The sequence below is a fragment of the Anomalospiza imberbis genome, unplaced genomic scaffold (assembly GCF_031753505.1).
Source record: "Anomalospiza imberbis isolate Cuckoo-Finch-1a 21T00152 unplaced genomic scaffold, ASM3175350v1 scaffold_543, whole genome shotgun sequence".
In the NCBI taxonomy this organism is placed as follows: Eukaryota; Metazoa; Chordata; class Aves; order Passeriformes; family Viduidae; genus Anomalospiza; species Anomalospiza imberbis.
Genome location: NW_027100155.1, coordinates 1 through 71,268, shown reverse-complemented (window position 1 = coordinate 71,268; position 71,268 = coordinate 1). Strand labels below are relative to the sequence as shown.

At 46.5% G+C, this 71,268-nt stretch overlaps 1 protein-coding gene and 1 long non-coding RNA gene across 2 annotated transcripts; both read right to left on the bottom strand.

Moving 5' to 3' along the window:
* Positions 1 to 1,727: 1,727 nt before the first annotated feature.
* On the bottom strand, positions 1,728 to 2,444 carry LOC137467229 (uncharacterized). Its single transcript, XR_010995456.1, has 2 exons — positions 2,188 to 2,444; positions 1,728 to 1,979 (listed from the first exon to the last, which is right to left on the bottom strand). It is a non-coding gene; the product is annotated as an uncharacterized lncRNA (long non-coding RNA).
* Positions 2,445 to 43,775: 41,331 nt separating this feature from the next.
* On the bottom strand, positions 43,776 to 65,582 carry LOC137467230 (leucyl-cystinyl aminopeptidase-like; the record flags this gene model as incomplete). Its single annotated transcript, XM_068178749.1, has 11 exons — positions 43,776 to 44,453; positions 45,305 to 45,386; positions 46,370 to 46,510; positions 47,339 to 47,500; positions 48,192 to 48,376; positions 49,750 to 49,910; positions 50,967 to 51,145; positions 51,848 to 51,934; positions 54,461 to 54,621; positions 55,749 to 55,880; positions 65,451 to 65,582. Coding segments are annotated over 11 exons (1,554 nt in total), but the record flags the coding sequence as incomplete, so codon positions are not given.
* Positions 65,583 to 71,268: the final 5,686 nt, after the last annotated feature.

Here is a 71,268-nt window from a genome sequence, read left to right as displayed (position 1 = left end):
CCCCCGCTCCAAGGGGTCCAAACTCTTCACGCAACAGATTGTTCCCCGGGCAAAAGACCAGGGCTTTTCACCATGCGCTTCTTTCCCAAAAGGATTTATTTCATTCCCCCCCGCCCCCCGCCCCCATTAGCAAAATTCTCAAAACATTCTCCATTTCTCTTTCTTTGGGATCATTGCTAATTTTCCCGTGTAATTCAACCACTTCTGTTGCAGAGGGAGGTACCACTACCCTACACTGCCTCCTGATAAGCAAATTGCTTCTTTATCAGCGGGCAGGGCTTGGGATGAGAAGGAGGGAAGAAGATTGGCTTTGCTGAGTCGAACCTCGCCTCCAGAGAGCGGAGGAAGGTGACATCATCTTCGGGGCACCCCCCTCTGTATGTTTTAGGGGCGGGCGGAGTTTAGGCTGAAGGGCAGCGTTTGACTCGGAGGCATTAAACCCCTCGCAAGGGCTGCGGGGGTAACCTTGCAGTCAGGGAGGCCTGGCTGTTCCTCGAGTCTAGAAAACGCTGGTTCCAGGCCTTCCCCAGCCGAGTTCAGTTGCAAGTCTAAAGCTCTTTGGCTTTGGACCAGCGCGTTTAACTGGCTTCTCAGGTTTTGGGGGCTGGCTTCATCCCTGCATTCACTTCCTGCTCCGGCGGCCTGAGGCTGGCTATTGTTTCAGGCTCTAAGGCAATTTGCAACTGATTCAGCTCCTTTTCTAGCTGTTGACAACTTACAGCTCTCTGAGTCAAATCTCCATGCATATGGATACCAGGCATGGTCATTTCCTGGGATTTTAAATTTTTCTTCTACCAAAATTCATGTTTTCTCCACAAGTAACTGCGGATGGTGCTGGCTTTTCTCAGTCTCCATCTCTCTTTAGGGCTGGACAAGCTTTATATATAAGCTTTTAGCAGGTCTGCCAGTGGAGAGCAGTTGAGATCAGCTTCTGCGTGGGATTCTATTACTTTTCTGCCAGAAAATAGCAGCTTTGACTGCAAATTTATTTCTCCTTTATTATGTCATGAGCAGTTACTGCTGTATAAAATGGCCATGTCACCTCAAGAACAGCCTGCTCATTGTGCCAGTTAAAATGTAAGGCCCCAAAAACGTTGCTCTATGGGACACTTTAAAAGGACTTAAACTTGTTCACGTACTCGGACGTAGAAAAGCAGGAGAAATACTGACAAGACGTTCTCAAGAGGTCGGAACGACAAAAATAATCTTCACTGGCAACTTCTGAAAATCAGAGAACTTTGGCAAAAAATTTAGAGCGGGATTCAATCCACATGAAACATTCCATCAAGCATTAACTTAGCCCATTCAACTTCACAAACTCCAAGCCTGTTAGATTTTAAGTTACTCAAAAATCTGAGAGGATGGAATTGGAAGAATAAAGGGGAAGAGAGAAGGAGAGAAAATACCTAGAAAAGAACCAACATAGCTACCAATCCTGGTTCCAGTGGTGTTCAGCTGATAGAATTCCAAGAGGAGGTAGGGCCAAGACATGTGGTTGCCATGTCTCGGGAGTTAAATACCCTTTGGCTTTCCTGGGGCCTTCCCCCACATGGGGCTCCCACTCACCCGGCCTTTTAGGAGCTGAGTTAGGGGTTCCAGACACAGGTGTGGAGCGTTGCCTCTGCTGTGCCAGGGATCAGCGGCCACTGCTGGGCTGGGATACAGGCCTGGCAGTGTGGGGTGGGCAGAGTAGGGCATCACCTCACCAGAGCAAGGCTTGGTCTGCCCCTTTCCCCGCATACAAGCACCTGAAATGTTTTGAGCCAGCAATCTCTAGCCTCTCACCACAAGGTTTCCGGGTTCCTGTGCTTCTTGGCTGTCAAGACTCCAAAGATTTGTGGCTGGATATTAAGAAACCTGCACTTTTATTCTCTTTATCCAAAAGAGGCAGCATGAGGGTTGTTTGTTCTTTCTAAGACCTTCCCTCCTTTCTGTGTCCTCATCCTGAGATAGTCCTTGTAACGCCTCTCCTCTCTCCCCTTCTCCACGACAATGGAGGGGAACAACGGAAAAACCAATCTATGAGAGGCAAAAAATGTTAGAGTTACAATGTAGTAAGGAAAAAAAAAAAAAAAAGCAGTATACAACAAGAAGAAGAAAATTGTGCAAAAGAGGTAATGGCTTAAGCGACAAAGGTGAAGTGTCACATGGGGCGCCTGGAACAAAGACAAGATGGCGAGGGCTTACAGAATGATTCTGATGGTAGATGGGGGCTGCTGGTGCTGCCTGGAGCAGCTGTGGACCTGCAGTGGCAGTTTCCTGCTCCCTCTCTGCAGCAGTGATGGTGGCAGCGGCGATGGTGACGGGTGTCTCTCCCTGCAGAGCTCTGTTTGGTACTGCCGCTACCATCAGTCCGCCATGCTGGGCGTGTGCATGGGAATCAGCTCTGCCGCTTCACTGCCTCTTCCTCCCACCCTGCTGGGCTCCGTTTGGCTTGGCTGGGCTCCCTTTTGGCTTGGCTGAACTCACTTGGTATCAGTGTCACCACTCTGGGTTGCCTTGTTCTGCTGGAGCGGAAATACAGTCCCAGATGCCACCCTGGCCCTGATGGTTTCAGCCATGTGTCAGAGCTGTCACTTCTGTGCCACCCATCTCAGCCCCGTGTCCTAAGAAATACTGTGGAAGGACAAAACTGGGGGGGCTGGGGCTGGGGGGGGGAAACGGTGGTGGTGCTTTGGTGCCAAGGCCTCTGTGCTAGAGGGAGCCACGAAGGATCCCCCTTGCATTTCCGGTCATGGCATTTCCCTGCTGAAATCCTACTATGGCTATGATGTACAATGTTTTGAAGAAATAGTGCTGAAAGATCCATGACCTCGTCTCTGTAGCTAGGAGAAAGCTCTAAATGCAATTAAAGCAGTGCTTCTCCTTGTTTGCTGCTTTCAAGAGCTGAGGAAGGTCCAGGTGGAACATTATTGGCCAGAAGCATTGGTGGCCAAAGACCACTAGCGTGGTTCCTCACCTCCTGGTCCCTTCTCAGTGCTCAGCTTCTCGGTGTGGGCTACAGGGGCTTAGTGTGTTCTTGGAGTTACTCTTAGATGCCTTGAGCAGCAGGTTCTGGACTAGGAGGGCTTTTTGTGTTGCTTTGTAGCAGAGGAGAGCTTTGCAGGCTTTTTTTGGCCTGAGCTGTAGAGAAGGCCTGGTTCTATGCATGAATTCACAAACCAGCCTAGGGTGGCTGCTATTGTGATGTCAGCGGCCGCATCCCAGCGTTGTCAAGGCAAAGTTGCTGTGCCGAGGCCCGGAAGGGCTCAGTGCGCAGAGCAGCTCTGTGGCACGCTCGCTGCAGGTGGAACCTGCTGATCGCCGAGGTCTCTGCCAGCAGGACTCTTGAGTATTTTTGTTTTTTCCCCACAGGCGTTGTCTGGTGCAGACTTGAGCAGCACTGCTCGAGCCATGGAGAGGGTGTGTGCTGCAGTTTGCACGGCTTTCTCCTTGGCTTATTCTGGGTACTTTTTCACCCACCTGGCACGTAAGTGGACTGTTTTGTTCAGTGCGGCATATGGAAACCAAAATGCCACCAAGAGGCCTTTAGTTGGGTAAAGCTGCTGTCAACAGCTGCAGCTAAGCAGGGGGTGTCTCTAGCCAGTGGGGCGTGGGGCAGCATTTGTAATGTAGCCTGCAGGGGTTCCGCTCCTCCCGTGGCATAGCCTGTGGCAATGGAGTCTGCAATCTCCCCAGTTTGCTGGCTCAAGCAAGACAACTTCCAAGATAGGAAGACTGGGAGAGCTTGACAGGAGTCCTTGTGAAAGCTGTGCGCTGCTCTCCAGGACTGAGGGAAAGTCCCTCAGTTCAAGTCTTCTTGTCTGCATTCCCTCATCCCAGGATGTGCCTGTGGAACTTGACACTTCCTGCGTGCTAGAAGAGCCATTTGTTCTGTGATGAAACCACAGACTCAGCTTGGAAAAGGCCTCTGAGATAGACATTTCAGAGGAGTTCTTGTGTGCTGCTGAAGCCAGGAGCTGTTCCTGTGCTGTGTCACCACAGAACTGCCACCATGGTTAAGGGGGACTTGGGCGAAGCTATTTTGGGGAAAGGCTTTCAGTAAGCCCATGGCAATTGCTGCATGCAATCTCTTCAGAAAACTGAAGTACAGGAAAGAGAGGAGCTGTAGCTCCTGCTGGATGGGGTGGGGCAGAAGCTGTAATGCCTAGTACAGAACCACTCGGACTTTCTCAGTCTCAAGTTTCTATGGGTTGAGTGGCCAAAGAGGACAGAAGGTAGACACGAGGCAGTGGTTTGTGCTGTTGTCTTGCTTGCTGTGTGACACAAGGCTTGCTGCTGGAGTGACGTAGTGAAAACAGAATGATCTGTCTTTGGGTTGGTGACTTTCTGGTAGGCTTGCCCAGCACAGGCAGTTTTCTTACAGCATCTGGTTCTTTTTCCCTTGTGTGTTGCAGGTCACGTCACCCGTGCCTGGAGAGAATCCGGTCCTTGGGTGAGTGGGAAAGGAGCCTTTGGCGTTGGTAGCATTTGACAATTGTGGAGCAAGCTGTGAGCTGGGCCTGTTGCAGTCCAGCGCCAGCCTGCTTGGATGAATGGAAGTACAGTGCAGGCTCTTCGCAGAAGCAGCCGCAGCAGCAGCAGCAGTAGCAGCTGCAGGAGGAGTTGGATCCCGGGCTGTTTCCTCCAGTTCCTTTTCAGAGCTTTTAAGCAGCTGAAAGTGGGGTTGCTTGGTGCTTTAAGCCATGATGGAATTTCTCCTGTAGAAGAGAGTGCAGTCCCATCGAATTGGCCCATTCTACTTGAGTTTGAACAACTTAGAATGCCATTTCTGTGCAGATGATTTCTCCTCAGTGCATCTGGCTCTAGAGCTGAATATAAAGAAGGTTACCAGTCCCTCACACTGCTGTCTGTCTGCAGAGCCCAAAACCAACCTGTGAGCCTCCTCTGGCTGCACGTCTTCCTGAAGAAGAGGCCGAAGGGGAGGAAGATTCCCACCAAAGTGCACCTGCTGCCACTGCAGGGCCTGAGCATCCAGCATCAGTAAGTGGCACCTCTGGGTAGTCCTGTGGCTGGAACAAAGCATAGCTGCAAGTTTCTGGTCAGACAGCACCTCCCGTGCCTGGCTGAAGATGCTGAGGGCTGGAATCCTTCCAGCTCTTCCAGAGCACTTCCCCCAGCCTGTGAGGCCTGGAAAAGGGGTGTGGAACTTGGACGCTTAGGCATCGCTTTCCTACTGTTCTGACAGGGGCTGTGAATTTGTCTTAGCCAGAGACAAGAGGTAGCATTAGGATGTCTTGGGATGCTCCTGGGGTACAAGTGAAGCCCTTTGTGCCCAGTGGCTGTGCAGGCTCCTTGTCCCCAGTGAAGAGAGCAGTGCAAAGATGCAGTTCACAGCCTTGCAGGATATGAGGAGACACTGTCCCCAGGAGGGACCAGGCCCTCCCCACAGAACAGCTAAAGTCAGTCAGTAGCTAAAGGAACAGCTGAGTTGCAGCGGGGCCTGTAGCTGAATATACCGAAGGTTCTGAATGACAGGTTCTTTCCTGACCCTCATGCTGCTGTCTGCCCACAGAGCACAGGGGCAGCGTCAGCACCTGCTCTGGCTGCCTCTGCACCCGAGGAAGAGGCTGAAGAGGAGGAATCCGCTGCCAATGAACCTGCCCCTGCTGTCAGCCTGCGGCCTGAGCAGCCCACGTCAGTAAGTGCCTGTTTTGGCTAGCAGTGTCTTTGGTGTCATTTTGTCCATCATGTAAAAGCAGCCTTTGGATTTTGCGCCTTGAGCTGGAGAAGTGGGCTGCGAAAGCTGAGAGGTGAAGAGCCCTGGGTGTGGCCAGCAGCGTCTTCCTAGGAGCTTGCATTTGAAATGGGATCGGAGGGGCACCTCCGACGTGCAGGCATGTTTGTGACCCAAATGAATTTCTTGTCCCAGAGCTCCACCTCCTGTGTCCTGGTACCTGCACGAGCTGCAGCTGAAGGCCCTGAAGAAGCCTCCAGTCCCCAAGCTGGAAACTCAAGCCTGAGCAGCTCGTGCACCTGGAGCACGACTAGTTCCTCTGGCAGCAGCTGGAGCACGACTGGTTCCTCTGGCAGCAGAGAGCAGCTGGGAGAGAGGACAGAGGACAAGTGGCTGGCCATGCTGAGTATGTGCTTTGTGATCCTTGTCCGCCGGAGCAGTGCCTTGTGTGTGCGCGTGTCAGCAAGAGCTGTCCCACCTCCTGTTCCTCCTCAGCTGAGTGCCAGGTCCTGTGGCCTCCACACAGGACCTGCTGTTGTGCTTTGAGGTGGTGAGGGGTCCCTGGGGTGTTGCTCCTGCCTCTGAGGGCAGCTGGGCCTGGTTTGGCTTTGCCTGAGCTTCCCTCTATGCCAAAAAGAAAACAGAGGTTGTTTCTGGCTGAGCAGGAGGCTGTGACCTAGCGAATGAGTAGGCCTCAAGGAGCTCCTGTGGGGCCCAGCTCCTGTGGGGCACAGCCAAGGTCATCTTCAGAACTTAGCCTGGCCTAAAGGCTGAGGGACCTCATTCCTGAGGCCCATCACAGTAGGGTATAACATAAGCTGCTGCTCTTGAAAGGCAGAGGGGCATTGTTTAGGCAAAGTCCTGCTTAAAGCTGGAGATCTCGGCTCTGCTGGAAGCACTTTGCAATATTCTTCCTGTTCTGGAAAGGGCAGCTGTTGATAAGAATTGATTCCAGAACCCAAGATGCCTTGGATGAAAGCTTTTGTTGAATGTCACAGAGTGTTCATGGCCAAGAACAGAAAGGTTTTGTTTTTCCTGCTGCCCTTAATGTTTGTAGACAGCAATCACTTCTCCTGGTTGCAGTTTTCTGATCCCTGTCTCCTCTGACTGTTTCTCGATGTGCTTAGATTTTAGTGTAGACTTCTAGTTTTGGGCAGGCCATCTGTGCTGCAGGGCTGCTTGTCTTGCTGCTGTTGTTTTTGAGGTGGTGGTGGTGGTGGTGGTGGTGGTGGTGGTGGTGGTGGTGTTTCCCAGCTGACTGAGTTGAAAGGGCAGAGTGTCCCAGACAGTGGGGCTGCCTTTCTGATCTGCTGCAGGGTGGGACCTCTTCTGAAGTGAACATCTTTCCTTGGGATTTTTACAGAGATGCTGGTGAGCGAGGGAGATCCTGAGGCTAAGTACACAGAACTGGAAACGATTGGCAAAGGGTGAGTGCAGCCACAGCTCCTTCTTCACAGCGGGGGGCGGTGCATTTTGCTGGTGTCACACCTCCCCAGAGTGACAGCAGGCAAGCTCCAAAGCTGTTCAGACACTGCGTTAAGATGATGCCTGATGATCTCTAAGTACTGGTCAGCATTTAGAGCTGAAGTGGCCAGAAAAGTAGAGCCCTTCCTGTGTCTGGTGCACCAAAGAGAAGCAGCTGCCAATGGCTCTGGACCCAGAACACAGCCGTCTAAGGATCCTCTATTTTGAGTACTTCTCCATTTGTGTGCGCAACAGTGGAAGCCTTTGCCTGCTCCAGCTGTGGCTGCAGGCTGTGGCTGGACACTATTTTCCTTGGAAGCTGGAGAAAGGATCTGTGTCTGGAGGCTTTCCTCCAATGGCTCTTACATGGCTTCAGACTTCTCAGAAGGCCTCAGTGGTGGTGCTTGAATTTGGCAGATAGACTCTAAGGAGAGGTGTGAGAAGGCCGAACCGGCATGTGCCTGGAAAAATCCCACACATGCACAGATACAGAAAGAGAAAAGGGAGAAAAGACCCAGACGAGAATCTGTCGTGTTCCATTTACTGTTTGCCCCGGGACTTTTTTTCCGCGGTTGGACCGCGGTGTCCTGCACTTGCAGGGACTAAAGGACTTCTTCTTTCTCTGCTGCTCTTTTGTTTCTAGGGGTTTTGGCACGGTGTGCATGGCAGTGGAGACTGCCACAGGAGAAGAGGTAAGCGTCAAGCAGCGCCACAGCTTCTGCAGTGCTGTTTTAGGACGGCATTTTATCTGTCATGTCTGCAAGGGTTTGCTTTGTTCTTGTGCAATGGAGAATGCCAGTGGTTGCTGGAGTAATGATCAAGCCCCCTAGAAGTGCCAAAGGTTTCCCAGCAGTTTTGCTCCATTCTTACCGGCACAAAATGGCTTCCTGCTTGCAAGGGGTGTGTGAATGAAAATGGGGATGATAAAGTAAGGCCCTGGGGGAAGACTGTGGGCACAGCCTGTGTTGTTAGAGCTTTGCGGTGGAGAGCTTAGACCATGTTTCTCCCAGGTTTACAAGGCAAAGGGTATCTGGCTCTTTGTCCTGGGAGGTGCCCAAGCAAGCGGTCTGATGTCCAGCCACAAGGCGGTTTGGCCCAGCCCAGCTCCATCATCCCATAATCACTGTCTCCGTCTTCCCCTTGTGGTCCTGCGCCACAGACTTTGGTTCACGGTTTTCCATGTCGTTGTAGGTGGCCATAAAGAAAATTAGTCTCCTGGAAGAGAGCAGCAGTGAACTGTGCCTGAATGAAATCCAGGTCATGCGTGGCAATAAGAACGCCAATCTTGTGACCTTTCTAGACAGGTGAGTGGTTCTGCTGTTCTGCCATGAAAGGTCATCCACATCCTGCAAGGCAGCGGTTCAACCGCTGGCAGAGGATGGAGCTGACAGAGGATGGAGCTGTTAATTCCTGTTTCTGGACTGATCGACAGTGTCTTGGGAGGAGATTGCATTGGGGCTGCATTAATCTTTGCTGGCATACCTAGTTTGACGTGTGCTTTCAAAGAGCGGACTTGGCCCTGTCTTTCTTGAGCCAACAGCCTCAAAGTTCCTGTCCTCTCTCCACATTGTTTTGTTTGGTTTGGCATTTGATTTTTTTTCCCACGGGTCTTATGTGCTGACAAAACACTGTAGATTGAGTTCAAGCCCTGGAGAGCATAGCGAATGATTATTGACTTCCTCCTGTCTTCTTCTGAGAGAGACACGGGAAGGAGAATCCATCAGGAAGTGCACGCATTCATCTCCAGGCTGTTGTTTCCTCCCTTCAGCTACCTGGTGGACGAGGAAGTCTGGCTGGTGATGGAGTACATGGACGGAGGTTCTTTACACGATGTCATTAGGGAGATTCGTATGGCAGAAGGAGAGATAGCAGCTGTCTCTCGGGAGGTAAGGGATGGCGCTTGTGCTTCCCACGGCTTGGTCGGGATGGTCCTTCCAAATGGGTGATAAGGAGAGGAGAGATTTCACCTTCCGAGCTTCCTTTCTGCCTTTCTCTTATAACTGGCAGTAGCAAGAGCATCGGAAGTGCCTGCCAGTGTCCCTGCCCTTCTTCTAGTGTGTTTGTCTTTGCCTCTCTAAACACTTGCCTGGAGCCTGTGTGCGCTGCGTTCCTTCCCATTCCTTCCGCATTCCTTCCTAAGAGCAAAGGTGCTGCTGGCACCATGTCAAGCAAGTGGCAAAGACAAAGAGATACTCGCAGGACTCTCACAGAGCTCAGCCTGAAAGGAGAGCCTGGCAGCCAACGTGGTGTTGGCAAAAGCAGCCACTGTTGTCTGGCTGGAGAGAGTACAGCCACGGCAGCAGTGCTTCTTGAGTCTGTGTTTGCAGGGCACTGGCCAGAGGAACAATTGCCCTTTCTCTTTCAAAAGCAAACACACCCGCACTTAGAAAAGCACTGCTGTCCTCGTGTTGGAGCAGCAGGCTCTGCTGCCTTTGCCAGCAGCCTGTCTTGCCATGGCTCACCATCCCCCAGGAAGTCAGCCTTGCAGATGCGCCACTTCCCTGCTTGTGGGACGAAATCCACTTAGGCTCGTGTTGCTTTTTCCTCTCTCAGTGCCTGCAAGGCCTGGATTTCCTTCACTCCAAGCAAGTGATCCACCGAGACGTCAAAAGCCACAACATTCTCCTGGGCTTGGACGGATCTGTCAAGTTGGGTGGGTGTTGTTGGCCAGGCTCAGCCGTGGCGGGCTGCGGTGTGGGGCTGCCTTTGGGTGACTGCCGGTTCCCTGATGCCCGTGGCAGTGCAGGCTGCCCTGCTGTGAGCGCAGAGCACAGCCACAAGGCGCAGGGAGGTGTTGCTGGGAAGAAGGGGTAGGGGGTGCCTTTGGCTTGTGTGTGATCCTTCCCAAGCAAGGCAGTTGCAGTCTAATAGCTTCAGGGGACTAAAAGCCACTGCCTGAAACTGGGGGCTTTTGCTAAGTGGCCAATTCCGTATTTCCTCGGCTGCAGGCCTGAGGAATGGCAGCAGGGCCCCTTTGCAGCTGGGATTCCACACTGCCTTCTTGGACATTGGTACCGTGGGGAATTCTTTTGTTGGCTTCCCTAATTCACGCTGGCTTGATCAGAATGGTTTTTTTCTCCTCAGCTGACTTTGGCCTTTCTGCTCAGCTCACCGCTGAGCAGAGCAAACGGAGATCGGCTGTTGGGACAACTTACTGGATGGCGCCAGAAATTTTCAGCAGGAAGCCCTATGGCCCCAAAGTGGACATCTGGTCCTTTGGCATTGTGGGGATGGAGATGGTGGAAGGAGCGCCTCCTTACCTGATGATGACCTCCCGCACGGTACGCTGCAACTACTCTCAGATACTGCTGTCACTCTGACAAAATCTGCTCCCATTCTTCTGCTTGGGAAGCTTGCTAGCAGCTGAAAATGACGGGTTCCAGGCTGCATAGTCTCTCGTGCTTCTTGTCCAGATTATCCCCTTGGCATTTGATCACGAACTGCACCAAAACCTCACGATGCCTTTTGCTTGATGGAAGCTTTGCCTAAGGGAGCAGTGAGCAGTGCTGAGCTGCATTTGATGGAATAATCCTTGGAAATAGTAGAGTTAGATAAAAGTCTGTCTTCCGCATCGCCTGTAGAGCTGGTGTCAGTGCTCAGAGAAGCAAAGGGTGCTTTTGCTGATGGAGTTGCTCCTAATTCCATCAGCCAATGAAATCAGGGGCCAAGGCAAGAGCCTTTGCATATTGGACTGGCTATGGCTGCCTCGGGCTTTGGGTTCTTTTAGTAGGGGCAGGAAAGGTATCTGCCACCCTCGGGCAGGGAGTAAAGAGCCACTGGAGAGCGGAGCTTGTCCGGTGGGGTCTGTGTGAGCAGTTTGGGGTGTGAAAGAGGCAGGTAGAGCGTGGCATTTCCTTCTGCTCTAGGTTCAACAGCTGATAAGCACCAGGGGCAGCCCGAAGCTGCAGAACCCCAGGCAACAGTCCGCTTGGTTGCGAGACTTTCTGCACTGCTGCCTGGAGACGGACGAGGACAGGCGCTGGTCTGCCCAGGAACTTCTGCAGGTAAAAGACAGAGCGGCTGCCGGATGTGCCAGCCACCCACTGCCAGGGGCTCCTCATCTGCTCAAGTCCAAGGCCTCGGATGGGCCCCGCTCCTAAGAATCTCCAGTCTGGGGGGCTTTTCAAAGGAAAAGAGAGGAGAATCCTGGCCTAGGATGGGTTGGAAGGAGCCTTTCAAGGTCACCTAGACCAAATCTCCTTAAGCTGAAGACATCTGAATTAATGGATTTGTGGGATTGGGAGCCATGTTGGCCCCATGTAGCAAGGTCCTGGATGTGGAGACAGAGGTGCACAGAATGCCCTCCTTTCTGTATCTTTCTTGTTGCCAGAGAAAGCCTGTTTCAGCCTGTGAGGTAAGTAGAAATTAATTTCTTCTTTTTCTCTTTGGGCAGCATCCGTTTGTAACCTCCGCCGAGCCGACCTCCAGCCTGACGCCTCTGATCGTGGCAACGCAGCAGTTTATGGCCGAGAGGAGATACTAGCCCTGGAAGAGGCCGTAGTTGTTTATTCTAGTTCCTAGTTCCTAGTTTCTAGCTCGTAGTTTGTAGTTTGTTTAGACTGATAGTGGAAATAAATAGGATAATAAATAAAACCTTCACTGTGTTGGAAGCTTCCCTTTGTTCTCACCCTGACATTAAGGTCTAAATTTGCTTCGGAATGGTCAGGTGTTTCTTAAATGTGGGAAGAGCCATAGATGGGGTTTGTGGCATGGATTGGAAGCGGGCAGAAGTCTTGTGGCTTTGTTGCCGCCAGGCACAACCTGTTGTGGAGAGACAGGCTTGCAGCTGTGACTAGAGGAGCAGAGTGGGGCAAAACGGAGCAGAGCAGTGGTGTCACTGCTGGGGTTGCTGCTGTGGCTGTGGTTGCGCTGCAGCTCTTGGGAAAGGTTGGGAGTGTCTGTGTTGCTGTGGGCAGAGAGGGAGGGAGCCTGGCTTCTCCACAGGCTCAGGCACAGGTGAGTGTCCAGTGGGAAGGCGAGTTCTGCCACGGGAACTAAGGCCTACATGAGGGAGTGAAAACTGGTGCAGTTTGGATCTGCGTGAGCCACTGCGGAGGCCTGTGGGCCTGCTGGGGGACTTCTTGGGTCTATGCTCTGGAAGAACATCCCCTAGACTTTAACCTTTCCCATGGACTCCTGTTTTTTGTCTCAATGTACGTTTGATACCTTATTAGTGATATCCAGTGATCGTATAGGGATTATTGAAAATCATTTACTTTGCGATGTTTGGTGATAATTGAGGGTATATTTGACGATCACTTAAATTTAAATTTTAGTTGCACAATATTTAACCGATTTCCTTTCCCAGTTCTCGTATTCCATCCCCCGCTTCCCTGAACCCACTATCCCTGAGAAGGACAGGACTGGAGATGGAACCTGCTCAAGAGCACAGGCCAGCCACCAGCCATCTGCCATCTCCCCTCCTTTTCTGTGCCCTTGCCAGGACGGTAGCGGCCATGCCTCCCCGGATTCTACCCTAACCCACTTTGCGACAGCCCCCAACCCTGCTCCCGCTTTCCTATTGTATTAGCAGTCCCCGATTTTTGTTGTAATTCATGTTTCAGAGATTACGGACGTAGGCGACCCCCAGAAGCCAGTCGACCCAGTTATTTTATTTATTTAGGCAGGAGAGCCGGCACCCTCCGTACAGCCGGAGGAAGGGCTCTGTTGCCCCCACAGGAGACCCGTGCCCAGCCCCGCTGTAAGGTCCCCCACAGGCTAGTCCCCCACAAAACCTCTCCTTTTGATTTGTGTGGTTGGTGAAGGGCACCAGGGGAGGGTGCCACCACAAGTCCTTTTGATTTTCTGTTCTCTTTTGTTTTGTGGGTAAGTGAGGGGGAATGAAGTGACGGAGAGCTGCCTGGGACTCGGGCCCTCAGAAGTGAGGGGAAATGAAAATTGGATTTACTTATTGTTTAGTTATGCTCCGCAATATCAACCCGCCTGTTTCTTTAATTCTCAAGTTTAGTTAATGTCTATCAAGTATTATGTTGTTTTTAGTTAGAACAAGGTTATTATTTTTACTACGATTGTTAGACCTTTCATTTTAAATAAAACCAAAAGGGGGCAGTTGTGGGAGCTTGTGCTGGAGGGGATGGGCCATGCAGTGGCCACACATCAGACAATCAACGACCAACACGAAGACTCGGGAGAAGAGAAGCCACAAGGGATGACACCCAGAGAACTTATGGTGAGCATATCATGAAGAGTAAAGGACTCTGGGACTGACTGGGAGTGGCCATGCAGATCAACAGCCGGTGATTGGCCAGAAGGCTTCTGGAACTTGCCATGAAAGACTATATAGATGTATGTATATCTCTATCTCTATCTCTATCTCTATCTCTATCTCTATCTCTATCTCTACTTATAGCTGAATCTATAGCTATAGCTATCGCTATAGCTATCTATATCTATGTAATCTATATCTCTATCTCTATATCTCTATCTCTATCTCTATCTCTATCTCTATCTATCTATATCTATATCTATATCTGTCTACCTGTGTTGACCTCACTTTGGCATCTTCTGAAGCAGCCTCTTTATGTTTTGTTTTGCACCCTTGTTTGTGCCCTTTTATTTATGAAATATCTTCAGTTTTGGCACTTCAGTTGTACCCGTCTCTTCTCTGTTGCTCTGCCATGGAGCACACCACAGTTATGCTGCCGAGACCGGAGAGTTTCCCCTCGCGTCCCACGGATGCCCGGGGTGTTGTTGCTGATTCTTCTCTGGCCGCCCCACTGCTAGCTGGGTCGTGTGGGGCAGAGAAGGGAACCGGCACCCAGAGAGGGATCATTTCAGTGCCTTTCAGAAAATGACAGCAGAGCAACCTTTCTCAATAAAGCCATCTGAAATGACCTCATTGTCCTAGTAGTCTGGATTGTCTCAGGGCTGGGGATCAAAGATATAACAAAACTCAAGAGGCTGCAACCTCCCCAGCATCTCATTTCAGTCAAGGCTGCCGACCAAATACCTTCCTGACTTTACCTAACGCTTCAGTGGTTCTCAAACCCAAACTCTTTCTTTCTTCTTGTCTTCCGTCAGCTTTACCACTTATGCCTTCTTGGTCTACAGCTGGAGAGAGTTTTCCAGCTGCCACCTCTGCTCCTCTGTCAGCCCCTTTTCCTCCTACTTCCAGGAAGCCCCCTTCCTTCCTTCCAGGGGCCACCCACAGTTCCACATGCCTTTCTTGTGCACAATCATGCTCTACACACCACCTACCATTATTACACCTACTTGCCTTGGTGGAGTAATTTTGTGCTTTGCTCTCAGGAGACAGGAAGAGGTCTAAAAATTTGCCTAAGATAAATGTAGGGAGGAATTGTCTCTCCCCACTGTGGCAACCAGAGAGAAGATACAAAACTTTTAAAATATTGCTTGCAACAAACGTATCTAAAACCTATGCACGTAAATGTCTTAAAAGGTAGCAAGATAAAAACATGTAAACACTCAATGCGGTGAAGAAGAGCAATTCTTCAGTCCTGTCACCACTTCATCTTTCCGTGAAACACCTCTAGGAGGAGAAAACTCAGTCCCATTTGAACCTGCTTCAGACCGAGGAACTATCCCCTTGGTATTCTTTTGTCTTCTCTGCCACAGAAAGTTTTGGTGATCCTTTCATTAAACCAACAAAAAAAGCCTGTAAAAAGAAACTGAGAAGACATCAAGAAAGCAACAATCGCCAATAGGCCTTATTTGGCAAAAGTTATCTTATTTAAATTATCCACTGCCGTAACAATACTGATGAGGATTCTTAGCACCATGTAGGCAAACCAAAGTTAGAGGAGCCAACCATCCTTTTGAGACCTTTTCAGTTTTAGGTAACATGGGCTTTTGGTCGGATCTACACGTTCTGTTACATTCTATTTTGCAAATTTAGACTGAAGTCCATAAGCCAAAATTTCTTTTCCACGGGTCAGGTAGTATTTGTTCTAGGTGTGTGATGTTAGAGTGGTCCTCAGGGAAAAGGACATGGCTCTCTTTTCTTTCTTGTTCTCTTACCCCTCTGGCACTCAAAGCCATACTTGCTATTATAGACACTAGGTACAAGCTCCTGCTAGCATGGTTAACTAATTCAGGAGCAAACAGCCATGCTGCCATACTAGGGACATTGCTCTGGAAATGGGCAGAAAGATAAACCATGGAATGCTTTTCACTTCAGAAATGTTCCATTGCAGCTTTATCTGCAGCGGAGTTCCATTTACTGTACTGTCCAGTACAATTCCGTGCCTCCAGAGCTAACGTTAAGCACATAATTTGGGAGTCTCGAGCTGTAAATCTCACAGCCCTGGCATCAAAAGTCCTTTCGCTTCTGGTTCAGCGGCTCTGTATTCCAGGTCTGGACATACACCCAGTCTCCTGCCTGGTGAGGATATACTTGAACATTCAGGGTTATTAGTGAGACCAAAACAACCAACTTGCATGAGGAGAAAAGCATTTTCTCCTAAGGATTCTCCTACAGAGTCTCTAGTGGCAGCATTTCGGCCTCCAGCCTCTGGTGGCAGACAAGGCTCAATACCCACTGCTGCCAGAAGGAGACGCTGCAGGAGCAGTCTGCAAAGCTTCTTTAAGAATACAAGGAAACGGACTCTCCATTTAGTCCCCATTTTATTTCCAGAAAGCCTCTTAGGATGGCTGAATTCACCACCCTCTCGCAACCCAATTTTGGAGGTGGTCCCGAGATTTTGTTTTCTTAATCTTGATCCTTAAATTTTGAACTAAATTACAATAACCCAGAAGAAGGGAAACGGGACATCAGCTGTTTCTCATGCATTGCTTGGGGCTTCTCCCCCGCTCCAAGGGGTCCAAACTCTTCACGCAACAGATTGTTCCCCGGGCAAAAGACCAGGGCTTTTCACCATGCGCTTCTTTCCCAAAAGGATTTATTTCATTCCCCCCCGCCCCCCGCCCCCATTAGCAAAATTCTCAAAACATTCTCCATTTCTCTTTCTTTGGGATCATTGCTAATTTTCCCGTGTAATTCAACCACTTCTGTTGCAAAGGGAGGTACCACTACCCTACACTGCCTCCTGATAAGCAAATTGCTTCTTTATCAGCGGGCAGGGCTTGGGATGAGAAGGAGGGAAGAAGATTGGCTTTGCTGAGTCGAACCTCGCCTCCAGAGAGCGGAGGAAGGTGACATCATCTTCGGGGCACCCCCCTCTGTATGTTTTAGGGGCGGGCGGAGTTTAGGCTGAAGGGCAGCGTTTGACTCGGAGGCATTAAACCCCTCGCAAGGGCTGCGGGGGTAACCTTGCAGTCAGGGAGGCCTGGCTGTTCCTCGAGTCTAGAAAACGCTGGTTCCAGGCCTTCCCCAGCCGAGTTCAGTTGCAAGTCTAAAGCTCTTTGGCTTTGGACCAGCGCGTTTAACTGGCTTCTCAGGTTTTGGGGGCTGGCTTCATCCCTGCATTCACTTCCTGCTCCGGCGGCCTGAGGCTGGCTATTGTTTCAGGCTCTAAGGCAATTTGCAACTGATTCAGCTCCTTTTCTAGCTGTTGACAACTTACAGCTCTCTGAGTCAAATCTCCATGCATATGGATACCAGGCATGGTCCTTTCCTGGGATTTTAAATTTTTCTTCTACCAAAATTCATGTTTTCTCCACAAGTAACTGCGGATGGTGCTGGCTTTTCTCAGTCTCCATCTCTCTTTAGGGCTGGACAAGCTTTATATATAAGCTTTTAGCAGGTCTGCCAGTGGAGAGCAGTTGAGATCAGCTTCTGCGTGGGATTCTATTACTTTTCTGCCAGAAAATAGCAGCTTTGACTGCAAATTTATTTCTCCTTTATTATGTCATGAGCAGTTACTGCTGTATAAAATGGCCATGTCACCTCAAGAACAGCCTGCTCATTGTGCCAGTTAAAATGTAAGGCCCCAAAAACGTTGCTCTATGGGACACTTTAAAAGGACTTAAACTTGTTCACGTACTCGGACGTAGAAAAGCAGGAGAAATACTGACAAGACGTTCTCAAGAGGTCGGAACGACAAAAATAATCTTCACTGGCAACTTCTGAAAATCAGAGAACTTTGGCAAAAAATTTAGAGCGGGATTCAATCCACATGAAACATTCCATCAAGCATTAACTTAGCCCATTCAACTTCACAAACTCCAAGCCTGTTAGATTTTAAGTTACTCAAAAATCTGAGAGGATGGAATTGGAAGAATAAAGGGGAAGAGAGAAGGAGAGAAAATACCTAGAAAAGAACCAACATAGCTACCAATCCTGGTTCCAGTGGTGTTCAGCTGATAGAATTCCAAGAGGAGGTAGGGCCAAGACATGTGGTTGCCATGTCTCGGGAGTTAAATACCCTTTGGCTTTCCTGGGGCCTTCCCCCACATGGGGCTCCCACTCACCCGGCCTTTTAGGAGCTGAGTTAGGGGTTCCAGACACAGGTGTGGAGCGTTGCCTCTGCTGTGCCAGGGATCAGCGGCCACTGCTGGGCTGGGATACAGGCCTGGCAGTGTGGGGTGGGCAGAGTAGGGCATCACCTCACCAGAGCAAGGCTTGGTCTGCCCCTTTCCCCGCATACAAGCACCTGAAATGTTTTGAGCCAGCAATCTCTAGCCTCTCACCACAAGGTTTCCGGGTTCCTGTGCTTCTTGGCTGTCAAGACTCCAAAGATTTGTGGCTGGATATTAAGAAACCTGCACTTTTATTCTCTTTATCCAAAAGAGGCAGCATGAGGCTTGTTTGTTCTTTCTAAGACCTTCCCTCCTTTCTGTGTCCTCATCCTGAGATAGTCCTTGTAACACCTCTCCTCTCTCCCCTTCTCCACGACAATGGAGGGGAACAACGGAAAAACCAATCTATGAGAGGCAAAAAATGTTAGAGTTACAATGTAGTAAGGAAAAAAAAAAAAAAAAAAAAAGCAGTATACAACAAGAAGAAGAAAATTGTGCAAAAGAGGTAATGGCTTAAGCGACAAAGGTGAAGTGTCACATGGGGCGCCTGGAACAAAGACAAGATGGCGAGGGCTTACAGAATGATTCTGATGGTAGATGGGGGCTGCTGGTGCTGCCTGGAGCAGCTGTGGACCTGCAGTGGCAGTTTCCTGCTCCCTCTCTGCAGCAGTGATGGTGGCAGCGGCGATGGTGACGGGTGTCTCTCCCTGCAGAGCTCTGTTTGGTACTGCCGCTACCATCAGTCCGCCATGCTGGGCGTGTGCATGGGAATCAGCTCTGCCGCTTCACTGCCTCTTCCTCCCACCCTGCTGGGCTCCGTTTGGCTTGGCTGGGCTCCCTTTTGGCTTGGCTGAACTCACTTGGTATCAGTGTCACCACTCTGGGTTGCCTTGTTCTGCTGGAGCGGAAATACAGTCCCAGATGCCACCCTGGCCCTGATGGTTTCAGCCATGTGTCAGAGCTGTCACTTCTGTGCCACCCATCTCAGCCCCGTGTCCTAAGAAATACTGTGGAAGGACAAAACTGGGGGGGCTGGGGCTGGGGGGGGGAAACGGTGGTGGTGCTTTGGTGCCAAGGCCTCTGTGCTAGAGGGAGCCACGAAGGATCCCCCTTGCATTTCCGGTCATGGCATTTCCCTGCTGAAATCCTACTATGGCTATGATGTACAATGTTTGGAAGAAATAGTGCTGAAAGATCCATGACCTCGTCTCTGTAGCTAGGAGAAAGCTCTAAATGCAATTAAAGCAGTGCTTCTCCTTGTTTGCTGCTTTCAAGAGCTGAGGAAGGTCCAGGTGGAACATTATTGGCCAGAAGCATTGGTGGCCAAAGACCACTAGCGTGGTTCCTCACCTCCTGGTCCCTTCTCAGTGCTCAGCTTCTCGGTGTGGGCTACAGGGGCTTAGTGTGTTCTTGGAGTTACTCTTAGATGCCTTGAGCAGCAGGTTCTGGACTAGGAGGGCTTTTTGTGTTGCTTTGTAGCAGAGGAGAGCTTTGCAGGCTTTTTTTGGCCTGAGCTGTAGAGAAGGCCTGGTTCTATGCATGAATTCACAAACCAGCCTAGGGTGGCTGCTATTGTGATGTCAGCGGCCGCATCCCAGCGTTGTCAAGGCAAAGTTGCTGTGCCGAGGCCCGGAAGGGCTCAGTGCGCAGAGCAGCTCTGTGGCACGCTCGCTGCAGGTGGAACCTGCTGATCGCCGAGGTCTCTGCCAGCAGGACTCTTGAGTATTTTTGTTTTTTCCCCACAGGCGTTGTCTGGTGCAGACTTGAGCAGCACTGCTCGAGCCATGGAGAGGGTGTGTGCTGCAGTTTGCACGGCTTTCTCCTTGGCTTATTCTGGGTACTTTTTCACCCACCTGGCACGTAAGTGGACTGTTTTGTTCAGTGCGGCATATGGAAACCAAAATGCCACCAAGAGGCCTTTAGTTGGGTAAAGCTGCTGTCAACAGCTGCAGCTAAGCAGGGGGTGTCTCTAGCCAGTGGGGCGTGGGGCAGCATTTGTAATGTAGCCTGCAGGGGTTCCGCTCCTCCCGTGGCATAGCCTGTGGCAATGGAGTCTGCAATCTCCCCAGTTTGCTGGCTCAAGCAAGACAACTTCCAAGATAGGAAGACTGGGAGAGCTTGACAGGAGTCCTTGTGAAAGCTGTGCGCTGCTCTCCAGGACTGAGGGAAAGTCCCTCAGTTCAAGTCTTCTTGTCTGCATTCCCTCATCCCAGGATGTGCCTGTGGAACTTGACACTTCCTGCGTGCTAGAAGAGCCATTTGTTCTGTGATGAAACCACAGACTCAGCTTGGAAAAGGCCTCTGAGATAGACATTTCAGAGGAGTTCTTGTGTGCTGCTGAAGCCAGGAGCTGTTCCTGTGCTGTGTCACCACAGAACTGCCACCATGGTTAAGGGGGACTTGGGCGAAGCTATTTTGGGGAAAGGCTTTCAGTAAGCCCATGGCAATTGCTGCATGCAATCTCTTCAGAAAACTGAAGTACAGGAAAGAGAGGAGCTGTAGCTCCTGCTGGATGGGGTGGGGCAGAAGCTGTAATGCCTAGTACAGAACCACTCGGACTTTCTCAGTCTCAAGTTTCTATGGGTTGAGTGGCCAAAGAGGACAGAAGGTAGACACGAGGCAGTGGTTTGTGCTGTTGTCTTGCTTGCTGTGTGACAAAAGGCTTGCTGCTGGAGTGACGTAGTGAAAACAGAATGATCTGTCTTTGGGTTGGTGACTTTCTGGTAGGCTTGCCCAGCACAGGCAGTTTTCTTACAGCATCTGGTTCTTTTTCCCTTGTGTGTTGCAGGTCACGTCACCCGTGCCTGGAGAGAATCCGGTCCTTGGGTGAGTGGGAAAGGAGCCTTTGGCGTTGGTAGCATTTGACAATTGTGGAGCAAGCTGTGAGCTGGGCCTGTTGCAGTCCAGCGCCAGCCTGCTTGGATGAATGGAAGTACAGTGCAGGCTCTTCGCAGAAGCAGCCGCAGCAGCAGCAGCAGTAGCAGCTGCAGGAGGAGTTGGATCCCGGGCTGTTTCCTCCAGTTCCTTTTCAGAGCTTTTAAGCAGCTGAAAGTGGGGTTGCTTGGTGCTTTAAGCCATGATGGAATTTCTCCTGTAGAAGAGAGTGCAGTCCCATCGAATTGGCCCATTCTACTTGAGTTTGAACAACTTAGAATGCCATTTCTGTGCAGATGATTTCTCCTCAGTGCATCTGGCTCTAGAGCTGAATATAAAGAAGGTTAGCAGTCCCTCACACTGCTGTCTGTCTGCAGAGCCCAAAACCAACCTGTGAGCCTCCTCTGGCTGCACGTCTTCCTGAAGAAGAGGCCGAAGGGGAGGAAGATTCCCACCAAAGTGCACCTGCTGCCACTGCAGGGCCTGAGCATCCAGCATCAGTAAGTGGCACCTCTGGGTAGTCCTGTGGCTGGAACAAAGCATAGCTGCAAGTTTCTGGTCAGACAGCACCTCCCGTGCCTGGCTGAAGATGCTGAGGGCTGGAATCCTTCCAGCTCTTCCAGAGCACTTCCCCCAGCCTGTGAGGCCTGGAAAAGGGGTGTGGAACTTGGACGCTTAGGCATCGCTTTCCTACTGTTCTGACAGGGGCTGTGAATTTGTCTTAGCCAGAGACAAGAGGTAGCATTAGGATGTCTTGGGATGCTCCTGGGGTACAAGTGAAGCCCTTTGTGCCCAGTGGCTGTGCAGGCTCCTTGTCCCCAGTGAAGAGAGCAGTGCAAAGATGCAGTTCACAGCCTTGCAGGATATGAGGAGACACTGTCCCCAGGAGGGACCAGGCCCTCCCCACAGAACAGCTAAAGTCAGTCAGTAGCTAAAGGAACAGCTGAGTTGCAGCGGGGCCTGTAGCTGAATATACCGAAGGTTCTGAATGACAGGTTCTTTCCTGACCCTCATGCTGCTGTCTGCCCACAGAGCACAGGGGCAGCGTCAGCACCTGCTCTGGCTGCCTCTGCACCCGAGGAAGAGGCTGAAGAGGAGGAATCCGCTGCCAATGAACCTGCCCCTGCTGTCAGCCTGCGGCCTGAGCAGCCCACGTCAGTAAGTGCCTGTTTTGGCTAGCAGTGTCTTTGGTGTCATTTTGTCCATCATGTAAAAGCAGCCTTTGGATTTTGCGCCTTGAGCTGGAGAAGTGGGCTGCGAAAGCTGAGAGGGGAAGAGCCCTGGGTGTGGCCAGCAGCGTCTTCCTAGGAGCTTGCATTTGAAATGGGATCGGAGGGGCACCTCCGACGTGCAGGCATGTTTGTGACCCAAATGAATTTCTTGTCCCAGAGCTCCACCTCCTGTGTCCTGGTACCTGCACGAGCTGCAGCTGAAGGCCCTGAAGAAGCCTCCAGTCCCCAAGCTGGAAACTCAAGCCTGAGCAGCTCGTGCACCTGGAGCACGACTAGTTCCTCTGGCAGCAGCTGGAGCACGACTGGTTCCTCTGGCAGCAGAGAGCAGCTGGGAGAGAGGACAGAGGACAAGTGGCTGGCCATGCTGAGTATGTGCTTTGTGATCCTTGTCCGCCGGAGCAGTGCCTTGTGTGTGCGCGTGTCAGCAAGAGCTGTCCCACCTCCTGTTCCTCCTCAGCTGAGTGCCAGGTCCTGTGGCCTCCACACAGGACCTGCTGTTGTGCTTTGAGGTGGTGAGGGGTCCCTGGGGTGTTGCTCCTGCCTCTGAGGGCAGCTGGGCCTGGTTTGGCTTTGCCTGAGCTTCCCTCTATGCCAAAAAGAAAACAGAGGTTGTTTCTGGCTGAGCAGGAGGCTGTGACCTAGCGAATGAGTAGGCCTCAAGGAGCTCCTGTGGGGCCCAGCTCCTGTGGGGCACAGCCAAGGTCATCTTCAGAACTTAGCCTGGCCTAAAGGCTGAGGGACCTCATTCCTGAGGCCCATCACAGTAGGGTATAACATAAGCTGCTGCTCTTGAAAGGCAGAGGGGCATTGTTTAGGCAAAGTCCTGCTTAAAGCTGGAGATCTCGGCTCTGCTGGAAGCACTTTGCAATATTCTTCCTGTTCTGGAAAGGGCAGCTGTTGATAAGAATTGATTCCAGAACCCAAGATGCCTTGGATGAAAGCTTTTGTTGAATGTCACAGAGTGTTCATGGCCAAGAACAGAAAGGTTTTGTTTTTCCTGCTGCCCTTAATGTTTGTAGACAGCAATCACTTCTCCTGGTTGCAGTTTTCTGATCCCTGTCTCCTCTGACTGTTTCTCGATGTGCTTAGATTTTAGTGTAGACTTCTAGTTTTGGGCAGGCCATCTGTGCTGCAGGGCTGCTTGTCTTGCTGCTGTTGTTTTTGAGGTGGTGGTGGTGGTGGTGGTGGTGGTGGTGGTGGTGGTGGTGGTGTTTCCCAGCTGACTGAGTTGAAAGGGCAGAGTGTCCCAGACAGTGGGGCTGCCTTTCTGATCTGCTGCAGGGTGGGACCTCTTCTGAAGTGAACATCTTTCCTTGGGATTTTTACAGAGATGCTGGTGAGCGAGGGAGATCCTGAGGCTAAGTACACAGAACTGGAAACGATTGGCAAAGGGTGAGTGCAGCCACAGCTCCTTCTTCACAGCGGGGGGCGGTGCATTTTGCTGGTGTCACACCTCCCCAGAGTGACAGCAGGCAAGCTCCAAAGCTGTTCAGACACTGCGTTAAGATGATGCCTGATGATCTCTAAGTACTGGTCAGCATTTAGAGCTGAAGTGGCCAGAAAAGTAGAGCCCTTCCTGTGTCTGGTGCACCAAAGAGAAGCAGCTGCCAATGGCTCTGGACCCAGAACACAGCCGTCTAAGGATCCTCTATTTTGAGTACTTCTCCATTTGTGTGCGCAACAGTGGAAGCCTTTGCCTGCTCCAGCTGTGGCTGCAGGCTGTGGCTGGACACTATTTTCCTTGGAAGCTGGAGAAAGGATCTGTGTCTGGAGGCTTTCCTCCAATGGCTCTTACATGGCTTCAGACTTCTCAGAAGGCCTGAGTGGTGGTGCTTGAATTTGGCAGATAGACTCTAAGGAGAGGTGTGAGAAGGCCGAACCGGCATGTGCCTGGAAAAATCCCACACATGCACAGATACAGAAAGAGAAAAGGGAGAAAAGACCCAGACGAGAATCTGTCGTGTTCCATTTACTGTTTGCCCCGGGACTTTTTTTCCGCGGTTGGACCGCGGTGTCCTGCACTTGCAGGGACTAAAGGACTTCTTCTTTCTCTGCTGCTCTTTTGTTTCTAGGGGTTTTGGCACGGTGTGCATGGCAGTGGAGACTGCCACAGGAGAAGAGGTAAGCGTCAAGCAGCGCCACAGCTTCTGCAGTGCTGTTTTAGGACGGCATTTTATCTGTCATGTCTGCAAGGGTTTGCTTTGTTCTTGTGCAATGGAGAATGCCAGTGGTTGCTGGAGTAATGATCAAGCCCCCTAGAAGTGCCAAAGGTTTCCCAGCAGTTTTGCTCCATTCTTACCGGCACAAAATGGCTTCCTGCTTGCAAGGGGTGTGTGAATGAAAATGGGGATGATAAAGTAAGGCCCTGGGGGAAGACTGTGGGCACAGCCTGTGTTGTTAGAGCTTTGCGGTGGAGAGCTTAGACCATGTTTCTCCCAGGTTTACAAGGCAAAGGGTATCTGGCTCTTTGTCCTGGGAGGTGCCCAAGCAAGCGGTCTGATGTCCAGCCACAAGGCGGTTTGGCCCAGCCCAGCTCCATCATCCCATAATCACTGTCTCCGTCTTCCCCTTGTGGTCCTGCGCCACAGACTTTGGTTCACGGTTTTCCATGTCGTTGTAGGTGGCCATAAAGAAAATTAGTCTCCTGGAAGAGAGCAGCAGTGAACTGTGCCTGAATGAAATCCAGGTCATGCGTGGCAATAAGAACGCCAATCTTGTGACCTTTCTAGACAGGTGAGTGGTTCTGCTGTTCTGCCATGAAAGGTCATCCACATCCTGCAAGGCAGCGGTTCAACCGCTGGCAGAGGATGGAGCTGACAGAGGATGGAGCTGTTAATTCCTGTTTCTGGACTGATCGACAGTGTCTTGGGAGGAGATTGCATTGGGGCTGCATTAATCTTTGCTGGCATACCTAGTTTGACGTGTGCTTTCAAAGAGCGGACTTGGCCCTGTCTTTCTTGAGCCAACAGCCTCAAAGTTCCTGTCCTCTCTCCACATTGTTTTGTTTGGTTTGGCATTTGATTTTTTTTCCCACGGGTCTTATGTGCTGACAAAACACTGTAGATTGAGTTCAAGCCCTGGAGAGCATAGCGAATGATTATTGACTTCCTCCTGTCTTCTTCTGAGAGAGACACGGGAAGGAGAATCCATCAGGAAGTGCACGCATTCATCTCCAGGCTGTTGTTTCCTCCCTTCAGCTACCTGGTGGACGAGGAAGTCTGGCTGGTGATGGAGTACATGGACGGAGGTTCTTTACACGATGTCATTAGGGAGATTCGTATGGCAGAAGGAGAGATAGCAGCTGTCTCTCGGGAGGTAAGGGATGGCGCTTGTGCTTCCCACGGCTTGGTCGGGATGGTCCTTCCAAATGGGTGATAAGGAGAGGAGAGATTTCACCTTCCGAGCTTCCTTTCTGCCTTTCTCTTATAACTGGCAGTAGCAAGAGCATCGGAAGTGCCTGCCAGTGTCCCTGCCCTTCTTCTAGTGTGTTTGTCTTTGCCTCTCTAAACACTTGCCTGGAGCCTGTGTGCGCTGCGTTCCTTCCCATTCCTTCCGCATTCCTTCCTAAGAGCAAAGGTGCTGCTGGCACCATGTCAAGCAAGTGGCAAAGACAAAGAGACAAAGTGGCAGGACTCTCACAGAGCTCAGCCTGAAAGGAGAGCCTGGCAGCCAACGTGGTGTTGGCAAAAGCAGCCACTGTTGTCTGGCTGGAGAGAGTACAGCCACGGCAGCAGTGCTTCTTGAGTCTGTGTTTGCAGGGCACTGGCCAGAGGAACAATTGCCCTTTCTCTTTCAAAAGCAAACACACCCGCACTTAGAAAAGCACTGCTGTCCTCGTGTTGGAGCAGCAGGCTCTGCTGCCTTTGCCAGCAGCCTGTCTTGCCATGGCTCACCATCCCCCAGGAAGTCAGATGTGCCACTTCCCTGCTTGTGGGACGAAATCCACTTAGGCTCGTGTTGCTTTTTCCTCTCTCAGTGCCTGCAAGGCCTGGATTTCCTTCACTCCAAGCAAGTGATCCACCGAGACGTCAAAAGCCACAACATTCTCCTGGGCTTGGACGGATCTGTCAAGTTGGGTGGGTGTTGTTGGCCAGGCTCAGCCGTGGCGGGCTGCGGTGTGGGGCTGCCTTTGGGTGACTGCCGGTTCCCTGATGCCCGTGGCAGTGCAGGCTGCCCTGCTGTGAGCGCAGAGCACAGCCACAAGGCGCAGGGAGGTGTTGCTGGGAAGAAGGGGTAGGGGGTGCCTTTGGCTTGTGTGTGATCCTTCCCAAGCAAGGCAGTTGCAGTCTAATAGCTTCAGGGGACTAAAAGCCACTGCCTGAAACTGGGGGCTTTTGCTAAGTGGCCAATTCCGTATTTCCTCGGCTGCAGACCTGAGGAATGGCAGCAGGGCCCCTTTGCAGCTGGGATTCCACACTGCCTTCTTGGACATTGGTACCGTGGGGAATTCTTTTGTTGGCTTCCCTAATTCACGCTGGCTTGATCAGAATGGTTTTTTTCTCCTCAGCTGACTTTGGCCTTTCTGCTCAGCTCACCGCTGAGCAGAGCAAACGGAGATCGGCTGTTGGGACAACTTACTGGATGGCGCCAGAAATTTTCAGCAGGAAGCCCTATGGCCCCAAAGTGGACATCTGGTCCTTTGGCATTGTGGGGATGGAGATGGTGGAAGGAGCGCCTCCTTACCTGATGATGACCTCCCGCACGGTACGCTGCAACTACTCTCAGATACTGCTGTCACTCTGACAAAATCTGCTCCCATTCTTCTGCTTGGGAAGCTTGCTAGCAGCTGAAAATGACGGGTTCCAGGCTGCATAGTCTCTCGTGCTTCTTGTCCAGATTATCCCCTTGGCATTTGATCACGAACTGCACCAAAACCTCACGATGCCTTTTGCTTGATGGAAGCTTTGCCTAAGGGAGCAGTGAGCAGTGCTGAGCTGCATTTGATGGAATAATCCTTGGAAATAGTAGAGTTAGATAAAAGTCTGTCTTCCGCATCGCCTGTAGAGCTGGTGTCAGTGCTCAGAGAAGCAAAGGGTGCTTTTGCTGATGGAGTTGCTCCTAATTCCATCAGCCAATGAAATCAGGGGCCAAGGCAAGAGCCTTTGCATATTGGACTGGCTATGGCTGCCTCGGGCTTTGGGTTCTTTTAGTAGGGGCAGGAAAGGTATCTGCCACCCTCGGGCAGGGAGTAAAGAGCCACTGGAGAGCGGAGCTTGTCCGGTGGGGTCTGTGTGAGCAGTTTGGGGTGTGAAAGAGGCAGGTAGAGCGTGGCATTTCCTTCTGCTCTAGGTTCAACAGCTGATAAGCACCAGGGGCAGCCCGAAGCTGCAGAACCCCAGGCAACAGTCCGCTTGGTTGCGAGACTTTCTGCACTGCTGCCTGGAGACGGACGAGGACAGGCGCTGGTCTGCCCAGGAACTTCTGCAGGTAAAAGGCAAAGCGGCTGCCGGATGCGCCAGCCACCCACTGCCAGGGGCTCCTCATCTGCTCAAGTCCAAGGCCTCGGATGGGCCCCGCTCCTAAGAATCTCCAGTCTGGGGGGCTTTTCAAAGGAAAAGAGAGGAGAATCCTGGCCTAGGATGGGTTGGAAGGAGCCTTTCAAGGTCACCTAGACCAAATCTCCTTCAGCTGAAGACATCTGAATTAATGGATTTGTGGGATTGGGAGCCATGTTGGCCCCATGTAGCAAGGTCCTGGATGTGGAGACAGAGGTGCACAGAATGCCCTCCTTTCTGTATCTTTCTTGTTGCCAGAGAAAGCCTGTTTCAGCCTGTGAGGTAAGTAGAAATTAATTTCTTCTTTTTCTCTTTGGGCAGCATCCGTTTGTAACCTCCGCCGAGCCGACCTCCAGCCTGACGCCTCTGATCGTGGCAACGCAGCAGTTTATGGCCGAGAGGAGATACTAGCCCTGGAAGAGGCCATAGTTGTTTATTCTAGTTCCTAGTTCCTAGTTTCTAGCTCGTAGTTTGTAGTTTGTTTAGACTGATAGTGGAAATAAATAGGATAATAAATAAAACCTTCACTGTGTTGGAAGCTTCCCTTTGTTCTCACCCTGTCATTAAGGTCTAAATTTGCTTCGGAATGGTCAGGTGTTTCTTAAATGTGGGAAGAGCCATAGATGGGGTTTGTGGCATGGATTGGAAGCGGGCAGAAGTCTTGTGGCTTTGTTGCCGCCAGGCACAACCTGTTGTGGAGAGACAGGCTTGCAGCTGTGACTAGAGGAGCAGAGTGGGGCAAAACGGAGCAGAGCAGTGGTGTCACTGCTGGGGTTGCTGCTGTGGCTGTGGTTGCGCTGCAGCTCTTGGGAAAGGTTGGGAGTGTCTGTGTTGCTGTGGGCAGAGGGGGAGGGAGCCTGGCTTCTCCACAGGCTCAGGCACAGGTGAGTGTCCAGTGGGAAGGCGAGTTCTGCCACAGGAACTAAGGCCTACATGAGGGAGTGAAAACTGGTGCAGTTTGGATCTGCGTGAGCCACTGCGGAGGCCTGTGGGCCTGCTGGGGGACTTCTTGGGTCTATGCTCTGGAAGAACATCCCCTAGACTTTAACCTTTCCCATGGACTCCTGTTTTTTGTCTCAATGTACGTTTGATACCTTATTAGTGATATCCAGTGATCATATAGGGATTATTGAAAATCATTTACTTTGCGATGTTTGGTGGTAATTGAGGGTATATTTGACGATCACTTAAATTTAAATTTTAGTTGCACAATATTTAACCGATTTCCTTTCCCAGTTCTCGTATTCCATCCCCCGCTTCCCTGAACCCACTATCCCTGAGAAGGACAGGACTGGAGATGGAACCTGCTCAAGAGCACAGGCCAGCCACCAGCCATCTGCCATCTCCCCTCCTTTTCTGTGCCCTTGCCAGGACGGTAGCGGCCATGCCTCCCCGGATTCTACCCTAACCCACTTTGCGACAGCCCCCAACCCTGCTCCCGCTTTCCTATTGTATTAGCAGTCCCCGATTTTTGTTGTAATTCATGTTTCAGAGATTACGGACGTAGGCGACCCCCAGAAGCCAGTCGACCCAGTTATTTTATTTATTTAGGCAGGAGAGCCGGCAGCCTCCGTACAGCCGGAGGAAGGGCTCTGTTGCCCCCACAGGAGACCCGTGCCCAGCCCCGCCGTAAGGTCCCCCACAGGCTAGTCCCCCACAAAACCTCTCCTTTTGATTTGTGTGGTTGGTGAAGGGCACCAGGGGAGGGTGCCACCACAAGTCCTTTTGATTTTCTGTTCTCTTTTGTTTTGTGGTTAAGTGAGGGGGAATGAAGTGACGGAGAGCTGCCTGGGACTCGGGCCCTCAGAAGTGAGGGGAAATGAAAATTGGATTTACTTATTGTTTAGTTATGCTCCGCAATATCAACCCGCCTGTTTCTTTAATTCTCAAGTTTAGTTAATGTCTATCAAGTATTGTGTTGTTTTTAGTTAGAACAAGGTTATTATTTTTACTACGATTGTTAGACCTTTCATTTTAAATAAAACCAAAAAGGGGGCAGTTGTGGGAGCTTGTGCTGGAGGGGATGGGCCATGAAGTGGCCACACATCAGACAATCAACGACCAACACGAAGACTCAGGAGAAGAGAAGCCACAACGGTTGACACCCAGAGAACTTATGGTGAGCATATCATGAAGAGTAAAGGACTCTGGGACGGACTGGGAGTGGCCATGCAGATCAACAGCCGGTGATTGGCCAGAAGGCTTCTGGAACTTGCCATGAAAGACTATATAAATGTATGTATATATATATGTATTTTTATATCTGTATTTATATATTTCTTAGTATATCTATCTCTATCTCTATCTATCTCTATCTATAAGCTATATCTGTCTACCTGTGTTGACCTCATTTTGGCATCTTCTGAAGCAGCCTCTTTTATGTTTTGTTTTGCACCCTTGTTTGTGCCCTTTTATTTATGAAATATCTTCAGTTTTGGCACTTCAGTTGTACCCGTCTCTTCTCTGTTGCTCTGCCATGGAGCACACCACAGTTATGCTGCCGAGACCGGAGAGTTTCCCCTCGCGCCCCACGGATGCCCGGGGTGTTGTTGCTGATTCTTCTCTGGCCGCCCCACTGCTAGCTGGGTCGGAGATCACCAGCGGCCCGATGTGCACGATGCAACAAGTCACGGCGTCTCTCCGCTCAGTTCTGTGAGATGTAGCTGTCTTTTTGATAGAATTAAGAGGGGACAAAGTCTTTGAAGCAAAAAGTATTTGTTGATGTCAAAGAATCAGCTGAGTTGGGGGTGTGTCTCTCCTCTGAGAGGCACACACACACACTTTGTTGAAATGGCAACTTTTTACTACCCTTTTGCAGCCAGGGTGGTCCCTGTTACCTTTCCGATTGGTTGGGTACTCAGGAACTTAAACTCTCTCCCGACCACCTACCCTTCCCCTAGAACCTCCTTTTCCCTCTCCTCTCATCTTTCTCCCTTACTTGGCTGCATCTTCAACCATGCTTCTTTTTTTTGGTTCTGGACAATTGTCAGGGTCTGTCCGAAAATCCCTCCTGTTTGCCTCACGACTGTCTCCAAGGACTGGGACCCTAGACCCTGAAAGTAGCTCTAGCCTGGCTGAGGTGGAAAGTCTGACAAGCCTTAAGGACTGGTATGCAATGCCATGGGAACTCAGTGCGAGAACAATGGACTGGTCATGGTGGACTGAGTCCTAATCAGTTCGTCCTGTACCTTCGGTCCTGTACTCTTGGTCCTACACTGACGTGACGGCTACAACTGGTTCCCAAAACAATGAGTCCACCCCCACCATGTAGCCAGGAGAGCTGCGGCTTTGGCCAGATGCCACCTGCTTTGAGGAACCCTATAAAAGACTCAAGGAGTTTTGAGGACTTTGTCCGGACCCCACCTGGAGAAGACAGCCTATGAGCATCTCGTCAAGCTCCGAGGGCCTCGTCTCTTCAGACTGGTAGCTATAATCCCCTTCCCCTCTTTCTCTATCTTTCACTCTATCTCTTTATTTCTCTCCCACTATCGCAGTTGTTGGCACTAAATAAAAGTGCATTTTTGTTTAAGCAAAGTGTTGTGTCCCCTGCTGTGTCTTTTGTGCTTTGAGATCTCCAAAAAGAACCTATCAGGGACCCTGCATGCATTTGCGGACCCTGACAACAATACTTAACAGGTGCGAGGAGCAGATCAAACAAACCCATCTAAACCATAGAAAACAGAATAGACAACAGAATTAACATTTTTCCTTCGCTTACTCCATATTCCTCCTTGACTGAAGCAAAATGCTTTTCTTTTTTTTTTTTTTTTTTGCCATGTCTCATGGCACCCACCACAACTGAAGAAGGCACCAGACAGAGCTCCCCTGGGGTCACGCTGCATGAGAGGTTAGAAGGAGGCACAGCCAGGACAGGTGACCCAAACTGGCCAAAGAGATATTGCAGACCCTCTGACATCCTGCTCAGTATTCCAAGCTGTGTGCAAGAAGGAGGAAGGAGAGGATGTTTGGAGTGATGGCATTTGTCCTCCCAAGTCACTGTGAGGTGTGAGGTGGCCCTGCTGTCCTGGAGATGCAAAACACCTGCCTACCCATGGGAAATGGTGAATGAGTTCTTTGGGGCTTTTTGCTTGTGTGTGTAGCTTCTGCATTCCCTATGCAACTGAATTATTCTCCACCTGTGAGTTTTCCAGCTTTTACCCTTGCAATTGTCTGCCCAGTCCATCCTGCGGGTGGGTCATTGAGCGAGAATGACTGTGTGTGGTGCTTGGTTGCTGGCTGGGATTAAACCACAACATGAGAAATAGAGAAAAAGTGGTTTAAATGCAAGAGGAGGGAGAATGAAGCTTCCAAATTTTGGAATGGTGGTGGTTTTTCTGTTTTCCTAAGCCTTCCTTCCTATGGCCTGTCCAGCACCTGATGTGTGGTCTCTCTCACAGCTTCAAATTTGGCTGGGACTGGCCCAAATGGGCCCTCTGCTTTCCTCCTACCAGCACTTTGTGAGTTGTCTCACAGTGTGTTGGGGTGGGAATCCTTAAAATCCAAAGGTTTTGGGAAAGCTGCAAAAGGCAGGCCTCACAGACAGCAGAACTGCGATTAGAGCTAAGCAGTAGCCATAAGATCTGTCAGCAGAAAAATCATATAAGGAGTAGAAGAGTAAGGACAAATAGAACAATGCTCTGTGTATTAAACAGAATAACTCCCTAAGTTACAGAAAAGTGTATCTAGCGAGATGTTAGGAAATTCTAAGCTTAATGATGGAGCTCTGTGCAATGCATCTTAAGGCTTACAAGCAGGTATTGTATTTGAAATAAGCCAGCATTGTTTTAACCAAAGCTACATGTGCTTGCAGTGGTTGTGTAGAACTACTGTCAGTAGGCTTTGCTTGGTGTGATTGGTCAAAAAGTTTTTAAAGGAAGCTGTAACATTAAGTTCCTGGACAGCTGCCGGGGATGTGAACTGCAGGCATCTTCCCATTGTCGTAACTATGTAATGACACTGATGCTGGAAAATAAACAGCTCGAGACGCACCCCTCAGCAGTCCCGTCCCATCCGTGATTTCTACATTGTCCCCCAGCCGGCGATAGGATGCCAGGTGGGAGTCCCTCCCTGGGAGCCGGTGGAGCAGGAACTGGCCTCGGGGCTGTTGTCCTCCTTTCCAGCAGCATGGGAGCACAGCAGCCTCTTGGCCTCCTCACTGCATTGGCCCACAATGAAACTGACAGTGCCATCAACCAGCTGTTCTGTGTATTCCTTCAGGAGAGGCTGCAGCGTCGGGACCATGACCTCCCCATCTGGACCGCAGAGGCACGGGGCATACAAGATGCTGTTCTCTGCTCTCAATGCCAGCCACCCCTGGGACCCATACATTGCCTCCAGCCCCTGGCGCAGTCAGGGCAGCATAGGGTCAAGAACATGTTCTTCTTTTTGGAAAAGTTCTGCCCAGTCCCTGGGCAGCAGGCTACCCACAGCCTCTGTCCCTGCGGGCCTCGGCTCAGCCGGGGAGGGTGTTCCTTGCACAGGACCTGCTCCGGGGCGCTGGCAGCTGTTTCCATCCAGGAGGCCAAGAGATCTTTCTGCCTGGCTGCTGGTCTCTGGTGATTCTCCCTGGGGTGTGATGACACACTCTAGGTATTTTTGTTCCTGCAGAGAAAACCTGGGGGACTCTATCAATCTTCTGCAGAGTGGGCACTCTGGTTTCTTCTCTGCCCAACGCAGGATGCAGCCCATGCAGAACTCATGGCCACAGGGTATCACATAAGCGACACCCTCTTGCTCATCATGACAAATGGGGCAGCTCCACTCTGTCCCCATGGCTTTGTCTGTTCTCCATGGCAAGTTCAGGGAGTCCTGAGAAGCTGCTCCCCATCACAGGCACTACCAAAGAATCTCACACACTGCAACAAAACGGAGAAACCTTGGTCCCTTGCTGTCCCAAGGAGGAGATGAAGAAATACCCAATCCCCTGGAGAAGGATGCCCTCCTGACTCTTCAAGCCCTAGTGCCCTTCTCACTACCACTCTGGAGAGACTCAGCCCTCCAGATCTTACAGGCATGCTTGACAGGCTGTGTCTTTTCTGAGAGCCTGGGAAGGTGGTCTCTGGCAGCTGAAAGTATGTAGGATTGAGACACCTGTCTGTCATAAATAGATAGTGGGAATTAAGTGGTTCAATACCTTTGAGGTCCTGGATTTTTAATTAAATCTCAGGGCTGGAGGCTGGATTTTTCCTTTCTTTCTATATTTTTTGTTGTAAGATCACTCTTGAACGAGCAAATGTTCTTAATTGAATGCAGTTTTTGTAACAGGGAGGTTCTCTTCTTACAAAGTAAACACTGTGGACAAAAATCCAATGTGGCCCTACAAGGCCCTACGCACATCAGCTGGGTATGCTGGTCAAGCACCACCTGTGCAGGTGATCTCTAGTGAAGACTAGAATGAAGGCTTTGCTCCCTGCTCACGGATCTCAGGGGCTCTGAGAACCTGTGCACCCTTGATGACCAGAGCTGCATAAAATATTGTAGGAGACTTAAAGAGCACAATTGCCTTAAACACCAATCACAGAATCACAGAATCAACTAGGTTGGGAAAAACCTGAGATCATTGAGTCCAACCTATGACCAAAGATCACCTTGTCAACCAGATCACAGCACTAAGAGCCATGTCCAGTCTTTCCTTAAACACCTCCAGGGACAGTGACTCCACCACCTCCCTGGGAAGTCTATTCCGATGCCCAAAATCACCCTTTCTGTGAAGATTTTTTCCTAATGTCTAGCCTAAACCTCCCCAGTGCAGCTGAAGACTTTGTCTTCTTCTGTTGCTGGTTGCCTGATGGAAGAGACTCACCCCCACCTGGCTACACCCTCCTTTCAGGGAGTTGCTATGGGTTGATAATGTCACCCCTGAGCCTTCTCTTCTCCAGGCTAAACAACCCCAGCTCCCTCAGCTGCTCCGCATAGGACCTGTGTCCCAGACCACTCACCATACTTATTGCCCTCCTCTGGACACATCTGAGCATCTCAACATCCTTCCTAAACTGAGAGTCCCAGAACTGGACACAGCACTCAAGGTGTGGCCTCACCAGTGCTGAGTACAGGGGAAGAATCACTGCCCCGGTCCTGCTGGCCACACCATTCCTGATACAGGCCAGGATGCTGTTGACCCTCTTGGCCACCAGGCCATACTGCTGGCTCATGTTCAATCACCTGCTGACGAGCACCCTCAGGTCCCTTTCTGCCTGGGCACTGCCCAGCCACTCTGTCCCCAGCCTGTGGTGCTGCAGAGGGTTGTTGTGACTCAAGGGAAGGACCCGGCACCTGGACTTGTTAAACCTCATATCACTGGACTTAGCCCATCTACCCAGCCTGTCCAGATCCCTCTGCAGAGCCTTCCTACCCTCTAAGAGATCAATACTTTCATCCAATTTGGTGTCATCTAGATTTGCTGATGGTGGACTCAGTCCACTCAGACTATTAATAAAGGCATTCAGCAGGACTGGCCCCAGCGCTGAGCCCTGGGGGGCTCCACTGGTGAATGCCCACCAAGTGGATGTGACACAATTCACTTCCACTCTCTGTGCCTGGCTATGCAGCCAGTTTCTAACCCAGCAAAGAGTGCTCCTGTCCAAGCCGTGGGCTGCCAGCTTTTCCAGGAGTGTCCTATGGGGAGATGGTGTCAAAGGCATTGCTGAAGGTCGAGTAGACAACATCCACAGCCTTCCCCTCATCCACCAGGTGGGTTATCTGGTTATAAAAGGAGATCAGATTGGTTAAGCACAACCTGCCGCTCCTAAATCCATGCTGGCTGGGTCTGATCCCTCAGCTGTCCTGTAGGTGCTGTGTCACCACATTGAAGGTGATCTGTGCCATAGCCTTACTAGGCACCAAGGTCAGGCTGACAGGCCTGCAGTTTCCTGTGTGCTCCTTAAGGCCCTTCTTATGGATGAGCATCACATTGGCCAACCCAGTCATCTGGCACCTCCCTGGTTACTCAGGACTGATGGTAAATGACGGAAAGCATCTTGGCAAGGTCTTCTGCCATCCCCCTCATCAACCTAGGATGGATCCTCTGCGGTCTCATAGACTTGACAGCATCTAAGTGGCTCAGCAGGTCTCTAACTGCTTCCTCCTGGATGACAGGGGAGGCTATTCTGTTTCCTGTCCCCATCTACCAGCTCAGGAGGCCAGTTGTCCTGAGGACAGCCTGTCCAATTGTTGAAAACTGAAGCAAAGAAGACGTTAGGTACCGCAGCCTTTTCCTCATCTTTGCTAACTGTATTCCCCCCTTGTCCAATAAAGAATGGAGGTTCTCCTTGCCCCTCCAAGATGTGTTAAGTTCACCAAAGGACTTTGCCCACCGTGGCAAATTCTCCAAAGAGGCAACTGCTCATCTGTGATGACTGAAGCTTCCCCGCTCTGAACATGTCTCTGTGAAACTGGGAAAGAGTTAACCCACTTGAGATGAACGTGAGATAAGATTGTCTGGGTGCTTTCTCAGACTAGTGGGAGGAAAACAGATACTGGAAGAGATCTGATACTGGACAGAAAGAATCCACAGAGAAAGCCAACCCAGCAACTGTGCTGAAAATCAACTCTGCGTGTAGCCAATGAGCGTTAATTCCTTTGTTTGCTAAAATGTAGAAAGAGTGAAAAGTTTTGAACACCTTGGGAACCACATCAGCAAGAAGACCAGGGTGAAGAGAGATGCAACAGGATGCTTTCTGGATCCAGGTGTGGTGATAGTTTTTCTTAAATTGTCTTGCTCTTTCTCTCCCTCTGGCCCTCCTTTTCTTTTTCTTTCCTATTCCTCCTCCTCTTTCCTATTTCTGTCTATCTATTTCACACTGACTGTTAAATAAAATCCATACTATTGACTTTGGCACATGGTGTTGTCTGCATCTTAATTCAGGTAGAGGCGTCTGTCAGTAATTGGATCATAACAGATGTGCTGACACAACAGATTGCTGCTGTGAGAGGGTGAGAGGTGCAGCTGATCCTTGGCCCAGGGACTGGCACTGGAGAAGGCAGGTGCAGCTCTTATCTTCCCTGGAGTGTTTGTGCATTGGTGTTACATTCCACCCCTATGTGGAAGGGAGCAAACAAGATTTGTAGATGTTCACAGGTGAAAAAGAATGGCAAAAATCAAAAGGGTCCAAAAAAACCTTACAAGTATTTATTAACAAACTACACACTCAGCATGGCAATTGGTGTGTGTTTTGCCACTATCTTCTCACAGTAAGTGAAACAAAGAATAAAAGTATAGAGGGAAGAAGGGAAAAAGAAATCAGGTAGGAGAGGAAAGAAGTTCATGGTCCTTGGTCCAGCATTGATCCAGCCAACAGGTGTCCAGGGTCTTGAGAGGATGCCACCCAGCCTCTGTGGCGGTACATTTTTACAGGTAAGTTTTCCCCATTACGGGATTAGGTTCCTCACTCTTCATACAAATGAGTTAGCATGTGCAGCCCAGTATTCTGGACCTTTCTGGAAATGGGCGGGGGGGGGGGGGGCTTTGTGGGTTTTTTGGTGGTCTTGATTCTCCCTCTATTGGTCTTGCTTGCTCCTTAACCCCACTCCTACACTTAAGTTGTCCTTTATGTTGTGTGGTCACCGTGGACTGGAACAGGAAATTCAGCTCCAGAATGGTGCTGCGTTACCTTCGTATGTGCCCTTTCCAGGCTCATCCTGTTATAACTTGGCTGCTTGATGGCTGTTGGTGTTCAGGGCATAGCAATGTGTTAACTCTTTACTGCCTAGGTTTCTACATTGGTAAAAAAACCCAGTCACCATCTGATAGGGACAAAAATCATCCTTAGGGCAGAGAAGGGCTTCACATTCCTTATGACAGGGCAACATCTGCACCCTTTTTTCCCCCTTTCTCTTGTTTTCCTAGTGTTGTGTTTCTTGCGCTTGTTGTTATTACAGACTTAAGGTGCCAGATGCTACTTTTCCACTGTAGATATATTAATATCTGTAGGGAAGGCATTGATCTGTACAAAAGGGAATGTGAAGCCAAATTCTTCCTAGATGAGGGTGAAGGGTTCCGTGAGTTGAGGGCTGCTTGGGCAATGATCAAGCCAGGAGGATTTTATAAAATTTGGATGGAGAATATTCTCAGAGCAGAAAATACAGTCTGTTGGTTTTTTATTTATTTATTTATTTATTTATTTATTTATTTTTGGCTTACAATTTAAAATTTAATTCAGTTTAATGAAATTCAAATTAATATAACTCAGAAGGAACGGGTTGTGGTCCACTATAGCCTGAACTGCTGGTGGTCCATTCTGCCGTTCAAAATAATTTTTTCTTTAGGTACCGCAAGATATCCTTCAGCAGATTAAAGAATTGCAGCAGCTTTTCAGGTGGGAATGGACAGGGTTGTGTTGGTCTTGGATTTACTGTCTGCAGGGGGGCTGCGGTATAGGTTGGCGCTGGTGCTGGTGCTGGAGTAACTGCTGGTGCTGGCCTTTTTCCCATTGTGGTCCAGATCCAGTTGTAATAGTACTGAGTGGAGCTGGAGACTGCAGGCCGTTTAGGTCTGGCACAGCCTACTCCCCAGCTGGTCACACCGATTTGCCAGAAAAAGCCAGCACGCTTATCTTGGCAGACAAGAGGCCCTCCACTGTCACCCTGAAGCAGAACAGAGAGGATTAAGGTGCTTTTGCATGCCCCTGTCAGAAGTTAGTTGGCTCTTTTACTCTCCCAGCCCCTGCCAGAACTGGATTCCTGGCAGAGCAAGGCTCTGTTCAAGTTCTGGGACCTGCAGAACCTTGACACCCTTGGGAGCAGGTGGGGGCCTGTAAGGTGAGACTCTCTGTCTCCCCTGCATGTGGATGGTTCAGGGTTGGCATCTGGACCTCAGTGAGCAAGGACACACAGATGGGAAAGGGGGTGGAAGCTCCAGCAGTGGTGCCGAGCTGGGGCTTTGAGAGCAACTGACCAGGGAAAGCAGATGCTGGGCTGTGCTTGGGTGGTGTGATGGGGCTGCCCACACTGCTGGGGGCTGGGGCTCTCATAGCACGCTCCTACCTGGCAGGTGCCAACACCGCCTTGCCCAGCACACACGTGGAAGTCATAGATGTTCCCTTGCAGCCACTCGCTACTGTTGCAGAGCTGCTTATCGACAACTTGGACCTTGGCCTGCTGCAGGACATCTCTACCTGATGCTGTGAGCAGGGAAAGGAATGAGTTCCCAGCAGCTCCTTGCCTATTCTTCTGGCCTGTCTCTGTGTTGAAGTCCTTCCCTAGGGCTTAGCTCTGCCTCTAGAGAGCTGCTGGATTGCTGTGTCACTGCCAGACAGCATTGGGCAGCAGGCCAGACCCATCTCTCCAGAGGCACATGTCCCATAGCCCAACTATCATTTTGCCTCTGCTGTCAGGAAGCCCCAGCCATCCCTCCCTTGCCCTCAGGGCACAGGTCCTTTGTGGGAACTCACATTTGACAATTCTGTCTCCCCAGCCAGCAACGTAACAGTTTTTCAGCTCCGATACTTTCACCGAAGGACCAGGCAGGCAGGCAGTCTGAATGGAAGACCTACACCGGACTGGCCGGTCCAATTCCAGCAAGGCGATGTCGTTATACCCGAGTTCAGGAGTATATTTCTCGTGAACGATCAGCCGCTTAATCCGGCGCACTTCCACACCAGGGCCTGACTGGCCCAACGAGGTGGCCCCAAGCACGATGGCCCACTCGCTGAGGGGACTGGAAGGCAGATGGAGAGAGGGGTGAGAGGGAGTAGAATCATGTGCTGTGACAGACCAGCACTTCCCTGCCTTCTGCTTCCTGAGGCAGCAGAGAGGAAAACAGGACTACAGAGAGTGAAAGTAGACTCAAGATAAGTTAAGCTGGAGGCTGCTAGGAAGCAGTGGCATGAGCCCAGTCTTCTCCCTGAGCAGTCTCTCAGCTGGGCCCTGCAATGTCAAGGCACTAGGCACACTGCAAGGAAACGGGATGGGGAGAGCATGCACTGGTGGTATGGGGATATCCCTGTACCTAGGTCCTCCTTACTTTGTGATGTTGAGAAAGCAGTGGGCAGCTGTGAGGAGCCACTGCGCACTGACAAGGGTCCCTCCGCAGACATGCACAGATACCGGTGGGTTCCAGTAGCGACGGACACTGGCGATGCCTGCCCAGGCTCCAGTTCCTGGCATGACATCTGTGCCACCCACCACACGTGTTGAGCCGAAGGTAGCACCCATGGGCCGGAGCCCACAGGTCTGTCTGTAAGCAGAAGGTCATTACTGTCCTGTGAGAAGGCTTCCACAAGGCTTTGGTTGCAAAGCCAGCAGGGACAGGAAACTGCCTGGGGTGTGCATATGTCGGCCTGTTTCTGCTTGAGCCCCGTAGACAAGTGGTGCCAGCCACCTGGGTACTGGTGATGAACTGAGACTCCTGCCTAGGGCTTTGGAAACTGGTATGGATACAGGCGGCAAGTGGGCATCCTCAGGGAACCCCCTAAGCCTTAGCCTGGCTCCCCTCAGGTCAAGCCTGGGGCTACTTACCCACAGGTGCCATGTGCAGGCCTGCACAGAGCCAGAAGGATGAGGATGTACAGGAAAATCATTGTGGTCAGACACAGAAGTCAGCTGCAAGGAGAGAAGGCCTGTCACCTTCAGTGCAGCTGCCAACGTAGTGCCCACAGAATCTGCACTGCCACAGTGCCCTTGCTCCTGGAGCTGATGTCACAGAGGGACTGGTTCCATGTTCTGGGCATGGTGTTGGCCTCTGTAGGTGGGGGGAAGGGCAACACAGAACCACAGAAAGGTCTGGATTGGAAGGGCAACACAGAACCACAGAAAGGTCTGGATTGGAAAGTACCTTAAGGATCGACTAGTTTCAAACCCCAGCCATGCACATGGATGCCTTCCACTACACCAGGTTGCTGAGAGTCCCACCCAAGCTGGCCTCAAATGGTAACAGGAATGGGGCATCCACAGCTTCTCTGGGCAGGCAACTTGTGCCAGTACTTTGACAATGATACAAGATTTTACTTGTCATCAAAAAATCCTACAGAATTTGCAGCAACAACAATTAAAAGCAACACACATTCTGATTTTTAAAAACAATTTGTGAAATTGTTTTCACTTGCTTTGCTTGAGACAGAAAAATCAACTAAACAAACTTTAACTCAAGGCCTTAAAAAAAAGTCTCAATGCCTAAGCTCTTTTGGTGTTGTTTAGAAACTATGCCAAATTCTAATTAAAAGTCATGTTCCTTCAAGAAGCCAGAGCCCCTTTACAGTTGAGCCTGTTTATTTAGTCGTTTCCACTGGACTGCTGAACAGCTTACCCCTATTTCGAGAGGTACAGCAGAGGCTGTGCATTGGACTGCCATTTCAGTTACTGCCAATAAGTTCCTCTCTTTGATTACCACATTCCATTTTTCTTAGCTTTCCTTTGATGAAGTTCAGGGAAGACCAATGAGAGAGAAGGTTCCTGCCAAGATATCCAGAGTCCAGTTTCAAGTTCCCTAGTGTGCTGTACAGCACATACACAGATGGATCATGTGTCAGAAGCCTAAGACACTGCATTTCCAGCTGCTGTCCCCAAGAGCTGGAAGCCCCTAGGACCTGTCTTCCCTTAGTCCATACTCCCTTGTCCTCCTCTTCAAGTGGGCAGTTCCAGCCCTTTGGAGGGACCTTTTCCCTTTGGGCTTGACTTGCCTGCCCACAGCTGCATTTTGCAAATCCCAGCTCAGGGAGGCCTTGGCTCACACAGCAGAATGAGGGGGACTGCACACATGGCTATCTGTGAAAATAGGCCACTATATTTCTACAGCAACATGAACTTTGCCAGCAAAGGCAGTCTGCCTTGCACCAGGTCTTAAGACATTTCAGTCTTCATCCATTCCCAATACACTCAAAAAAAGGAGAATTATATTTAAGCATTTCTCATGGAAGGAGGAATTGACTCCAGTACAACTTAATAATAGGACTGGAGACTCCCTAACAGAAAAACAATTTTAAAACCTCTACAACTGACATAACAAAAGTATGCATATGCGACAAATGGTAAAATGAAAAAAAAACTTCCCCAATTTTCCAGATTTTCTTGGTACACTTTCCTGTCTCAGCTCTATGTTATTGCTTCATAGTTGTCATTAAAACATTTTAATAGAATAGTGAACATTTTTAGAATTCCAGAGCAGAAATGAAAAGGAAGATGGGATCCTCTTCCGTGGTTTTGATTTTAAAGTTTTAAAGACTCGATACTGTGACCAGGAATGAAATAAAACACAAGTGAGGGGACAGCAGAGATAGAAAGGTGGAAGTTTACTATTGTCTTCTAATTTAATTTAAGAAGTGACTAGGAAGAGAAAGATGGCATATATACATACACACACATACATACACAAAAATATTCAAAGATGGAAATAGTATTTCTGTAGAATTTGAAAGATTTAAAGTAAAGGAGGAATCAAAGTAATAACACATAACAGTATAAAAACTCCAAGAATATACTTAATTGCAATTCTCATTCCATAATTTAACAGTTCTAAATCTGCTTGCATGAATCAACAGAAGATACACTGGTAGTGAAATGAAAAGATAAAAAAGTATGTTTACTCTTGCATGTAGTGTATATATATATATATATATATATATATATATATATATCTCCAAAATGGCTTTTTTTCATCACTTCTGAAAGACACAGGTTGCACTGCAGGTATTGCATCTTTATAGTGTTGCACATTAGTGTTTTAGCTCCTATTCTTCAAAAGATATTGAGGATCTGTCTCACAAGATTTTTTACAATAGTAGAAAAACAAATCATTAAAATGTAAATTAGAAGCTTTCCTAAAACTAATGCCATAGAGAATAAGCCATGATGACAGATTACACTGTGATTTGCAAGTTATCAGGCAATGAAAGACCAGAAGCTTACAAAAAATGCAGTGACTGACTAATCTATCAACTGCAAATCCTCTGCAACAAGTGGTGAAATTGAAAGGCAGTAGTCAAAAGAGCACAAATCAGTATCAGTCTAACAGATGAACTAACCTGAAAAAAATACAGTTCTGTGCAGCTGGTCAGGGACCAATACCACAAAATCAGTTATAGTTCGACAATTAATGATGAGTGTCGTGGTTTGACATGGAAGTGATTTTTTTTTTTTTCAGGAAGTTGGGTCAAACCAATCAGTGGTCAAGTTTGGATATTGGCACCTGAAGCGACCACTGAAGATAGGGATACGCCTCTGAGAACACAGGGGGTTAAAAGCAAGAACTCCCAAGAGCTCGCTCTCTTTGGTTCCGGTCAAGGTGCTGTGCAGACCTCCCCTGCCCAGCCATGGGGCTGGGTGGGGGAGGGGAAGCCATGAGGCCTGGTCGAGGTGAGCCGAGGGGTAGAAGGACTGGAACCGAGCCAGCTCCTGTGGACGGAAGGGTGGAGAGAAGCGGAGATGTCTTTGTCATTCCCCCCCCCAGAGGGAAGAGATAGAGAGTCCGGACGGCACCTGTAACTTTGCCGGCGCGGAGGAGAAGGAGGGGAGGGGGAAGGCGCCCAGCCTTGGCCTTGGGAATCGGCTGCTGGGCAGAGATATCAGCCGTCCAGGGAGTCTGAGCTTTTAACCCTTTCCTGAGAAATGAAGGCTTTGTAAAATATTACTCCTCCTTGATTTGAAGTAGAAGAGAGACAGTCTGGGATCCGAGATGATAGAAGAAGAAATTCTCGAGTCGGAAGGAGATGATGGAGTGGCTTGTGGCTGAACTTCTCTTGTTAGCCATAGACTGAACCAAATTCTCCTAACAGAAGCAGCACTTAGGGTGGTGCGTTGGTGTGCCAGGAGACCTGTTTCAGTGATTACCAGCAGAGGAGTAGAGAGAAGGTGTGGAGAAGCCTTCTATCTTCAAGGAAGAAGAAGAGGAGAAGAAGACCTCTGTTCTTGGACCCTCAGCCCCAGGGGAAAATGGGGGGGACTGTAGTCCCAAAATGAGAAACTGAACTGTTGTCTCTTTTGGTCCATGGCAAAGCATCCTTAAAGGAGCCCTATGAGCAGTCTGTCCATGCACGGTGGTGAGAGCACTGTGACATGGAAAGGAGAGTGTCACCATGGCAGATTTTCTCCGGGCGGTCGCCATATGTGACATGGAAACACAAGGGTGGCAATTGTGTTTCCTGGGGGGGGTCTGTGGCACAGGAGAGACTCCTGTCTCCCTTGAAAGACTGAGTATTTGAATATCTGAAGGGGAGCAACTTGATCAGGATCCTGGGTGGTGTCTCACTGTTAGGTTTGTTTAGAAATTAGGTGGGAGGAGGAGGGGTGTTTTGGAAAGTCTTCATCCAGGATTTAGTGTTTGTAGTTTTTTTCTAGTAGTAGTAGTTTAATAAAGTTCTTTCTTTGTTACTAAGATGGGCCTGCTCTGCTCTGTTCCTGATCACATCTCACAGCAATTATTTAAAAAAGTATATTTTCATGGGGGCGCTGGCATCGTGCCAGTGTCAAACCATGACAATGAGATTCTCAAAACTATCTGATAAATTCAGAGTACAAGTACCAAAGTCACACCACTGTTTCTGGAAATCCCACCTCTAAAACACTTGGTTTTGCTATCTGTTTTTTCTTTTCTGTATTACCATTCAGCCACTTTTATATATCAAATTGTATACGATTAGCATAAGATTTTTTTAACATGTAATTTCTAAAGAACACCATGAAAATAAAAAAATCCAAACTTAAATCAAATTGGAATTGTATTTATTTTGCCTCTTGAACTCGATAACATTCACTTCTGCTTACATATCTGAAATATAATTCTGTTTCACAACAGCTTCTATATCTACAAATGTGGAAACCACATACAGTTTTGCATTAAGAAAAAATCTACTGCTCAGTGAGCAGTTTGCAAAGAAGTAACAGCTCATGGTAACTCTTTCTTACCTGTATTAACCCACTTACCTGTATTAACGCACCAGTATTAACCCACTGCCAAGAAACGATAACACAACTCCAAAGGAAAGGGCTTAAGTTTCAAATATAAAATTATATTTAATCATTTGTGCAGATGTTTAGTCTATAGATGAAAACAGTTTCAGGGTAAATACTTACATATTGCTGAAAATGCTTCAAGGAAAATAAAAATTTATCTGAGACATGCCCTGAGCTATCTAGATTCCTTGATAGTGCAATGCTGCAGTGATGCCTGGTTTCACCCTGGCTTTTGCAAATGAAACACAGTAACTGCTCACAGAGCTCCTAAATGGCTGACACAGCACAGTATTATATGCACTACAGCAGTTCTTGTAGCTTTGCCAAGTTTCTCTCCATCCACTGGATATTGAGCTGAATTGTGTCAATTGCCGCTTTTACGCAATGCAGTTGAGAACTCTCCTCTGATTTTGACTCAAAAAATGACTTGACCTGCATAGCAAGAATAAAGAAAGAAAAAGAAAATCTTAATTAAAATCAACATTAGCCAGAAAAATAGGTTCAGCAGCAAAGGTTATACACACGTTGCAGGAAATCCGTTTTTGAGAACTGTTTGTATCTACGCAGTAAACAAACCTCTCCAAGGAGTTCCCAAAATGCAAGGAAAGCATTTTCATGGATACAGCAGCAATAACTCATTTGGTTTCAATATGTCATTTCACCAATAAACAGACACTCATTTACCATATCACAAAGCCTGCAGAGGATGCAGAGCTCTGGAAAAGGAGTCCTATTCTGTGACAAAGAATTGGTTGTTGCAAGCAATCCTCTTCAGCATTCTGGAACAGCCCCCACACCCAATCATCTTTATAACTGTCAATGGTAACACTTAAACTATTATAAACGAAACCATTAACACCTATCTCTACCAAATTATATGAATGAAAACATTAGACTAAACCGTAAAGAAGCCTTTTTAGGGAAGACAACAGAGCTTTCTAAAAGCTAGTAAACAACTCTTGGCTGATACTCAACTTCCACAATAACTCTTCGGGATTGATGACAGAAAAAAACCAGCAAAAAGCAATTTTTATGGCACAGTATCACATTTCAGAGATGCAGAACATGTATCTCATTTACAAAATCTAGAACAAAATTACATATAAATCAAGTCATTATTTTGTGAGACTGTGTGTTCCAGTGTACAGGAACTGTACATATACTCTCAACAGGGTGTCAAGGATATAAATAAGACGTGAACGTGTATTTTCCTCATCCTTCAACTAAATGAAAACAACACTGGCACTAGAAAATACCCCTTTCCGGTAGATAGTGCCACCAACCTCAAGCAGATGTGCCTTCGTTGCAAACTGAGAAGTTGACCAGGTAATGATATTCTGAATAGTATAGGAGCCTAGGTGAAACCTGTAAGACAAACAAATAATTTTCAGCTAGGAGACACTTTAGGATGCAGTTTTGGTGTATGTATCCATTCTTTTCTATTTTTGCTACTTTTTTGTTTAGTAGTTCAAAAATATTAAAAGCACTTAAATGCAATACCTTACATTATAATTACATCCCTTATTTTTCTAAAGAAATATATGTTCTTAGAAATCCAAGCCTCTGGCTCCCTATTCCCTCTAAAATGTAATATTAGAGAGAAAAGCCATGGAAAATTTTCAAACTATCACAGATCAAACAGTAAAGAACTGAGGACACCACACAGTGAATATCAAGATCTGTATTTGTGGTACCTATGTGTTCTAAAGCTCTACCAGAATTGAATTTGCAACCAAGTTTTCTTTCAAGTGAGGTAACTCTGTAATACTGGTTTATGAAGAGCTTGCTAGAGCAGAAGTTTTCATAGAGGAGAAACTTCTAAAGCAGCATGAAACTATTTAAAATCAAAACTGGGATTTAGAAACAGAGATTTCTAGTACTGCTGGCTTTTTGAAAACTTGGGGGGGCAGCTTTCCTGCTGGATACACTTCAAGGACAGTGAAAGATAACATATTTCTGAAGCAAGTGTATATTTTGGTTACTTGGTTTTAGGAGTGCTGTGGCAATTCAGAAAATATAAATGCTGAATTATTTCCCTGGATGTCCTTTTGAAACCATTTGATTCACATCAATATCTTGCAACTGAACCAATCATCTTAGAGACAGCAACCTTTCAAGAGAAATTAAGATCAAGATTGTTTAGAATTACTCTGGGGCTCTAGGACACTTGTTCAGAGTTCAAATTTTATGTAGCAAGTTGTATTTGTAAACTCTAATTTTAAAACATGATTTAGAATTTTAATATGAATCTTATATGAACGCTCCTATTTATTGTCTTGTTTGAAACAAAGAAACAGGTGCTTTTGCCACAGTGAGTTTGAAAGTTTCAGCTGCATCAAAAGCCTTACTTTCGTGTAAGCTTTTCCCAGTTTTCTTTGACGAAGTCCCAGGCCAGCAAATACCCAGGCAAACTCTGGCCAACGGTTGCTATGATATGTGAAAGCTCCTGTGACCTGATGATTTCTCCTTCAAGACTGTTCTGCATTAGCCTAGGAGACAAAGCATATGCAAAGAGACAGGAAAAAAACATCATTCCTATGTTCACATGGGTTTCCTGACAGTCCTCAATTAGATGGAAAAGATGATATAATACATCAAGCAAGCAAATTCTGGCACATGGAAGAAATCAATGTTACATTTTATTACAACAACTGTATTTACTTAGCTTTAATTTCCAGAAGTCAGAATGACCTTAGCTCTAATCCAGGTACCTAAATTTTTACTGGCGTTGGAAAAGATCAAGTAAATTCTAATAACTTGTAAAAGAAAAACAACAGATTGAAGATGTAAGAGATGGAAGCTGAAGACTAAATTAGCAGGACAAGTTTGTGTTCTCCATGAAGTATTAAGATTTAGTCTACAGAGAGGAACATAATGTAAAGTCAAATTTTCACCCAAAGAAAGAAATGAAAAAAAGAAGAGGAAAAAAACCCAAACAAAATTATACTTCAACTAGTTATTATTTTGATTATATATATCAATCTTTTAAGATTCTATAGACCAGCTTACAATTTTGCTATCTGCACTGAAAAATCTGAAATTTTGTGTTACCAGTACTGCAAAAGCCTGTAAGTTCAATTATTTTCTCTTTATGCATATCCAGAATTTGGTTTTTTGTGCTGCTCTGTTACGTAAGTTATTTTTAAGTGAAAAATATAAGGTTCTTTGTGTGTATGGAAGCCTGTGCAAAACATTTGGATGGATTTTCTTTAGCAATCAGAAATTTTTTCAGCAATAGAAAAAAAGAAATGCGCTTTTCCAAGAAGATTTTATCACTTGTAATTTACACAGCATACAACGTCTCGATTCCTTCATACCAGATCAGCTTTCTGGCATCTTCTGTGCTGGCCAAGGCTTCAATCATTTTGCTCTTCTCTGCTTTGGAAACTGAAGAGAAATACATCTTCAGGAGGAATTCCCAGCCATCATCAGACTTGGCTCCAACTGCAAATATGGCTTTCATAACATCACTAGACAGACTACAAGGAAAAATAAAAACAACAAAACAAATAAACATAACGGGGTACAAAAATGCTCACCTGACGAAATAAGAAAGAATTCACAAAATTAAAATATTCACTTGAAGGAGATGCCTCTTTTTGGAGCAATTTGATTCTATAGCAATTGTTAAAATTTGGCATTACTGAACTCATGCCAATCTAATACTTTAGGTCACTAGGAAAAAGCAAATCATTTAGCCACATGAAAACAAAGTAAATTGTACACAAAATTGAGAATTTTCTATAGCTCAAAATGCACATGAATACACAGCAGAATGAGTGCTGCTTGATAAAAACACGTGCTTTGGCCTTGCCACTAAGTAATCTTTTTTCAGCATGCAGCTCAGGGAATTCAGATGAAAAAAAAATTAAGGCTGGTTTTGCAGTTAAACTAAATGAGACTGGAGACAAAGCCTAGCAGAGTCATCCTCTCATTGTGAAACAGCAATTACCTCTACATGTGGAACAGTTAAAGACAGAATCACATTCTTTATCAATACCAAGTCGGTGGTGGTGGTGTGGTGGTTTTTTTTTTTTTTTTTTTTGGTTTTTTGGGTTTTTTTTTTTGATTGTTCTGTTTGCTGTTGGGGGGATTTTCCCAAGTACAATGGTGGCAATGTAACAGGAAAGCAGATGGGTAAAAGAAGTGGAAGCTCAGTTTCTGTGGTACCTTATTGTTCCATTAGACTTCATCCATGTCTCAAACATCTTAGCAGCAGTTGTTCTACAGTCTCCTATATCATGGGTGCAGGCAAAAGCCAGCAGTGTTGACCGGAGCTCTCGTTCAGACAAGGTCCCATCATCTGTCCAGTGCTGTTGATCCATTTTATCTCCAAGCAAGTGCTCTATCCTATGCTAAAGGAGGAAAAAGTTACTAGCAATAGCTAGTAATCCTTCCAAGAGGATTTTCTATATATAAAATTAGTTTAAAGTAAGAAAAATAAATAAAAGGTTGAGCTTTCAAACTATAGAAGCTAAACACAGTAGTTTTTCATCTATTTATTCTAACTTACACATCCTATTTCTTAACTGCAGAAAAAAGTATTAGATACCACATAAATCTGAAAGGTGGGCCAGGTTACATCTTAAACTGCACATGGAAACTGAAGACCCCTCTTTGAGTCATGCCTCAAACTTGTTTGTAATCAGCTTACAATCACAAAGTACTGTAACTTCTGTATGTTTAACTGCTTTTAACTTCACCAAGTCACAGTAAATACACCTTCATTTAGCACAAAGATATCACTTTTGTATGTCTATAGGCTGAACACCCTTCAGTTTTGTAGTTCCGTAGCTTGCCAAAACCACAGCAGGATGCCTGATCAGCTATCGTATCTCAGCTGAAAATTCTGAACTTAAATAAAACTGCATAGACACTGCATTGCAAACCAGAGCTTGGGCTGTTTATAGCAGATACATAACAACTTTGGGTAAATTAAAATACTGCTTTTTTTTCCTTATGTTTCCTTAAGCATTCACTAGTTATCCTTTCCTAGCATAAAGAAAAACCATGTTATTTTATCTAATCATTTAATAGTTTCCTTATAGACTAAATCCCTTTACTGATTTACACTGCGAAGCAGCAAAGGTCATTTTAAACCAGTAGATGATTATGGAGAAGAAACTCTATAATAAGAAGGTAAACACAGAAGTGAAAGACATATGCTCATCAAGAACTGAACCTACAATATTGATTTCACTGTCAAGTCTTTGTATTACTAGTATTACTCTATTACACAACTGGCACAGGACAATGACAACCATCCTTGTGTTTCTATTTCTACAGAAAACAGTTCCGTTTTTTTCTCTTGTCTCTCTATAAAGCAATTAGATCCACGATCTCTAGCCACTCTAACTTTTGAAAATAACGTTCCTGCGCAAGAAAAGTACATGGAATCTGTTTAATTACATATTTCTACTGACCTGTATGGCACTTTAAGATAGCCCCAGACACCACTGCACCACACTCCCTACAAAACATTTTGGGGCATATGGGTATGGTATGGAAACAGAGGAAGGAGAGGGGAAGAAGCTGGTCCAAAAAATGTAGCATTTTGGTAAGAGACCATTAGAAAAAGCTGGCAAGACTGGCAACTCTCTAGAGTCCCCATCAAACTTAGTGAATTTAATGAGTATGTTCAGCAGTCAACATGTAAAAAGAGAATGTAACTATAAAGAACATTATAGCTAATTATTTAAAATTATAATTTATGAAAACTAAGACATACCATGACTCGTGCTGCCAGCTGTTGTTCACCCTTTTTGTCTAAAAGGCTGTATATAAGACTCAGCTGAAACAAAGCTTGAGTAAGTGGTGCAGTGCTGTTCTCTTTGTTGAGGTAATCAATCAACTCAAAGGCCTTTTCCAGAGACTCTCTTCCTAGACTAGGGGTCAAATAACACAAACATTAAAATAGACTACAAAACAAAGGCACTCTCTGAAACAAATCAGAAGTGATGCTTTCCATTACACTAACAGAGAGATAAGTGAATAGAGGGGATGACATAAGAAACAATTTACATGTAGAAATTTTCATATTTTAACTTCAGCAAGATTACAACAAAGCAACAATGGCCACTAACATGCCTCCAGTTAATAAAAATTGAAAATGGGTAAGGAAGTGTAGCAAGGATGTCTGAAAATATTTATCATAAATAAGGGTACTCAGATAGAATAGCAGTTTCTGAAGAGACGATCTATAAAGTTCCACCTCGCCTGCTTCTGATTGTGGTGGTGAAACATGTGAGAGGGCACCAGCAAAAATTTAAGAGGGAAATAGCTTACTTTTCTACAGTGGAGCACTAGAGTACAGGAAAACAGCAGGCAGATCACTGGGCACTAAATAAAACAGGGTCTTCCAGAAATGGAAACTATCATGTGGCTCTCTGTGATCCAAACAAATAGATGATGCTATAAAGAAGAGGGAAATAACATCTAGAGCATCAGTGAACTGTTGCCCTGATTTTGAAAAGTGTTAAGTTTTCTTTTATAGCTCTTTGGAAAGTTTTAAAGTTCTCATAAAACTTCTTTAGCCTTCTGATAATGTTTATATATTTGAGAGTCAGAGTTCCCACAAAATTTCATGTATAAATAGAATAGTTTACATATTTCTCTGTGGGTGGAGAGAAATGATTGATTGATCTTTGGACCAGTATGGCTGGAGAGGTGGTAATTCCATCCTCCAATCCACAGTCACCTTTGGAATTATATAAATATCAGATGTTTGAATAAAACTTACTCTTTTTCTCTTTTGAACTTACCAAGTTTCTGTGTACTCATTTTGTGTCCAATAGTGACAGTGAACAGTTCCAACAAGGCTATTGAAGACTGAATTAAACTTCCTCTAAAGCAGCTGTCTCTAGAAACTAAATCTGATCTTCTCAGACTTGGAAAAAACTTGAAACACATATTAAATATCTTTCCCAGTACAGAAGTCTTATCGTGCAAGGTTGAAGATACTGTTGATCAAATTTGCTCCGTCTTTAGGACTCAGAGCAGTGTGGTTTTTTTTCAAGAGATCAATCAGTGTTTTCCAGTCTTCAGTATAGTGTACTATGTAATAGCCATTCATGTCCACATTGAATTTTATCCATTCCACCTCTTCTGGAAGTTCAGTGACAGCCAGTGGACAGACAATATGTTATCAGCTGAAACAAACATTTAACAACTGTTTGTTCAAATCAAAGTCTACAAAGTAGACTAGTACCAGAGAGACAGTAAATTCTTTCCCACTACTTCCCCCCACAATGACAAAGGAAAAGTCAGCACGAAGGTTTTGAAAGACAGCTCAAAAATTCCAGGTTGTACTTCTTCATCCTTCTTCCTACATCTGATTGAATGAACATTAACACAGTCCGCCCCAAGTTGCACCAGTAAATTTTTCTCCTTTTGTCCTGTTGTTCTTTCAAACAGCCCCATCTACTGTTCCAAATACAATATTTTTCCACACAATCAAATAAAATAAAGATTTCAGTGAAAAGTTACTTCCTAACATTTCAGCAAACTGGCAGATTGACTTTCACATAACTTGCTCTCTAAAGAACATATGAGAGATTGTGTGTATGCACTGTGATGAAAAGCATGGCTTTTACAAATTTCAAACTTGTGATTCTGTTCCAGTTGCTGTCATGTATTTATACACACAATGCTACAGGGAACCAGCTCTGTGATGATGACAACGCCAGCAGTGCTCTGCTCCGGAGCTCTGAAATTACTGTGTACCCTGTATGTCTTCAGCTTCACATCTTACTCAAGGGTGCTCTCAGAAAAATCATGGATCTGTAACCCTAAATTAACTTGCTACAAAAGCTTTTAGTTACATACCTGACTTCTGATCCAGTAAATATGCATTAGTGCAATGGGTGAAGTTGCACCTATTTGTTATGTAAGTGAGAGGAATATGCCACAGGTAACTGCAAAGGAAAACAAATGTTTACTAACATGTTCTATACATATTATCTCCCTTGAATGGTTTGTTTTAATTTAAGCACTTTTGTACACCAATAATACTAGAATCACTGAATGCTGTGTAGAATAATAAAGTATAAATCTCACTTCTATAATCAGAATATGATGAAAGAACACATGAACAGAATGCACAGAAATTGTTTTTTTAAATCCCATCATGTTGAGAAATGAGTAAATTTTATAGAACAGACTGGATTCAAAAAGACCTTTTAAGGTCATCTCTTTCAGGTCCCCTGCAATGAGCAGGAACATCTTCAACTAGATCGTGTTGCTCAGAGTCCTATTCAACCTGGCCCTGAATGCTTTCAGGGATGGTGCATCGACCACCTCTCTGGGCCACCAGTGCCACTGTTTTACTATCCTTATTGTAAAAACACTATTCCTTATATCTAGTCTAAATCTACCCTTTTTTATTTTAAAACCATTATTCTTTGTCCTATCACAACAGGACCTGCTAAAAAGTCTGTCCCCATCTTTCCTTTAAGTACTTGAAAGAATGTAGTAAGGTCTCCCCAGAGCCTTTTGTTCTCCAGGGTGAACAGCCCAAACTGTCTGTCTGTCCTTGTATAGGAGAGGTGTTATGTCCATGATTGTTTTTGTGAACCTACTCTGGACTCACTCCAACAGTTCCATGTCCTTCCTGTGCTGGGACCCCAGAGCTGGATGCAGGGTTCCAGGTGGGCTCTCACCAGAGCAGAGCAGAGGGGCAGAATCCCCTTCCTCCCCTGCTGCCCACGCTGCTTTGAATGCAGCCCAAGATACAGCTGGAATTCTGGGCTGTGAATGCACACTGCTGTCCTGTGTCCAGTACCCTGACTCTTCCCAAGTCCTCCTTTGCAAGGCTGCTCTCGATTTGTTCATCCCCCAGCCTGTGTTGACACCAGAAGCTGGCCTGACCAAGGGCCCACTGCTCAAGCTTACCCAGATTACTCCGGATGGCATCCCTTCCGCCAGGCACACCAACTGCACCACTCAGCTTGGTGTCATCTACAAATTCTCTGCAGGAGCACTTGATCCCACTGTGTACATCACCGATGAAGAACTTAAACTGCACTAGTCCCTAATGGACTCTACTTTTCCTAGTACTTCTTTCCCAGTTCCAGCATGCTAGGTAGCTAGTCCAAAATCATACAGACAGTAAATCTCTGGCTGCATCAGAAGTTCATCCAGTATGATTTTTACCTGAGTCCAACATTGTTTATCTGATCTTTTACAAGTTTTAGCTAAAATTAAAAAGTTATCCAAGTACAAGACTCAAATTCCAAATCATGGCATAGAAACCACAATTCATGGTGTACCACAAAGACTTTCTTAAGTGAACTGGAAGCTGGAAGAACAAATGCTAAGGAGGCTCGTCATGATTATAAGGACTTGGCTATTTAGAGAAAAACATAAATCTGAGTGGGATGAAGGAAGCTGCACACATAAATCCGATTTTGACAGGGATCTCCTCTATGTATGACTCACATAGAGTGCTCTCTTTCTAAACCTTTCATACATGCCCCAAACTTACATCAACTAGAAACAGAAACTACTTAGCTTCAAAATCCTTCCCTTCTTCTCTTACCTTTCAACCTCACATTGCTTTTCTTTCTCCGCATAACAAAAGTAAAACAGAGCCCTCTAAATTCCTACATTTCAAGAGACAAATTTCTTTCACAGACCTAATTTTCAGCAAGGTGATGCAATGGACTTAGCTCCTGTTAAACTTCAAACAAATGAATAAAACCAGCAAAATATCAAACGAATTCACACTTACATGTTTTTGTTAGAAGACACTGTTGAGGGTCATATGGTAAGTTACATGTGCAGTTAACAAAATTTTAAAACTACCAACTGCCACATCTTTACTTCTCCAGTATTTGCATATGTATTTCCTTTTAGGTTTTGGTACAATAGATATTGCCTCTGTTGCACATTCAGTCATTTGTTGTCAGGTAGTAGTGTCATCTTAAAATTTTGAAGCCAAGAAAGCATTGATGCTAGCTTCTCTACCTTCTTGTAGTAAAGCCCAAGTTATACAACTGAATTTTGGAAGTAAGAAGCAGAGGCTTTAAAGTAGAATACATGCATCTGTAACTTCTGTGAAACTTCTGCAGCCTGCCTTTCTTCAGAGTCTTGTTAAACACACAAAACTTTCTCAAATGTAAAGAAACCTTTACTTATGAGATCTGCCTTTTGGTATTGAAAACCAACTCATGATGTCAAGCTTAAAAGCTTCAGGAAAAGGATGCATGAAAGAAATTCAGGTTACAAAGGGTGTCACCGATTTTTACCACTTGCTTCAGTGGAAACAGACATGGGCCTTCAGGCAGACACTAGATGTGTGAATTTCTGTGCCAAATTCCTTTGAAGGTATTACCTACCTTCAAAGGAAACACTAAAAGGCCTGAATACAAGTCAGAAAGGTGTACAAGCTTTAAGACAGCAGCTTGTTTTTAATGGATAAAAGGTATTAAGAAGGTAATAACCTTGCATCGGATGTCCAGTTTTCTGGTTCCACACGATACAAAAATTTCTCTTGTTGTACTGAAATAATCTTGCCCTTTCGGACAACAGTGACTAAAGGAAATCCTTTATGCACAATCCAAGTCTTCATCATTTTTTTTACATCTAGCGTTCCATTAGTAATCTGTAAAAACAATAATAACATAAAAAGCAAATGGAGAACACTTCCTTCTTATGTCACTAAACAAGTAGTTGCACAATTTTGCATCTGTAAACAATCACTTTGACAATAAACTTGCAAATTTCCTCCACTCTCTGGGCCTGGCCATCCAGCCAGCTCTTAACCCAACGAAGAGTCCACCTGCCCAGGCCATGAGCTGCCACCTTTTCCAGGAAAATGTTGTGGGAGACAGTATCAAAGGCTTCGCTGAAGGTCAAGGAGACAACATCCACAGCTTTTCCCTCATCCACCAGGTGGGTCACCTGGTCATAAAAGGAGACTAGGTTGGTCAGGCAGGACTTCTTCTTCCTAAATCCATGCTGGCTGGGTCTGATTCCCTGGTTGTCCTGTATGTGCCCTGTAATGGTACTAAAGATGATCTGCTCCATGACCTGCCTTGGCACTCAGTTCAGACTGATAGACCTGTAGCTCTCAGGACCCTCAGTCCTTCCCCTGTCCTTCCTGCTGTCTGTCTCTCCACCCTCCTTTCCCTGGCCTCTCTGATTCCCACAGCCTTGCTGACACTAGCCCTTACTCTCTTCTATCTGAGCCCTTGCTTTATTGACTGCTTCACACCCATTTTAAAATTAGACACAGCCTAACGCCTTCCTTATAATTTGAGAACTGCCTGTACAGTCTGCTTTTCTAGAATTTCATCACACTTGTTAAAACAAAAGCTACCACAAAGTTACACTAGTTGAGAGTAACCCAAGACCTCTGTGAGGTTGGGTATAGCTATTCCTTGAAAATAAAATTTATCCTGAATTTTATTACTTTCGTTCCAGTCTTAACACACTACCCATGTAATTCTAGATAGGATATGTCCATTCTGGATGGACATGCAGGGCAGTACATACTCACTCACAGTGCTTTCTTGGGATGATATGCGATGTAGCCCAAGAAGCTTCAGTAATCTCCCTATCTATATGAGAGAATTTTGGGATAGGATGAGCAAAAAATTGAGAGTATTTACCTGCAGTCCATTATCCTATTTTTTTTAATAAACAAGGAAATAAATGAAACCTATGACACTCTTAGAGAAGTGGAGGGGAAAAAAAAAAAGGAAAGAACAGTGTGTCCAAGATGGATACCTCATTCATGGTGTCCCACAGGTCATCACTCTGGGCAGTTCCATAGTTGTGATTATGCAGGTATACCTCAATGCCAGCCTGAAAAACATCCTTAGTGAGATAATGCTTCAGCATCAAAAGAAGTGAAGCCCCCTATAAGGAGAAAAAAAAAAATAGAAAATGAATCAATAAATTGAAGTTACCAAACTTTTTTAAGCCTATGTGTATTATAGCTCTTTCACAGTACAGGAGTTAGTCAGAAACTAGCAGATTTTATTCCAAATAATATCCTTCAAATAATTACCTTTACACTCAGTTTCCTTGGAAAAATATTATTTTACTATTTCATAAACTCCAAATACAGTTACAGAAAAGGCTAATGTAGTTTGAAAATTTTTCCCAGCTGCTTTGGAAAAAAAATATTTTAAAGGCTCAAATTACAATTACAAAATGGACTAGTAGAATTTGACACTTTTTCCAATCAACATGATCTGAAAAATATTGCATTCTTATTGATATGTCTCTGCTGGCTGCCATTTTTCATTATCAATACTCATCCGTATGGTACAGAACTGCACTTGTGAGTCAGTGTTTAACAATCATATGATGTGCACTTATATCAAAAACCTAAAAACACAGGAAAAAACATGAGATACGCTTGGTAGGCTGGAATTGACTGCAGAAGAACAAGTATGTTTTCTTGAGTTTAAATACAGCCATATCTTGCAAAGAAAAAAAAAAAGTAGTAACTGAGTAGTTTTAGTATCAAAGGGGTTGTGAATGTTTCTATGTGAAAGCCACCAATAAGTAAATTGCCTGAAGACTTGCATACTGTAGAAGTGAATGCAGAGGAGCAGTCATAGATCAAGAATAGTTTAAAGGTGCACTTTGTATTTTTGGGAAAGAAACAAGGAGGAGAAGATTTTAGAGAGACAATGCATTGTTCTCATACATTTCAATCTCAGGTTCTGGAATTTGAGTAACATCTTATCTGAAACTGAAGGCTGCCTGGTTATTCACTAGTCACCGAACATCAGGAATAGCCCTTACTACAGTTTTTAATAATATGGCCACAATCTCCTCTCCTGTATGCACCCATACTTCACCTACAGCTCTGCTCCTTTGTTTTGCCTACTGTCATATCCTTCCAGGTGGATCTTGAACCACCTATGGGTGTTAGGCTTATGGACAGTCTGCAAAACAGTCAGACTAAAAATAATATTGTACAATTATTTCTATTCAAGACAGTACAATGCAGAGGTCACCTACTAATCTGCGTCAGTTGGTAGTCCAATAAAACAAATTATGTTGTACAATTCAGTAACAGACAATCCTTTGCTTATTTGGGACTACACTGCAGTGTCTTCTCATGTGAATTGCCAAGAACTCTACCTAAGCTATAGAGTAGTGGAATACAAGAACTTCAGGCATAAATGAAAAGCTATGTAATGAAATCCTCTGAAACACAGAAAGCAGCTAGTGAAAACACTATTTCTGACAATGTGCAAAAAACCTCTTTTGGTCAGCTCTCAAAGGTGCAGGCTAGTACAATTCTATTCAAAATGTGCATAATTAGTAGCAATGAAGTAATAAAATAATTCTCCAAATATAATGTGATACTGAGGCGTCCCAGACCTAGGTCCCACAGGGAAACCCGCCGGTCGCTGGTCTACAGGAGCCCCAGATGACTAAAGCTCGAATCCACCAAATAGACGGGTCGGCACACGGAGCGCTGCAGTTCTCAGAGGTTTATTCAAGGCAGGAAAAGACAGGAAAAAGTAAAAGGAGCAAAGGGAGACAACCTTTTGAGAGGGGAGCTACCCTGAGTGCCTGAACTCCGAGGTCTGGGTGACCAGAGCCCTCAGAGCCCCCCCCCCACGAAGGAGGGGATAGGGGTTATATCCGGGAGAGAGGAGGTGGGGTCGGGGTACATACATCCAATAGGGTAAGATCTTGTGGGAGGGATAGGGATAGTACGAACCAATGGGAGATAAGGGAAGGAGTGGTTACAAGGAGGGAACCAATAACAGAACTTAGAACAAAGAACCTTCCAGAACCTGGGATGGTACTATTGCTTAACTGACATTAACTGGGGAGGGTACACCAAATGATGGACATAGGGAACGGTGGGAATCTTATTACCATGCCCCTACACCACAGTAGTTTCCCATGGTAATCCCGGTAGATCTCTTCCGAGACCTCCTTCCACATCTCCCCCCTTGTTATTAACTAAATAAACATTTCCGATAGTCTTTTCAATAGTCTTCTTAAAGAAAATTAAAGCAAGATGGATAATAAAAATTATAAGACAAACCCAGGCAAGTCCTTTTAATATTGCGGCCACCCATCCTGGGATGCCCCATTGGGCAAGAATCTTGTTGATTGGGTCCACGGCTTGAGCCTCTGTCTTAATGTCTTTTATCTGTGTCTGGATCTCCTTTATGTGGGCTTGAATTGATGTGCTTCTTGAAGACAAATTAAAGCAGCATAGTCCTTCAAAGTCTTCACAGCTGTGACCATGGGTGAGTAGCAGGAAATCAGTTGCCGCTCGATTTTGTAGGGTGGCATGCCTGGTGGTTTCTTCATCCGCTAATAGGTCGGAGAGTGCGGCGGATGTAGCGTTGGCCTGTTTACTCAGCCAACACCCCAAATGAGAGAGTTCTCCTAGAGCTTTCGCTGCTGCGTACCAAGGCAGAAAAATGGATGCTGCAACTCTTTTTGCTTTATTCCAATTATAAATTTGGGAATCACAGTTTGGATCAAATTCTGTGTAAGATCTTTTTTGGCGAGGCAATTGTTTTTCATTTTTACAATTTATAATTTGGGTTTTGTTGGGGGTTAGTGTAGTCAACTGGCCAAGGCTGCAGGGACCTCCTTTGATCTTGGACGGGATCCCTGCCCACACCCTGTCACCACAAATGAGAAAGACTCCCTTCGGAAGCACTCTGGGAATTGAAGAGGACTTAGATACCATGTTACTAGTGTAATTGCACCAATTTGCAGCGTTATATTTCCTATCATGAGGAGAGACATCATTTTTGTTAATATTGTGTGAGCCCGCTGGATGGAATTTGGCTATTTCTGTCCAATCTTGTGTGGGCTGATAGGAGAACCTCACACAGAACATAGCTTTTGTGGAGCCTATTAAGTCCAATTCCTGAGGCTCCTGTGGTGCATGTGGCAATATCCTTGTCTACTCATCCCAGGTGTCCACAGGATTGGGTCTTTTACCTGCATAAGGATAGTCATTAGGTGACAGGGGTATTCCTACCAAGCAAGTGGAGAGTGGATTGTCCACATTACCCATGGCCAAGCAAAAATTGTCCTGTTGTAGGGACTTTACAAGTGTGATCCAGACGTTTTCTCTTGGTTGTGGTACCATCCAGCTTCTAGCCATTTGGACCCAAATAGGAAGTATGAAGGTAATGACAGCAGCCATCTGGGAGGACATATCCTGTGTGGTTCTGGTATAATAACAAAAGAAAGTCAATTAATGAAGTTCCACATAAGTTCCCTGTTCCCACTTCTTCCCATCCTTTTAGGATTTTATAAAAAGTAAAAACCCATTATTTGTGGGAGAGGGTGGAGGTTCGAGGGAAATGGTAAGAGGGAAAGGAAGGGTAAATTGGAAGGGAAGGTACAGCAGATATATGGTTATCGGGAATGGGGAAGCAGCGGCGGGTGATTAATACTCGGGATACGAGATTGGGTGGTGTGGTATTCTTCTTTTTCCGACGCCTCCACGCGACGGAAGAGTCAGGTTGGTGAGGTTCTGGAGCATGTTCTGGCATAGCATCTTCTTCTACAGCGGCGTCCAGGTATGGTTTGACAAACTTCCCGGGAATCCATTTCGGACCCTGCTCTGTAGAAACACATGCCCTCTTCCACAAGTTAACAGCGGATATGGTCCCATGATTTTTCGGGACTCTGGGTCCTTAATAAGGACTGGAGGCCTTTCCTTCAATACCGCGCGGGTGTTATTGTGGAAGTGCCTCAGTATGGGAGGATTTGGCTCCTTTTCCGAGCAATTAAGATAGTTGTAAACATATATTGCCTTGCACAACCTTTCTACTGGGGTCATCAGCAGGGTATGATCATGTTGCTGTTCTAAGAGCTTCTTGATCTCTTTATGGGTCCTTTCTATAATAGACTGACCGGTGGGGTTATGTGGAATGCCTGTAATATGGGCAATTCCCCACTGCTGCGCAAACTTTTGGAAGTTTTTAGACATATATCCTGGCCCGTTGTCTGTCTTTATATTTTTTGGCACGCCAAGAGTAGCGAAAGCCATAGAAAAGCGCTTGATTATATCTTTAGCCTTTTCACCCGTATGTAAAGAGGCGAACACCGCTCCAGAAAAGGTATCTATCGACGTGTGAATATATTTTAGACGTCCAAAAGGAGCGTAATGGGTGACATCTGTTTGCCACAACTCTAACGCACCTAATCCTCGGGGATTAACTCCCATCGCCAGAGATGGAAGGGCAAAGGACTGGCAATTAGGGCATGTGGCAATAATCGCTCTAGCTTGTTCTTTGGATATTTTAAATTGTCGAGAAAGTGCTGGTGCATTCTGATGATAAAAGGCATGGCTGAGCCGTGCCTGCTGAAAGACATCAGGTAGGTTAGGGGTAGCCGGTGATATTTGTGCTGACATAGCCAGAAGATCTGCTCTCCGATTGCCCTCTGCAATGAAGCCTGGCAAATCCGTGTGTGAACGGACATGCATCACATGGTAAGGTTGCTCTCTTTGGGAGATTAGCCAAATCAATTCAGAGAGCAAGCTGAATAGAATTTTGTTGTCAACTTCTTTTAAAAGTGCGTGTTCTGCTCTTTCTACTATCCCAGCAACATAGGCCGAATCAGTGACCAAATTAAAAGGCTGTTGAAATTTTTTGAATGTTCTCACAACCGCATAGAGTTCTGCGATCTGGGGGGAACCCTTGACTGTCTGGACGTCAGACTCCCACTTCTGACTATCCGGGTCCTTCCAGGTGATCACTGATTTATGGGATCGACCTGATCCATCCGTGAACACTGTGAGAGCATTTTTAATAGGAGTTTTACTTTTCCAGATCTTTGGAGCCAAATGCAATGCATCTTTGAATAATTTATGTTTCGGATAGTGAATTGAGATTTGTCCGGGATAGCTATCAAGGGCAATTTGAATGTTTTCATTTGTTTGTAATATAGTCTCCAATTGATCTAGATTGAATGGAATGTAGATGCACGCCGGATCACACCCTGCGAGGGTTCGGAGGCGAGACCTAGCCTTCATTATTAACTTCGCCATCAACTCGGGTGGAGTTGAGATGGTTTTGTTTGGCTGATGTGGAAGGAACATCCACTCGATGATTATAAGTGGGTCCTTCTGTGTAGAGTCCCACTGAAATAAAAGACCATGGAAATTGGGACACTTACCCAGAATGCAGAAGTTTATTGGAAGGCACCGGACTACTCAGTGCGCCTGACGGGACTTCATCGCATCCACCACTCGGTCTAAGGCTCTCCGGGCGTCCGATGTCAGTGGATGAGGTGAAGCTAGATCGCCGTCCCCTTTGAGAAGGTTGAAGAGAGGTGCTAGCTCCTCCGTGGTGAGTCCTAGTAGTGGCCGGATCCATGTGATGGTCCCGCAGATCTGTTGGATGTCTCGTAAGGTCTGAGGGTCTTCTCGAATAGAAAGAGTCTGTGGTGTTATGGTCCTTCCAGTTATTAAGTATCCCAAATATTTCCATGGCGCAGTCATTTGAATTTTATCTTGGGCTATTTGAAGCCCTGCATTTGTAATAGCCTGTATTGTCTTTGTAAGTGCCGCTTTAAGATAAGTGTCAGTGGCAGCACATATTAGAACATCATCCATATAATGTAATATGATGGCTTCAGGAAAGGTTTTTCTGACAGGCGAGAGGACCTGTGCAACACAAGTTTGGCAGATCATAGGAGAATTTTTCATTCCCTGAGGCAAAGTGGTCCACTGATACCTCTTATATGGTTCTCCGCGGTTGATGGATGGTACGGAGAAAGCAAACCTGGGAGCATCTCTTGGGAACAGAGGGATATTAAAAAAGCAGTCTTTAATGTCGACGACTGCGAGCTGCCAATCTCTTGGGAGCATAGAGGGAGAGGGGAGACCAGGCTGAAGGGGACCCATGTCTTCAAGGACCTCGTTAACCTTACGCAGGTCCTGGAGCAGGCGCCACCGGTCTTTTCCAGGTTTCTTTATTACAAAGACTGGCGTGTTCCAGGGACTGGTGGAAAGTGTTAAATGTCCCAAACGCACCTGCTCCTCAACTAAACTTTGAAGCGCTTTTAATTTTTCTATAGGAAGGGGCCACTGATCCACCCACACCGGCGTATCGGATTTCCACTCTAAAGGTGGGGTGGTGCGCTCTGCAGTGGCCCATACTAAAAATCCCATTTAGGGTCCGGAATATCAAGTCTGGCTCCCCACTGAGATAGAACATCTCTCCCCAACAACATGATTTCTGATGTAACTACAAAGGGTCTAACCGTGGCAATTTGACCCTGGGGTCCCTCTATGGTTACCAGATGCTTGCTCCTTCTAGAGTTGACAGCTCCCCCCACTCCAGAGATTGTGCCACAAGGGGACACTTACTCCCAGTTGCGGGGCCACTTTGACTGAGGGAGGATGGTGACATCAGCTCCTGTGTCTGCCATCACCTTCAGGGAGATGGACTTTCCCTGAAAAGAAACAACAGATTTAATTAAAGGTCTCTCTTTGCATATGTTTTGTGTTAGAAACACATATGGATGGTGTTCTTCGTTACAGTCCAAATCCTGAGGGTCTAAAATATAGAGCAATGCAAAGGGTGATCCTTTGCACAATGAAAAAGGAGGATTAGTGCAGGTGACTGATACTGTAATTTTATTACCTGGGTCTATGCACACTACCTCAGGTAGAATAGTCAGTTCCTCCGGGGTGTGTTGGCTGTCTCCTAACAACAGGATGGTCGTAGGTCGTTGATCATACGGCGGCGGCAGGAACCCTGCGGGCACACGTACCAGGTCCTCATCTGGAAACATGATGTGGATGGAGCTGGTGAGGACCTGATGCAGATCTTGATCTAGGCAGTTTGTTCTGTGGAAGTAACGGAGGCCGTCCTCATGGCTGCGCCGGTCCGCAGAAATGTACCGGGTGGGCAATGGTTCTCCTGAATGGTGGGGAGACCTGGGCGCTATGATGGGCCATTTGTTGTCCTCGCGCGGCCCCTCGTCGCGCTTTGCTGCCCGTTTCCCAGCCGATGGTGCCAATGCTGATGAGGGTTCCTGTAACTGGATCTAGGATACTGAATGTTAACCGGGAAGGGGTGCTCCACCTGCCAATGAGGGCAGTCCGCCCACATATGACCCAACTGGCCACATTTAAAACATCTGATATTATTCAGATTGACCATTGCTTCTCCAATTCCTTTACTAACGGCTAATGCCACCGTATGTTCAATAGATGCTGCCTTAGAGAACGCCTTTACCATTTGGGAGATGGTAGGTTAAGGGTCTTGAGGCAATGCTCGGAGCACCTTTTTAGTTTCTGTGTTTGCGTTGGACATAGCCATTTTACGAAGCAGTTCGTCCCTGGCTTCCATGTTGTCTATTTGTCTTTCTATGGCCTCTCTCAACCGGTCTATGAACCTTATAAAAGTTTCTTCTGGGCCTTGTATAATGGATGCAAAGCTTTGGAGAGGGGTATTCCCATCAGGGATCTTAAGAAGCGCTGTTTTGGCAGCGTCCCTGATCTCATCCGGCAGTGTGTTAGGTAACAAAATTTGATCTTGTGGGCTGCCGAACTCTCCCTCTCCCGCCAGGGCGTCGACTCCTTCAGCCCCTTCTCCCAAAAGTGCTGACAGTTCATACTTTTTGAGAAGCGGTTTTAAAAGCTTCTTCCAGTGAATCTCCCATAAAAGGAGTTCCGTAGGGGAGAAGAGTGCTTTGGCTATGTATCTTAGATCATGCTGGATTAATGTATGTCCCGCAAACGTGAGGTCTAATACGTTCTTAAAAAATGGCGAATTGCGCCCATAGTCTTTTGCCGCTTTCCTAAGTTCTTTTACCTCCACATAAGGTAGCTGTTCCCACCTAGGCTCCTTCCCCTTTTTTAAAATTACTGGTGCCGCAAACGTCCCTAGATCTCTAGCGAGATCCAGGTCCCCATCCCAAATGGCCTCCTCCCTGATCTGGGCCCAGCCCCCCCCCAGGCGTGATGATAGGTCGGGGGTCATCACTGTCCTCATCCTCATCGGAGGATGAAGCAGGATGGGCTAGAGCACGGAGCTTCTCTCTTACTGGTGAGTCCCGGTGACGGGAGACTCGGCAGGCCAAGATGGCCTGCTTCTGGCAGAGCCTACTTCCGGTTCTGGTAGCGTGGGAACCAGAAGTGGGAGGAGAGGAAGTGTGGCCTGATCCACCCCCCAGGGCGTGGCCTTCTGGTGGTTCTGACCCAACCACCAGGGGCCCACCCAGGGGTGTGGTCTGGGAAGCAGGAGGGGAGGGTCCCGATGACATGGGCGTCAACGCAATGATGGAGGAGGGACCCGACGGGGGAGGGAGTGATGGCGAAGTGGCGGGAACTCGAGTGAGGGGGAAAGCGCCATTTTGTGGTGTTTGATGACCAACCATGTGGCCGTCGTCATTTTGTGTAATACAATCACTATTTATACAACTGGGATTAAAACTGGGGTCAGGGGTTTTCGGATTGAGGAGAGTGGCAAGAGTCGTTTTGGGGTGGCCAGTCCCAGAACGAAAAGAGGACAGAGTGGGATGGGAAGCAGCAGGGGGACGGCAGCAACCCTGTGCCTCTTGGCAGGATCTGTCTCCCAACCCACTCTTAGGGGAAGTGGGGTGAGGATTGGGGAGGGAGGAACGAGGGGTAGGAGAACCAGGGACCCAACTTTCCCTTTCTGGTTTATATAACTTAAAAATAGAATCATATATAGGAAAAAAACGTCCCACTCTAAAATTCCCCTTTACTTGTAAATCATATATATGTTTCCCAACTTTTCCCCAGAATAAAATAGAAGAAGCATCTCCCTGGGTAACATCGGGGAAATGGTCGAAAATAAAATTAACAAAAGCTTTCAACTCCCTCTTTTTAAAGGAAACATCCCCCAGCACAAAGGCAGACTTAACTTGGACATAAAAATCCCGTCTAACCGGAGAGAGGCGATTACCCATTTTCTCTCTCGGTATGAATTCCCCCTTGAAACAAATGAAAATGAAAAAGGAAGAGCCTGGTCAAAAGCAACAGGCAGCCTCGGCTGCACACTCACCACACAGAAGGACATCGGAGGACACAGGCGAGAGGAAAGGTGTTCCGAGGGAACTAGGGAGAGCATAACATTGAACTATTACTTTGTTGTTTTGTTTTTACTTTTTTTAAAATCACTTGTTACAGTCTGCTACCAGAAGAATATATGCCTAGCTGGTTATGTTGCTTCATCTATTGGTTTCCCTCCTACAACTATATTTTGTGCTCAAGCGTTCAACAAGATGGTAAGTAAGGCAACAAATACATATACATAATATTTTCCTAATTAAATGCTACATATATGCTCAAAAACATTATTGAGAAATCCTGCATTGTTTGAGTTGGGTGTAAATAACCTCCAAAGGTTTGTCAATACATGCCTATTCACTTGTGATCCACATTCATAGTTTCAATAGCTAATGTATCACTTTCCAAATATTTTGGAATATTTTTACAGTTACCTTGATATAAGAAAGAGCATCAAACATTTCTTCAATTTGCTCTGAAGACTGAACAGCAGAAGAGACTGGATGTGAAGAATTCAAAGCATCCTTCATCATAGCCTTGTAAATTAAAGTAAGGAAATCTTCATCCTAGAAGAGAAACATTTTTAACTATTTAGGAAGCTGATATTGTACATGTTAAGCAGAAAAGTAAAAGTGGTCTCTCCTTTGCTCCTCCATTGCTATGGGCAGCAAAAGAATTGTCAGGATATTATTTATAAAAGCTACTATCTCCCTGCCAGATTTTAGCAGTGGAATCTCATTTTTGAGTTTGCACCATTATACAGACCCTTAAGCCCCTGTCTCAGGCAAGAGTGTCAATGGCACTTGACAAAAATGCACCTTCTAAAGAAGTGTGTGTCAAATTTCATATTAAATTTCACCACTGTTTTCATTTACAGGAGGCAGGGAATACAAAAATATTACTTTAATGTGCTTTAAGCATGAAGTTTAGAGAAATTATTCATTACAGAAATGTTTGGGAGAATGTAAACAGCACCTTATCTAGTGAATACCAAAATCTCTTACTTCTTTTTTTCTAGAATGAGGATATTTGAATTTAATACACTGGTACCAGAACAAGAAAACGCCAAACACTGAAAAGAAGCTGATCATATCAGTATTTGTCCCTTTCATTTCATCAAGGCAAGCAAACAATTCTCTATACAGTAGAGAGTTAAAAAAACCCCAAAAATTAACAACAACAACCCCAACAATTAACAACAAAACAAATCCACAAAACCCCTCTGTTAAATACAATGCAAATAACTGTTAAAGTTTAAAATATTAAGGCTATTCTTGAATGGAGAATTCTGGGTGGTGTCTTTTATTTTCACCAAAACACATTCTGGGACTATCAAACAATGAAATGAGATATTTGTCAAGGCAGCTTGTCAGACAGCTTTTAGAATGAAGTACACAGATGTTAGATGTGTCCTTGTTAAATAAGGACACTACTTTTGTGTCCCACCCTCAGCGCATGTGCACCCAACAAGCAGAATGGCTACATACTTTTGGTGACAATCCAACTGAACAACCAAACTAGGTCAAATGAAGAAGTTTTGAAACATCCAGTGCTGTAAAAGAATTCTACTGGACCAGGTTAGCAACTCAAGTTTCTTAATACTAATAAGAGTGATTTAAGAACTCACAGTTCTTCAGAATGCTGAGAAGAACACTATCTATCAGGCAGGAAACAGTCAGTACAAATCAGGTGTTTAATCCCATGACTAAGGCAAAGCACATGAACACTCCTAGAAGTTGTTTTCAGGGCTCAGGTATGTCCTCTCCTTGGAGACATCTCTATCCAGAATACAAAATTATTCTCTCCACTACCCTCTACATTTAATTCCACTAACCTTTGTTTATCTACCTGTCATTCTCAGTGACAAGAAAGTTTTATAGCAGTAGCTGATATCCTTTCATTGGAAAAGAGAGGCCAAATTTGAACCTATCACGTTTTCCAGTGTCTGAAAAGCTAGGTCACTTAGTACCTGAGTGAGTTAATAAATAATCATACATTATTATATCAGAAAGATTTTATCCTTCAGCCATGTATGTAAACAGATGTGCCTGTCGGAGCAGTGCTTTGTATTAAGTGTAACTCAATGCTATCAGAATCCTTTGTGGTGGACCATTTGATATTTTTATGCTAGGTCTGCTCATTTGTGAAATACAAACTGATTCAGACACAAGCAAGTACCACAATGATTGGAAGACAGAAGTTACTTCATGTAGGGAAAGAAAACAAAGGGAACTTATAACAAAGACTATTTAGTTAGGAAAAAAAAAAGACTATTCAGTCAAGGCAGAAGAGATATAACAAAGTTTTAAAAAATGTAGCAGGTGTAACAAGTAGCAGGTGCACAGCATTTTGCAGGAAGAACTATTATATAAGCATTTATCTTTGAGAGAAAAGTCTGATGTTGCTATTAGCGAATTGATCACAAATATTATTGGATAGCAATTTTATTACCAATTATACTATTGGCTTTCCAGGCTCACGCTATTCTAACCCAATGGTGGAAATATTATAAAAGCTATGTACACTTTTAATAGACGCCTGTGGTTATACCACAACCGGGGACTGTGTTTCTTTCATATGCTTGCAAATGGCTCCTTGAACCTACATACAATCTCCTTAGGCAATCCTGGACCAGCAGTGCATCCCGACTGTACCAATGGTGAGCCTCAAGGATTATTGAGGACGTCCCTTCATTGCTGACTAAAAAAAAGGTTAGCAGTGCGGTCAGGTAATTCTCTCATGAAATGGACAACAATATCTCTAAACTAGAAGCCTTCCATAAAGACTGCTTATTATGTATAGCAAAGGAGCATAATCTTAAAATTCAGGAAAATAAAGTAATACAACTTCTTCTATGGGAGAAAACTAACTGTTGCTGGTACCCCCGTAAAGGCTCCTATGACTGCAATCACTAGAAGCGAGTGGAAGATGCTCTAGAAGCACATCAAACACATATGCCTGATATTAACTCAGATGAATTTATAACATGGAAAATTATATACTCTGCATTGCAAGTTTTTCATAATTCTGAAGACATAGTACTCCCAGCTATACATTCTCCCCGCACCCACAGCAATGCTTTCATGTTCTAATTCACTTGTTTTGCATGTGGATGGGACCATTAGGGAGGAAAAAGAAAGCAAACGTGTAGAAAAAAGCTGAAATTCGTAGTCTAAAAGACCATTGCAACAGCTGAAAAATATGGCTGCAGCACCATCTACTGACACAAAAGGGCCAAAACAGCCCTTCGTGACTGATCGTGAATTTTCTCTGCTCCCTGAGCCAAAAGACTTTTAGATATCTATAGAAAAACAGCTTTGCTTCAAGGGGATGTTGAATTGCTTCATCCTTTGCCTGTAGTTTATCAAGGCAATGAGCAACTTTCCTATGAAATGGTTAAAGAACCAAGAAAATCTATGAAAGTGAATGGCTTGCAATCTTTCTCTACCTTTAGACTCCTAGAAGCTATTGCAGAGAGCTGTGTTATGTTACCTGCTGACTGGAAAGCTTTATTTAAGTCAATTAGGACAGCAGCACAATATTTTATATGGTGGACAGTTGTACTTCACAGTACAATGGGCTTTGTGAAGATCAAGTGCGGGCTAACATAGACACTGCTAATGCTGCGATAACAAAGGATCATTTGACAGGGACTGGACATCAGACCATAATAAAAGAACAGTTAGGGATGCCTCCAGAAACATATAACCAAGCAAAGGAGCTGGTTATAAGAACTTCAAAAAAAGAGTGATGGATGTTAATAAGACTGAACCTGGCTTCTCTACTATAAGGCAGGGACATCAAGAGCCCTACATTACTTTTATTGATCGTTTGCAAACAGCTGTGATAAGGCAAACTGATTTACCAGATACAGCTGAAGTTTTACTCAAATCCTCAGCTTATGAAAATACTAATCCTGAGTGCTGCAAGGCACTTGACCTGGTTAAACACAAACCTGATGTTTCCTTACATGACTCTATCATAGCTTGTGCACATGTTGGTACAGAACAAAACCAAGCAGGTTTACTATCAACAGCCTTAGTTCAACAGCTACAGGTTGCTAGGGCAACAGCCAAATGTTTTGACTGTGGAGAAGAAGGTCATGTGAAAAAGTATTGCTCAAAGAATAAATAACAAAGGGAACAAAAACCCTAATAAACCGTGCCCTAGATGCAAGAAAGGTTACCATTGGAGCAGTTAATGCCATTCCAAGTATGACAAAATGGCAAACCTCTGCCACAGCAGGGAAACTCAAAGACAGGTTCAGAATCCTTTGTCTCCCAGCAGAACAGGATCCAGCTGCAGCTCAAGCTCAAGGAACATCAGGGGGACCCCAGGCATCGCTGGGGTGGACTTGGCAGTTTCCACCAAAACCACAATAAATGGCACATTGGTTCACCTTATACCTACAGGTTTAAATTGACCGTTTCCTTTTAAATGTCATGCATTGTTACTTGGGAGATCATCATCATCTAAAAGTGGACTTTCTGTTTTACCAGGAATCATCAACTCTGATTCTAGGGGGGAAATAAAAATCATGGCTTGGACTCCTAACCCACGTTGTATTATTCCAGCAAGATCATGCATTGCTCAATCCATCCCACTTCCTATATTGCCAGATGGATACCATCTGTCAATGCTGACAGGGGCACTGGAGGTTTTGGGAGCACAGGCACTCCTCGCGTTTACTGGTCTAAATTTACTTCAGTGCAGCAACCTTTTCTAGCCTGTGTTTTAGATGGCAAGTCTTCCACAGGATTAAGATACCAGAGCCGACAAAACCATCATCAGTGAATGTGAATGGCCACCGACCTGGCCCTTCACAACACCATCAGCGATGGTCACAGGCAATGGAGGTCAGCAGATGTCACAGGATGTCAGCAGTCAGCTAAGGAACTCCTGGTATATGGGCCAGAAGGGAAACAAGCACAGCTAAAACCACATGTGCTTTCTACTACTGCACACTGTGGGGAAGAGATTTGTTATCACAGTGGGGACTGACACTGAAAACAAATTTTTAAAAGGAGCCTCTGATATGCAGCCAAGACTTAAACTCAGGTGGAACATTAACACCCCTCTGTGGGTGGATCAGTGGCCCCTCAGAGGGAACAACTGCAACAGAACAAAAGCTGGTCAAAACAATTGGGTCTGGCAAATATAGTTCCTTCTACAAGCTTGTGGAACACCCCAATAATTGTGATTCCAAAAAAAGACTGGCAAATTGAGACTCAGATGGGCCCCTCTCCTAAGAATCCCCAGTCTGGGGGCTTTTCAAAGGAAAAGAGAGGAGAATCCTGGCCTAGGATGGGTTGGAAGGAGCCTTTCAAGGTCACCTAGACCAAATCTCCTTAAGCTGAAGACATCTGAATTAATGGATTTGTGGGATTGGGAGCCATGTTGGCCCCATGTAGCAAGGTCCTGGATGTGGAGACAGAGGTGCACAGAATGCCCTCCTTTCTGTATCTTTCTTGTTGCCAGAGAAAGCCTGTTTCAGCCTGTGAGGTAAGTAGAAATTAATTTCTTCTTTTTCTCTTTGGGCAGCATCCGTTTGTAACCTCCGCCGAGCCGACCTCCAGCCTGACGCCTCTGATCGTGGCAACGCAGCAGTTTATGGCCGAGAGGAGATACTAGCCCTGGAAGAGGCTGTAGTTGTTTATTCTAGTTCCTAGTTCCTAGTTTCTAGCTCGTAGTTTGTAGTTTGTTTAGACTGATAGTGGAAATAAATAGGATAATAAATAAAACCTTCACTGTGTTGGAAGCTTCCCTTTGTTCTCACCCTGTCATTAAGGTCTAAATTTGCTTCGGAATGGTCAGGTGTTTCTTAAATGTGGGAAGAGCCATAGATGGGGTTTGTGGCATGGATTGGAAGCGGGCAGAAGTCTTGTGGCTTTGTTGCCGCCAGGCACAACCTGTTGTGGAGAGACAGGCTTGCAGCTGTGACTAGAGGAGCAGAGTGGGGCAAAACGGAGCAGAGCAGTGGTGTCACTGCTGGGGTTGCTGCTGTGGCTGTGGTTGCGCTGCAGCTCTTGGGAAAGGTTGGGAGTGTCTGTGTTGCTGTGGGCAGAGGGGGAGGGAGCCTGGCTTCTCCACAGGCTCAGGCACAGGTGAGTGTCCAGTGGGAAGGCGAGTTCTGCCACGGGAGCTAAGGCCAACATGAGGGAGTGAAAACTGGTGCAGTTTGGATCTGCGTGAGCCAGTGTGGAGGCCTGTGGGCCTGCTAGGGGACTTCTTGGGTCTATGCTCTGGAAGAAC